Consider the following 53,291-nt stretch of genomic DNA (forward strand, 5'->3'; position numbering starts at 1 on the left):
CCCACAATTCAATGCTACGCCTGCTGTAGATTTGGACACACCCAGGCTCAATGCCGTTCAAAACCAAGGTGCTTCAAGTGTGCTCAACCACACTTGGGTGAATCGTGCAATACTCCCCAACCAACTTGCCTTTACTGTTCTGGTAATCATCCCTCAACAGACAAGAATTGCCCTGAACAGTCAAGGCAAAAATCAATTAAAGTATTAATGTCACAGGACAGCATCTCCTTTGCTGAGGCAGATGCTCGCTTACCCTCAAGCAAAAAGTCTTTTGCTGAAGTTGCTTCAACCAAACCAAATGGCCAGCCTCCCAACCGTTCCTACAAAAAAACTGTAGTCACACAACGCAGGCCTAGGTCCCCCCTTCGTCCTGGATACGACAAACTTGCCCATCAGGCCATCATCTCTTCTCCACCTTCTTCACTTCCTAATGGAAGTGCCCTGAGTGTAATCACTCCCAACGACAATTTGCTAGACCACCTCTTGTCTCTGGTTGTTAGTCTGCTGGCTAAATTCAGTGACACCTTACCGCCCAACGTTGCCCAAAAATTACAAGTTATCTCGTCCCTAATTCACAATGGCTCTGAACCCACCCCCAATGGCTGCGAACCCGATCCGGGTTCTTCAGTGGAATACGCAGAGCATTAGCAGCAAGAAAAGCGAACTGCTCACATTAATTGATGACATCAAGCCCGCTGTCCTTGCCGTCTCGGAGACATGGCTTGTGCTGGGGTCCCGTTTTCGGGTTTCTGGTTACTCATGTCTGCGGGATGACAGGGATGACGGGTATGCTGGGTGCGCTTTGCTAGTAAAGCGTTCCCTTACCTTTTCTTCTATCCCTATCCCCCCCCATGGGCAGGAGTTTAACGTCGTAGTTCGTGTCCGTCTACTTCCCTGATCCTCACCCTTCTCTTCTTCCTTCTTTTTACAATATAATTTCTTCTCTTCCACGGCCTCTCCTGATCATGGGGGACTTTAACGCCCACCACTCCTCTTGGGGCTCTTATCGTACTGACTCATTTGCTGTCGCCCTCTTAGACGTGCTTGATACCTTAGATGTTTGCATTTTAAATGACGGGTCTCCAACCCGTCGAGTCCATCCTCATCAAAACCCTAAAAGTGCAGTGGATCTATCCTTCTGCTCTCCTCTTCTCTCATCATCTATATTCTCGGTGCAGTGCTCCTGTCTTGACTTAAGTAGGGTCAAATCAATAAAATATTTGGGTGTCGTTCTAGATTGCTGTCTCAACTGGTATGATCATCTTAATTATCTAATGAACAGAACCAGGAAACTAATATTCATCTTTAAAAAACTCAGAAATTCTGCTGACAATGAAACTTTAAGAATGGCCTACACGGCACTCTGTGAGTCGATCCTTACTTACTGTATCCCTGCCTGGGGAGGTTCATCGAAGACTACTTTTATAGATCTGGAAAGGTCGCAGAGAGCAGTGCTCAAAGTTTTATTTCGTAAACCTTTCCGGTATCCTACAAAACAATTATACAGCGAACTTTCCCTTCTAACCGTTAGACAGCTATATATTCTTCGTGCTACTCTCCATAGACATGCCTCTGCTCCAACGCGAACTAAGGACGCTGCTCGAAGAAGACCTAAACCTCCCTTCCACAACTTTGATGTGCGTACAACATTTGCTAAAAAACAATTCAGCTACCAAAGTTCTAAACTATATAACTATATTAATAACTCCCTCGATCTTATATCTTCCACTAAGTATAATTGTAAAAATAAATTAAAAATCTGGCTCTTAACGTTAGACTACGATAGCACTGAATCCATAATAAAATAGCTCATATTTTGCCACTTTTCCGTAAATCAACTATATAATCATTTCATTCATTCATTCGTAAGCAAATCACAAACACAACATCTTATAAATGTACACACACACAAAACACACACACACACACACATACACACACACACGCACACACACACACACACACACACACACACACACACACACACACACACACACACACTCAAACAGACACAAGCATTCAATCCAATAGAGATGTACAAATAGAAATACCTTTGTTATTTGTATTAACTACTATAGTAATACTCTAGCTTTGTAAATTGTAAATTGTTAAACTTAAACTAAAATCTTTTACTTAATTAGATTTTCAAAGATAAAAACCCTAAACAATGTTATTTTGATAAGTTACTAACTACTTTTGTGTACTATATTGGTGAGTGACCACTGATCCTCATCTTACAGGTTTTTACCTAGTTTGAGTATCAGGGGACATATATTATTCATGCATATATATAGCTTACATCTATGATTGTTAACTTTGTTTTTTTTTGTAATTAAGTTTAAGTTTGGCTATGAAATAAATTATTATTTATTATTTATTTATTTATTTATTCTGGAGGGTCCTTCCAAATACTTTTGGAAGTGATCATTTTCCCATTGCAATCACCATACCCAACAAGACCAGCATTCTCACTGACAGATGTGCCTTTCCAAGGTATATGGTTGGTGAGAAAGACTGGTCCTATAACATTTCGGCTTAGTGCCAATTTCTCCATTCTTGATTAGAGCATAACCAGGGAGTAGTGGTTAACTTTTGACACATCTGTCATGACTTTATCTTATCAATAGAAGATAAACTTAGCCTGATCCAGCCCTGTTTCTGTTCTAGAGATAATTTCCTTGCGAACTATGACATGTTTGAGAGAGCATTAACATCCTCTGCAAAAAACAAAAAAACCCGCAAATGCCAAAGAGTCTCACCGCCTTGGTGGGACTCCGACTGTACCACGGCCATTGACGAACGCAATAATGCAGAGGGTGTTTATCTCTCAAACATGAACATGGACAATTTTATTAATTATAAACGCATAGCGGCTCGCACTAAAAGGCTTCTTAAAAAAAAGAAGAAGCAGGGCTGGTTCAGGTTTTGTGAACGTCTCTCCCCCAGATCCTCCAAAGGCCTCCCCCAGGGTTCAGTTCAGTCTTGAGCCCTCTCCTGTACAGCCTCTACACGTATGATCTTGAACGGTCCGTTGACTGCTTTTGCGATATTCTACAATATGCTGACGACCTAGCACTCTACTATGCTTCCTCTTCATTAGCAGAGACCAATGTCCAGCTGAATCTGGCCTTAAGATACCTCTTGGACTGGCTGACTTGACATGGTTTATCCTTATCCACCCAAAAATGTACAGCAGTCGTATTTACCAAAAAGCGTACCATCCCTGACGTGGACATCGTTATTGGAGAAGATACAATTGCTGTATCAAGTGAAGTCAAATTCTTAGGCGTGATATTGGACTCCAGGTTATCAGGTACCCATCACATGAGCTATGTGGCTCGGAAGTGTGAGAGGGGTGTCAACGTCCTCAGATCACTGTCGGGTGTTTGGTGGGGTTCTCACCCGTACTCACAGAAACTGCTCTATAATGCTATAGTCCGGAGCCATTTCGACTACGCTGCCTTCATAATTGATCCGTGCAATAAAGCAGCTCTGGAAAAAATAGACAAAGTGCAGTATAAGTGCCTCCGCATAGTTTCGGGAGCGATGAAATCCTCCCCCACTAATGCCCTCCAGGTTGAGTGCGTTGACCCTCCTCTCTCACTTCGGAGGCAATACTTATGTGATCGATTTTTCTTCCGAATTTGGCAATCGACCTCCCACCCTTTATTGGCCAAACTTGATACCCTTAATCGCCTATGTAATGCTCAAGAAACCCATGGACTTTCCTATCTACTAAAAACTTATATCTTTTCTGCTAACCTCCCACACCCTACATCAAAATTTAATATTAACCCTCTGTTTGATGTTCCTTACGACGCCTTAGTTTTTCAGCCCAATGTAGTCATGGATTTAGGTATCCGTAAAGACTCTCCTGCCGCTGAAAAAGCTCTAAGTGCGAAACTCAATTCAGAGTGGCCAGGCTGGCTCCCCATTTTCACTGACGCTTCCAAACTCTCTGAAAACAGCAACGTGGGTTTGGCCGTATGGCTGCCAAAGTACAAAGTTGCACTCAGTTTTAAGCGTCCCCCTGAATCCTCGGTCTTCACGGGCGAGGCAACAGCTATTCTCGAGGCGCTTCTGTACGCTGAGTCACACAAACTTAACAAATCTATTATCCTTTCTGATTCGGCCAGTTCCTTACTAGCAATTATTTCCTTTCCCTTTAAATCCAAATCCAAATTCCCTATCATTTTAAAAATTAGAGAAACCCTATTCCGGTGCATGACTCAGGGTATTGAAGTAGCTATCGCTTGGATACCTGGGCACAGTGGTATCATTGGTAATGAGTGTGCAGATTCCTTTGCTAAGGATGCCGTTGGCTTGGGCCTGGATACTCATTACCAAAATTTTGCTTCGAATGTCCCAATCTTCAATCTTCTTTATATGATATCCTCCCTCCCACTATCCCCAAACCTGTAAATACTAACTATCTTCTAACCCTTGTACATACTCCCCTTGTTAATATACTGTACAAATTCCTTAAGACTAACAATATTAAACTGTAAATGTGTTTGTACATATATACTAACAAATCTAACCCTTACTTGTGATGTCTTTTTGTACATATATTGTGTTTGTCTGGTTGTTTCAGGTTTTAACTGTACATATAGTCTAAAATAACCGTAACGACTGCTTTTCAATACCGCGAGCATTGGTCACGTGACTCTGGCCCAGTTAGCCGTGTTAGTCACACACGGCAAAGAGCCATTCATCCAAAATTGAATTGAATTGAAATACATAAGTACTTGTAATAGTTAGTAGAGTACAGCTTGTCAAAAAAGAAGAAAAAATAAAAACTGTCTCTTTTAGGTACTTTACTGTACTTATGATATTTTCCTATGGATAAAGGTTCATTATAATTTTATAATCAATTTTATTTATTATGTAATGATGGAAAGCCTTATCACGTATCCTTAGCCATAGAAATAGGCAGTTTAAAGGTATACTAGTACGCCCTGGGATAAGTCCACATCTGCGTTTTTTCTGGCCAGTATAAAATTTCATTCTTAAAGTTTGCAACTCGAAGAACGTGACTGTGAAGTGAAACGGGAGTATAGCTCCCAGTCTATCACATTGTATTGATCGTTGTCTACAAATTAAGTTACTCCGAATTGGATTTTATCCCTTGTACATAAATGCGAAAATGACTTTGAAATATTACTATGGTGCTCGTTCTGTCACATCATTCGACGTGAAATAATTCTGTCAAAAAGTGCAAAAAGTGAACTGGTAAATAAAACAAAAATTCAATAAAATGTCTTCAATGGTAAGTGTAAATAAGAAAATACAGCTTTAATTCTATACTATACTCGCATAGATACCACTTAATTCCTAGTATACCATTAAATCTAAGTTCTGTAAAACTTTTTTCAATATTTCATTTAATTATCCATCTCAACACTGTAGAATTAATTTTATCCAATGTTTATCTATTCATTGGTCATTTACGAACATATCAAAAGTGTTAAATAGCTTCTAATAAGGTTATTTCACGTTAAAATTTCCTTGGGTTATGTACCTGATGATGAAATTTAACTCCTTGTGATGACTTCATCCTTATATTAGTTTTTTTTATCAATTTACAGCGGATGAAGGCGGCTAAATGTCCTTCGGACGAGCTCGCCATCACTAATTGTGCTCTAATAAATCCTGATGATTTTCCCAGTGATGTAAAGTAAGTACCTATCTATGTATCATCAAATTATCATAAAAGATTAATTGGGTAGTTCCAGTGGGAATGTTTTGATTATTTAAAATGGAAATTGGTGAGAATTTAAAGTAAGTACTTACACCTTGACACTATCATTGTATTAAAAATCCATATTCTGATTCATTGCAGCAAACAAGAAATGGTTAATTTAAACATACAATCAAACATTGTTCATAAATTGAATGAATCCAATGAAACATAATTTGTTGCTGACATAATATTATACTTATTGTGAATATATTAATTTTCAGACACATAGAGGTGGCTACTGGCCCATCGCAGCATTTCCTCTTCAGTATCAAATTCTTTAACGGAGTTGAGAGAGGCACCGTGGGCTTCTCAGCACCACAGAGAAAATGGGCCATACTCTCTATAGGACAGGTAACATATACCTAATTATGTAGAATCTAGAATTTAGGTGGTAAAAAAGCCTAGCCCCCATTACATATAATGCTGCATTGTCCATCTGCCTACTCCTCAAGGAAGTACTGATGATGTGAAGTTGGTCATGAATTCATAATATGATTGCTGGTATATGGTGGTCCATTAACCACTTAATTATTTCTCACTTTGACTTTCAAAAGGAGGCAACCATAACGATATTCTTTTTCCAAAGTTGCCATTATCAGACTCTAACTAAGTTTGGTAAATTTGTGTGTATTTTTTTGTGGCTTCTTAAGAACTTATTAATAAGTTGATAATTTCACAGGTTATAGATGTGAAACCCTTCAACCCGAGGAGTGCAGAATGTCTGTGCAGCATCACACTGGAGGCAGACTTCATGCTCAAGAAGACGTAAGTTCTTCACATACTTTTAATAATTTTTGCCAGTTTTGTAAGAATTTACAAGTTTTGGCTACACTTTTCACTCTACTGTGGTGCCCGCACTAGATGTCCGTATATTAATAATAATAATATAATAATAATATGTGGGGACATCTCACACACGGCCATCCGACCCCAAGCTAGGCAAAGCCTGTGTTATGGGTATCAGACAGCTGATATATCTACACAAATACATAGATAGATACATATTAAATATAAATATCAACACCCAAGACCCAAGTACAAATATCTGTCTTTAAACAAATATCTGCCCCAGCTGGGATTCGAACCCGGGACCTTCGGCATAGCAGTCAGCATTAGCTTCGGCGCGTATCAAGATCACTATTTCTACTATATATCTGAAGTTTTTTGCCGCCAAAGCAAACTATCAATTATGATATGCGGCAACGCTACAACACAGACATTTCACACATGAAAATGATACAAAAGTGGTCCCAGCAATTAAAAAAACACAATCTATCCCCAGTACATCCCTGGACCCTTACGACTCGGACCAGATGGCGCGCGACTTCCTCATCCAGTTCTCGAACCAGGTGTTCACGGCGGGGCAGCAGCTCGCCTTCTCCTTCCAGGACAAGAAGGTGCTGTCGCTTGTTGTGAAGAACCTTGAAGGTATGTTCACTGGCTCTTTAACTATTCTTAATATAATTATCAGTCTTCTCTGGTTACTTGTTGGGTATAGACCTCCTTTTGAGTATCAAGTTTTAGGCTGCCTGTCCTCCAGAGCAGAGGCTATTGGAGCAGTGGAGGCAATAATCGTCTCTGGTGAGCAGGCAACCTTAAGGTTCTTTGCTGTATCGATCTTGTCTACTATTTCCCTGCACCCTTGCTAGTGTCATCTGACGATTTTGAAGGTGGTCTGCCTATTTATTAGCAGGCATTTATTATTGAGGTAGAACTGTTACTCTAGTTAATTCATTATTCAGAATAGACCTCCATATACCCTATTATCAAAAGCAACCAGATCCACTTTTCCAACCTCAAGCCCGCCAACATCATCTAGCACTTACACATATGTAATAACTATAACAATTGGCCCTTCATCCAGCGGTGGACCCTCAAGGCATGGCGTCAGACTCTAGCCCTTATATCTACACGATATAAACTAACAATTCCCTCCTCTCCCAGCGGTGGACCCTCAAGCCATGGCGTCGGGCGCGAAGGTGGTCCCACGCCGGGTGCGCTTCGGGCGGCTGCTGCCAGATGCCAATGTGCAGTTTGATAAGGCTGAGAACTCATCGCTGAATCTTGTGGGGAAGGCTAAAGGGTAAGCTTGTGAAAGTTGGTGTGTGTGTGTTCAGATGTTGCGTGGAATGTGTATCGCGCGCAAATATTTGTCTGATATTGACATGCCATGCCAGTGTCATAAACATACCACGTGTTGCTCTTATTATCTCGGATAATAAAGACCATCTTATTAATTGTATGGACGCGCCTAAAATATGTTTATGTACCTGTCATAAATAAAAGACCCCATCAACATGTTCTTCCTGATCCAATTAGCTTTAAAATTTATTTTATTTAGCTTTGTTATGGGAAACCCGCGTTGTCTAAAGCTATGTTTAGTCTATTTCTCGAGAATCATCTACGCCAACGCAATTCATATAGAGCTACGATATCTCGATTTCTCAGAGAGACTAATAACTATAATAATTGTATATTTAAAATATATGTCTCTTATTCTACAAATCCAGGAACGCCCCCCGCCAGTCCATCATCAACCCGGACTGGGACTTCGGCAAGATGGGCATCGGCGGCCTGGACAACGAGTTCAACGCCATCTTCCGGCGAGCGTTCGCGTCGCGCGTGTTCCCGCCCGAACTCGTCGAGCAGCTAGGTGGGTTTGTGCTGCCATCTGTGTTTTTGGTGGTGTAGTTTTGTGATGTTGTCGATGCGAAAATACGTTTGTCCGATTCTGATTCAATCGTAAAAGAGACAAAATAAGTATTAGAGTACCTATGAAAATTTGTTTCGAGCATATAATAATTATGTTATTGTATGGTTGGGTGGATAAAAAAATATGTACTTATATATATTATTATTTAGATAGTATATTTTAATATCTAGTTAAAATTTATTAGATGAGTTATGTAACCGCCGAATAGCGGTAAGCGCAAACAGTTTGAAACTAAGTTTCGAATTATAATCTAATCTATTGCATACCTATCGATCATATCGATCATATGCACTTCTGATATACATATAACATTCTATAACAACCTCTAATCCTATCCTCAGGATGCAAGCACGTGAAGGGTATCTTGCTCTTCGGACCCCCCGGTACCGGTAAGACATTGATGGCGCGACAGATTGGCCAAATGTTGAACGCGCGCGAGCCGAAGATCGTCAACGGACCGCAAATATTGGACAAATACGTTGGTGAGAGCGAGGCCAACGTTCGACGACTGTTCGCTGATGCTGAGGAGGAAGAGAAGAGGGTAAGGATTTCTATGATAATTAGGTATACAGGATGTTGCATACGTTTATTATACTAAGCCGACTGACTCAGGAGGTCATTCTGAACAAATTTTGTTCTACGACTTGAATATGAGACAGCTCAGTAAGAAGCAATTTTCTTTTTAATTCTTAAGTTCAATTGTGTAATTTCGCCTAAGAACTATACGACCTTTAGTAAAATCTGTATTAGAAAGGTATATCAATAATCCGCACAAGTTCTTCAGTCAGAAACACTCACAATTTATAGAGAGAAAAAGAAACTTATCTAACCTATAGATCTATAACCTAACGGCAGCCACATAAATTCACTTAATTCAAAATTGGAATTTTTGATAATTATTGTTATTACAACCCCTCAGTGCGGGCCCAACAGCGGCCTCCACATAATCATCTTCGACGAGATCGACGCCATCTGCAAAGCACGTGGTTCTACCGGCGGCAACACCGGCGTGCACGACACTGTCGTCAACCAACTGCTGTCTAAGATCGATGGTAACAACTTCTTCTTATTCCTAGCCTTTTCCATAAGTCATGTCACGCCATTTTACCTAATCATCTGTCATATCCTCATAAACTCCACACTCTCTCATATCTTCTTTCACACAATCAAGCCACGTCTTTCTTGGTCTTCCTCTCTTTCATGGTAAACACTGACCATGCTAGTGTGTAGCTTATGTGTGAAAGGCGAAAAGGGCTAACTCGCTAGATAGTCAAGCTATACGAGATCGACGCCATCTGCAAGGCGCGTGGTTCTACTGGCGGCAACACCGGCGTACACGACACTGTGGTCAACCAACTGCTGTCCAAGATCGATGGTGAGAACTTCATCTTCTTCCTAGCCTTTTCCTTATATAGGGTCGGCTTCGTGCGTCATGTCACGCCATTTTACCCTATCCTCTGTTATATGCTCATTCTCTCCACACTCTCTGACTGCCTGTAAGGCGGAAAGAGTTAACTCGCTCGATGGTCAAGCTAGACGAGATCGACGCCATCTGTAAGGCGCGTGGCTCAACTGGCGGCAACACCGTCGTGCACGACACTGTCGTTAACCAACTGCTGTCCAAGATTGATGGTAAGAACTTTCTGTCTGTGCTCTTATTATATACTTTGGCTGTTTTTAACAGCATGCGTATTTCATCACGCACGCGGGATGGCCGCCATTTTCCCGCGTCTCGCCTGCATATTAGTAATTAATACGAGTAAGTATGACCGCGTGCGGGGCAATCCCGCACGTTGTTAAAATCAGCCTTTAAGTGACATATAGAATGGGGTAACTTGATAGTTAATGAACTGCTGTCCAAGATTGATGGTGAGAACTGCCCGTGCTAGTGTGTAGCTTGTGTGAAAGGCGGAAAGGGCTAACTCGCTCGATAGTCAAGCTATACGAGATCGACGCCATCTGTAAGGCGCGTGGTTCTACCGGCGGCAACACCGGCGTGCACGACACTGTGGTCAACCAACTGCTGTCCAAGATCGATGGTGAGAACTTACTGTGCTAAAGTTGACCTTGCTAATGTGTACAGTCAGAAGCAGAGAAACCTGACCCTCCTCTCATGGTAACAAGAGATGGTGAGAACTGACCGTGTGTGCGTATGTATGCGTATGCATGTGAAAGGCGGAAAGGGTTAACTCGCTTGATAGTCAAGCTATACGAGATCGACGCCATCTGCAAGGCGCGTGGCTCTACTGGGGGCAACACCGGCGTACACGACACCGTCGTCAACCAACTGCTGTCCAAGATTGATGGTAAGGACTTACTGTGCTATTGTGTACAGTCAGCTGCATAAGTAGCTATACACTTTTGTACCTTGTCAAACTACCTAATAAACAAAACGTCAATGTTTGAATTAATGAATAGGCAGTTTGTCAGTTTGGGTACAAAAGTGTATGAAGCTACTTATGAAGCTGACTGTACATGTGTGTCATAGTAACAATGCTTCTGAGAGGGGTCAGGTTCGTCTGCCTCCGACTGTACCTTATGTGAAAGACGGAAAGGGGTAACTCGCTTCATAGCCATGATGGTAAAATCGTGTGCTGTCAGCTATTTATATGGTAATAAAACAATCCCTTTAATAGATGCCTTATGTTAAAAGACCTCGTAAACTGTTGTCCACAGAGGCATAATGTAATTAGTAATAAGCTTCTTTTATGAATAAACAAACATAAAAACATAATACTTACAACTTTTGAGCAGCATTGATGCGCCTCCATCAGCCAACATTATCTTTAATATCTGACCATAGCTTCTAATCAACCTGATACCGTCACCACCAGGCGTGGACCAACTCAACAACATCCTCGTGATCGGCATGACCAACCGGCGCGACATGATCGACGAGGCCCTACTCCGGCCCGGGCGACTGGAGGTCCAGATGGAGATCGGACTGCCCGACGAGAAGGGAAGAGTCCAGATCCTGAACATTCATACTAAGAGGATGAAGGAGTACAAGAAGATGGCTGATGATGTTGATGCTAAGGTGAGAGGGGGGTTTAATGAGTGTGGATCCTGCCGACTGCGCCATTTCTTTGAGGTTATTGTAGGTGTTGCTTTAATATTTTATATTTGGTTTGGAAATCATAAAAGAAGTACTATGTATTAAGCATCTAAATCTGATGCAATCCTGTAATGTATTGTTTTTGTTTTATCTGAACTATAAATCACATTAATGCTCCATTCATCATCTTCACTAGCCAGTCTACAAAAACACAACATTTTCACATGCAAACTCAAACTATGGACATTCAACCTCTTTTCACCTTTATCTACACAAACCCCCTTTCTCTCTTATCTACACCAACCTCCTTACACCCTTATTTACACCAACCTCCTTTCACTCTTATCTACACCAACCTCCTTTCACCCTTAACTACACCAACCTCCTTTCACCCCTATCTACACCAACCTCCTTTCCCTCTTATCAAAAACAACCTCTTTTCACCCTTATCAACAACAACCTCCTTTCACCTTTATCTACACAAACCTCCTTTCTCTATTATAAACACCAACCTCCTTTCACACTTATCAACACCAACCTCCTTTCACACTTATCTACACCAACCTCCTTTCACACTTATCTACACCAACCTCCTTTCACACTTATCTACACCAACCTCCTTTCTCACTTATCTACACCAACCTCCTTTCCTCCTTATCTACACCAACCTCCTTTCTCACTTATCCAAACCAACCTTCTTTCACCCATATCTACACCAACCTCCTTTCACCCTTATCAAAACCAACCTCCTTTCACACTTATCTACACCAACCTCCTTTGACACTTATCTACACCAACCTCCTTTCACCCCTATCAACACCAACCTCCTTTTACTATTATTTACACCAACCTCCTTTCACACTTATAAACACCAACCTCCTTTCACCCTTATCGACACCAACCTCCTTCACATTTATCTACACCAACCTCCTTTCACACTTATCTACACCAACCTCCTTTCACATTTATCACAACCAACCTACAAACACCGACCTCCTTTCAGGCTTATCACATCCAAACTACAACCTCCTTTCAACGAACTACAACCACCAACCTCCTTTTACCCATATCTACACCAACCTCCTTTCTCACTCACCACATCCAAACTACAACCACCAACCTCCTTCCTCAGGAGTTGGCAGCCCTGACCAAGAACTTCTCTGGCGCGGAGCTGGAGGGTTTGGTCCGCGCGGCGCAGTCCACCGCCATGAACCGGCTCATAAAGGCGTCATCCAAGGTGGAGGTGGACCCGGAAGCCATGGAGAAGCTACTGGTGGAAAGAGGGGACTTCTTGCATGCCTTGGAGAATGATATCAAGCCGGTAAGGAGTTTGGGTTTAATGAAGGGTGATTGTTTGGTGGGAGGGATAAGGTTTCAGATATGAAAAAACAGTCGATACAGATATACATATATATTTAAAATGCATGGAATGGTCTCCCATATTTCTATAAAAAGAAGATGCAGCTATGTATTTCTACCTACCTCGAAAGGCCGTTCATTGCTGCAACATGCAGCTGCGGTAGTTAATAGTTCTGCAAGAAGGTCATATTTAATTAAATAAGATTGCTACGAAAACGTTGGAGTGCATATAAGAGCGAGACCTATACATAGGAAAGGGTATACCCAACAATGTCCGATAGAGGCCATATAAACACCTGATGGTTTTATAAATTCCAGGCATTCGGCACAGCGGCCGAGGCGCTAGAACACTTCTTAGCTCGTGGAGTCATCAACTGGGGCAACCCCGTGTCGTCGCTGCTGGAGGACGGACAGCTGTTCATCAACCAGGCGCGAGCCACTGAGGCTAGCGGTAAGGAGATTGAGTTTTTAGTGGGATAGTTATAGCGTGCAGGTTTCTCAAATAAGAAGTGGGACGCTCTAAACCGACGTCCATGACTCTATGAATGCGAAAATGGCAGCACTAAATAACTCACGTTTCACGTCCCGCTCAGTCTATAGATACTGAGGCAAGCGGTAAGGATCCTTTACTATAGCTGGACTAGCGTTAGTCGCTAACTGTCTGGGGTGCGCAAAATTTAAAGAAGTTGTATTTGATACTTATGTAACCTAGTGAGACTCCTGAGCTTGTCTTCATTTTCTTTATCTAGTAGAAGGTTCACTCTAGCTAAAGGCTTCACATGAATAAAACTTAAAGTTGCAGTTGATACTTATATAACTTGGTGAGTGTCCGGAGTTCCTCTTCCCTTTCTGTATATAATCTAGTGAATGGTTCATTTTAGTTTTAGAGTGAATAAAAATCATAACTAACCCTCATCGCGTCCTTACTCCTTAGAGACGTTAAAGAACAAGCAAGCAATATTTTTCTCATAATGCTCTTTGCAAGCAAGCATATGCAATTTTTATGACTAACCCCCATTGTCCCCCCCAGGCCTAGTCTCCGTGCTGCTCGAGGGCCCGCCCAACAGCGGCAAGACGGCGCTGGCGGCGCAGCTCGCCAAGATCTCGGACTTCCCGTTCGTGAAGGTGTGCTCGCCCGAGGACATGGTCGGCTTCACCGAGACGGCCAAGTGTCTGCAGATACGGAAGGTGAGTTGTGGGTTGTAGTTAGGTTATTTTGCGTTTGATAGAGGTTTTACCGCAAGTGAATGAGGTAAAACTGTGTTTTATTTCTATTTGTGTGTGTTGTTTGACGTTATGAATTTATATATTTCAAACTTCTTTACATATTTAACACAAATTATACTGCGAAACCAATGTCAAAAAAACTCTGATTACCAATGCGTAGAATAAACTTTGTTGGTCCCCTTAGAGATGCGGATGAAATGCGTCAAAAATGCGCCATATATTGATGTGCGGTCGCTATTATTTGTATTTGTTTATTGTGGCAAATGCGCTCTCCGAATTCTCTTTTTATTATCCTTCGGTCTGTATTCGGTCATACATAAATGCAACATTCTCATTATTCTTTTACTTTCTTGTAATTTTACTTTCTCATTCTTCTTTCATGATCTAGGTAATTTGACTTTGTTTATTGAAATACATTTTCAAATGTAACCCTCTCAACAGTACTTCGACGACGCGTACCGTTCAACCCTGTCGTGCATCCTGGTGGACAACATCGAGCGTCTGCTCGACTACGGACCCATCGGCCCGCGCTACTCCAACCTTACCCTGCAGGTAATAACAACTATTATATGTATGTATTGCATTTTGGGTTATAAGTTTATGCATACGGTGAAGGTTAGGTTAGTTAGGTATAGGTATAGCTCCATGTAAGTCTATGAAAATATGATGGAATATAAAGTTTCCATTATTGTGGTACAGACAGTAAAAAGACCGCGTATGTAAATAACTAAAGCTTAGAAAGAAGGTTTAGTTTCCAAAGTTGAAAGAATGCTCTGGTTGAATGCTATGTTCGTTTTATGTAAATCAACCTTCCTTTAACGAAACACTACTTAATTCAGGAAGCACTAACTTGTCTCTTTTGCTGACTGTACACATTATTGAGCGGAAAATCAATGATTTAAGGCGCTCCTGGTTCTGCTGAAGAAGCAGCCGCCGCCGGGCCGCAAGCTGCTCATCCTGTGCACCTCAAGCCGAAGGTAATGGAATAATTACATTATACCGGGTGTTGGTAAATGTAGGTTGTATTGTTAGACGAAAGGTGGTCGTAGATAATGTGGTCATTTTAGGGCCTTACTATTGCATATTTTCAAGATTTAAGTATTGTAAAGTTGTTCAACATAGAAAATAAATGAAAATAAATAAATTGTAGACAGTGCATGCAAAAACACATGCTCTCTCTATAGCTCTACCAGATTACTGTGGAACCTAACCACCAATTCACTAAATAACTTTTCCTGACACTCATCCGCAGACAAGTGATGGAAGACATGGAGATCCTCTCCGCCTTCACGGGAGTCCTGCACGTGCCCAACCTGAGCACACCCGAGCATGTCTTAGCCGTGCTGGAGCAGAGCGACGCCTTCAGCAAGCGGCAGCTGCAGGCTATACAACACGACCTGCGCGGCGCCAAGTATGTAGGCCTAGCATGGGGGGCAAGACAAGACGTGACAAAAAAATTGACTTTAAATTGACGCGCTTACATCGCGCGGCTTAAGAGTGAGCGATAGGCAAGACTTTTGTCTAATCTTGTCTTGCGTCCCGTGCTAGGTATGCTGTTCCATTATTGTGCGCAGAGCGACGCGTTCAGCAAGCGGCAGCTGCAGGCCATCCAGCACGACCTGCGCGGCGCCAAGTATGTGGGGCTAGCATGGGGTGCAAGACAAGACGTGACAAAAATCTTGACTCTTGCTGTTACATAGTGCAGCTCAAGAGCGAGCGCTTCGCAAGATTTTGGTCTAATCGTGTCTTGCGTCCCGTGCTAGGTATGCTGTTCCATTATTGTGCGCAGAGTGACTCGTTCAGCAAGCAGCAGCTGCAGGCCATCCAGCATGACCTGCGCGGCGCCAAGTATGTACCCCTAGCATGGGACGCACGACAAGATGTGACAAAAAAAGAGTTAAACTTGACGCGCTTACATCGCGCATCGCACGGCTCAAGAGCGAGCAAGACTTTTGTCTAATCTTGTCTTGCGTCCCGTGCTAGGTATGCTGTTCCATTATTGTGTGCAGAGCGACGCGTTCAGCAAGCGGCAGCTGCAGGCCATCCAGCTCGACCTGCGTGGCGCCAAGTATGTGGGGCTAGCATGGGGCGCAAGATGCGCATGGCAAGGTGTGATAAAAGTTTTATTTGAGGAAGTACGATGGGAGCAAGAATTTTGTCACGTCTTGTCGTGTGTATGTGGCACCCCGTGCTAGGTATGCTGTTCCAATATTTATTAGGCTGGGCTTATGCTGGGATGCAGATGATGCAGAACCTCAGCACCCTCACTAGATCACTGATACCGCGCAGTACTTATGTTTGGTAGATTTCAGATTAAGATTCTCAAAACACTACCCAAATCCTAACTCTTACTTTCGCTTCCAGGATCTTCATCGGCATCAAGAAGCTCCTAGCGCTGGTCGACATGGTGAAGCAAATGGACGAGGAGTCGCGCGTCTTCAAGTTCCTCACAAAGATGCAAGAAGAGGGCGCCATGGATCTCGGCACTACCATACAATAAGACAACCGCCCTTAGCGATCACCGCGCCCCCCCGCGCCCGCCCCGCACGCACACACACACACTCACACACACATTCAAACACACACTCACACACACACAGCCACCGAGAGCTCGCCCTGCGCATGCGACCTCAGAAGCGTAGAGATAGACTACGATGACGTCAGCGAGTGCTCTGAATCTTCGAATGTAAAAAAAGCGCGAACAGCCAAAGGCAACGAAATGTCGCCGGTTAAAATCCCTTTATTACGCAGGATTAGAAGCGTCGAAATCGTCTTCGAGGACGAAATGTCGTTCACCGAAACTGCGTACGAAGATGCGACGGTCGATTTGATTGCGTCGGATAGTAGCGATGATTCGACGAAATGCGTTGAGGATCTTGAGCATTTGCAGGGCGAGGCGGAAGACTCGGCCACTCTGAACGCCGACGTCGAGTCGTCGGATGACACTTCTGTTTCACTGCCGAAAGATGTGGTCGTGAGCCCCGTTAAGTCCAAAGTAGAGGAGCAAAGTGAGCCGGCTCCAGAACTTTCGACGGCTAACGAAGATGTGACGCTGTCTCTGAATGTATCAGAAGTGGGTGACTCCGGTCGTTACACCGAAGAAGCTAGTTCGTCTCACGTCGAAATGGTTCCCGTTTCGAGTTGCGACGATGCGTTGCTATCGAATTCATTAGATGCCGTCAAGTTGGACGATAGTTCGTCGGCGGCATTTAGTGGGTATACGTCTGAAGTCCGCACTTTGTTTGAGGACACGAATAGGCTCTATGAATACATAGACAGTGACAGCGGCAGTTCAGACGACACGGCGTTGTGCGACTCAGATCTACTACATATCAAGAGCCTCACGTCAGTCCATTCCGACTCGGAAGACCAACAGACTCTGTGCGACGGTTCCGATCTACAGTACGACTCATTCGTCGACATGGGAAAATTTTAAACTACCTGTATCAAGTATTTAATCTGCAATGTAAAGGCGGCTGTTCAATAATCTTATAGTAAGGCATTGTTATGTACGCTTCAACTCGGACTCATGTATTGCTTTTAATTTTATATAATGTACTACTGTTTGTTGTATTTAATCGTTGTTGTATACTTTCGGGTGAGAGATTATGTTATATGTAACTTGTGTATTTGAGATTGTTGTAAATGAAGCACGATGGAGTTATGAAGACACATTCCACAGGTGGTCACAGACTGCACTACCCGAGTCCTGTTTTCTGTAGTGTGTGATAGTTTTACTGTGAGCTGTCCGGCGCAGGAGCCTCCCTGACCTACCTCACGCAGCTTCGTCTCGGGCCGGTGGGATGCGGGCCGAAACCATGTCACTTGTACCATATATTATGTATCTTCAGTCGTTCTTTACGTGTTTTGTAAATATTATTTCCATTTGTAGAAATATTTGTAAGTATAGTTTTGTTGTTCTATCTTGAACCTATGACATGGTGACGGCAGATCCAGGGGTTGTCAGTTGTGTTAGTAAAGTAATTATGCTAGGCAATAGCTCAGTTTGTTGATGTATTTCACAAAGAGTGATTATTTATTTCGGTTTGTTAATTATGTAGTTTGAAATGCAGCTTGATGATGATGTTTTTAATTTTAATAGGCATAATGAACAATATATTATGTAATATTAACGATTTATAGTAATTTAAGAGATAATGTTGTCAATTTCAAATCTATAAGGATAAAATGCACTGTTTGAGCAATTGAGCATATTTATGGATTGTTATAAATAAGTAGTCTGCTTCAAGTAGCAACGAATATCAATATAGTCATGAGTACAAGAGTATAATTACTTATAGAAAATAATCACTAACTTAACGTTGCACTTTAGAAAGTTTATTTGGCACATGCTGGAGCAACTACTTAAAAATATAAAATTTAGTGAATGAATTCATGTTATACTTAAATCAAAAAAATATTTGAATTGATACATTGTAAAAGTACCTGTTAGTATCACAGTGAAACTGTAAGCTGCCAATGTTTGATTTTTATTAACATTTATTTTAAAATGAGAGCATTTAAAATACTATCTGAAGACATAGGTACAAGGACCATAATGCAATAATTTATTTACTAGGTTTATATTAATTTCCTTTCTATCTATTTACATAAACTCCTCCTTCAATGAAAGGTAATGGATCCAAATCTTTAAAAAATATTCTCTCTCTTTGAATAATCTCCTTAATTGATAATTATAATCAAAACTTGCTAACTAGTCACCTCTGACTAAACATCTTGGAGATATAGGTACAGTTGGTATCCTCTTGAATTTTAACTATTATGTTCATTAACATTCCATGCTACATTCACTCATCGCCATTAAATGCTATTGTGTACTTAACTATTTTCTCTTTAAAAGTAATAAAAGTGTGGCTTGCTTTAGGAAGCTTTAGTAAAATTAACTCAGTAGAGGATAAATGTTTGGAAAATCAATAATTTTATCTGTGAATGTGTGATGCTATAATGAAATTATGAATGTGAACTTGTATAGTTACTGTTGAGAAATAAATATGTAATTATCAATCTGGCCTTTGATTTATATCAATCCTGTTGAAGTTGTGTTGAGATTCTACTTAGGTTAAATGAAAAACAATATAATCTTAATGATTTATTAGCTTATATAAAAATCATATTACTTAATATTATCATTAAAAATCATAGTGCAATAGGGTCATCTCTTAAAATGACAGTCAAACAGAATGAACACAACACAGTTTGGTCAGAGTTCAGTTAGCACTCTCACAGGCATCCACCCAGTCATTATACACATCTATAGGTTCAGACAACACATTGGTTGTTGTTTGGAAATCTTCTAGACAAACTCGACACTGTATTCGAGCTGTATTTCGCGCTCGATCCCTGAAAAAAGCAAAATTACAAATTAGGGACAATACATTAGGGGTCAAAGATGGAGGTGATAAGAATTGTTATAAATCTTACATTTTGACTTCACAGGACTTCTCATGATTGCAGAAAGGGCAATTGAATTGCTGATCCAAAGGTTCTATGGCTTTTCGCTTTGGTGGAGGCTTTCTTTTCGACTTGCGGCGTCCCATCTTAGTTGTTGATCAAGGGTGATACAGGAAAGTATCTAAAACCTTAAGTAATATGTGATTGATATATGAGAAATTAAACTTTACGCATTTCTTTATTAAACTGCTTATTATAGTAGTAACGTTTATTTCAACTGAAACGATAAGAATAGAAAAACAATAAAAATACACTCGGCATCCACACGGCCAAGTCAAAAACTCTAATCAAACTGTCACTGTCAACTGTCATGATCTGGCAAAAGAAACACAGATTCGTTTTTGACAAACCGAGAGAGCGTTCTTATTCTGAGGTTTTTGGTTATCTACGCCGCGTTCGCATTGATTTACATGACTGTTTGGTCGTTTAGATTTTTGTTTGTTTGACAATGACAAACTGACGTTTGAGTAGCGTTTCTTTCTTGATTCTTGCTTTCGTTTTAAATTCGAAAGAAAACTATTATTTTAAATAAATGACTGCAATTAGATGTTCAAGATGATTCACACTTTTCGTATAGTCCTTATATTACTTCTGCTTTCACTTGGCGGTAAGTAGTAATTCTTAAAATCCTATTCCATAAAAAGTTAACGCCCATGCCATGACACCAACGTATTTTTGTTTCCAGTTTCATATATTTCGGCGGAATGTACCATCCCGGTTGTGCTGAGGAATACTTGGTTTTCATTCGAAAATGGCAAACAAACTATTACGGACATCAATGGCAGCGAAATGACTAGCAGGTAAATAGATTTCTTTCGTGTTTATGTGCAATAAGTGCAGTGTAAAAGTGTGCATGTAAAAGCTAACTATGTTTATTGTTTCAGGGGTGAATGTGTGAACATAAAGGCAGACTATCATGTGAACTATACCATGGTGTTCCGTTACACAAACTGCTACTACTGTGTGAAGCTTATAGTAAGGACTGTGAATGTGTTGGAGAAAATTGAGACGGCTTGTGTGGACTTAGCTCCTGAAGAAGAACCAACTATTGAGAGAGTATGCCGGGGGCTCAATCCACAACAACAACTCATCACCCTTTTTTCAGAAAATTCAGTGCCGGTATGTGTTTTAAGCATTAATTTGTCTTCTATTTCACAATATCATGATATTCTCTACTTGTTCCTATTTTCATTTTGTATATTTTTATTATACAGTACTTTTATGATTGCAATGTTTGGAAACTATAGATATGAAACCAGCTACTTTATTTCTTGATAAAACCTTTTGCAGGTAAACTGCCGATCTTCACTGGAAGGGGTATGGCACTTTGCATACCAGAACCGTTTCCGCTTCACTGGTGAATGTGACCATCCAGACAATCAGATCAAGTCCTGTCAAACGGCAGGAACCCAGTTCTTGATCACCAACCAGAAGTTTAACATTACATACAGAAGATGTGAGGGGATGTCTAATACATTTGATGGTGTTGTTGAATACAGTTGTCTAGGTTTGTTAACAGTTTACTTTATTAGATTTGTCATTTATCTGTAGCAGAATCAATAACCATGAGAATTGTATGTTCTCAAGTATGAAATATAGCATTCATGAACCTCAGTTAAACTAAATTAAAGGTAGTTTTTGTCTGGGTGGTAAGAAGCATTGCTTTGCATTTTAGTGAAACATTAATTGTAAATTTTTATTATACATTAATATCCTCTATTTTAATATGTAAATATTATTTCCAGGACATTGGTTTGTGGACAAGAATCACTTCTTTGCTGTAGCCAACACCAAGGAGTCTCGTAAAGATGAGAGATACAGATGTTTCCTGAAGAATCGAGATGACGATCTTTACATTGGAGCCTCCATTACTCCTGAATGTAGCGCCCTGAAGACTGTTGAAAAGTCACCCGAGAGATACAGGGTTACACCAGTGAAAGTATGTTGAATTTTCTTACAACAAATAAGAGTTTTTCTAAGATAATTCTATGATCATATAACTTTTTGTCATTAGTTAAATAACTACAATGTTGAGTAGATACATCATTTAATTAAACAAAAAAGCTTTTGCTATTAATCTTATAAAAAGGAAAAACTGTTTTTATGCATATTTGTGTCTTTAGAATCAGCCTTATCTTAGGAAAACCCTTTAGTTGATTCTCACACCACTCTAGTTTAGCTTAAGGGTCTGCAAGGGGGAATCGAGGGTTGGCATTGTCATAGAATTATGTAGTAAACGATGCTCTACAACGTTGAAAAAAATCACACAGGTAGCCGAAGAGTCTAGCTAGGTGCTGAATGATTCGAATTCAAGTAAATGATTATGGATAACTGTAAATAAAATTCAGAATATGACGAAAAACCAGAAAATCACACTCCCGTATTGTAACAACTTTGTCGTAATTATTAAGAATTTTCATATGATTTTTATCATATTATAAAGTTAAAGGCTTGGACTAGGCGCTAAATACCTTGTTTTTTAATAAACACACACTTATTTTGTGTAAATTAATCCCAAACTTGAGCAATTTTTTTCCCTCAAATCTTCATACAAATATCTATGGCGGCTTTCTGTGTTATAAAATCATAAACACAAGTGACGTTTGACTCAGTTGGCCGCTGGCCTCCAAAGAAGGGTCACGTCGGTTTTGGCAGCACTGACAGCTCGCGATCTTATCGTGTACAGATACAAAATCACTGCACATTGGTTGTCATTGCACATTTTCAACTTTTATGACACCAACATAATTTGATTTGAAATTGAGGAAGCATAATTCTTCCAGTATATTCAATACATTAAATTAAATTAGATAGTGTGCAATATTCTCGTGACATTACAGTCTCGTAAAGGTCTGATGAGGAGCAGGAATATAGCGAATGGATCTAAGTGATGACAATACGCACGAACATTAGGTTAGAGATCAAAAATACAGTCTCTTGGTGCTGGTTGAGGTATGGTCTCGTGAGGATCTGATGAGGGCAGTAACACGGTGGTGGCTCAATTTTATTTCAAAGATGTTAATTGCTAAAAGCATCGAGTTTGGGCTATTAAGTATGTTTTTCAGAGAGAGAGAAAGAGATTTTATTTTTCCTCTGGATGTGTTAGGTTTACTGGGTTTACTAAGTTCATTCTGTTAATGGCATCAAGTTGTTATGTGTTCATAAGTAATAATTATTTATTAATAAAATGCTGTTGGTTCTCCACGAAAATGTAAAAATAAAATAAATAAAAATAAATCACCAAGATATGGCCAAAACAATCAGAAAAGGTGGACAAAATTCAACAGAAAAACTAACAAAATTAGCGCAATTTAAAGGTAAAAAGTGTGATGGTTTTCAGTCCTGTTCACTTTAGTATGGAAACCCCTGTTGAGTTTTCTTGACAAGTCCCAATGTTAATGGAAAGTATCGTAGGCGGGGACCAGCAGAGGGTTCACCATTTAGCTGAATGTTACTTAGAAAACGGCCTTGAGTGGCGGTCAAGTTGCTCCCCGCCTGCGATACTTTCCATTAACATTGGGACTTGTTTTCATGTTTTTAGCGTACAGTCGGGTTTTTCGTTTGTTTATAATTGTATTTTTTTACTTGTAACTTTTTAGTTGTTTTTATTTTATGAAATTTTACGTCAGTAGTTCATGATCATTTTTTATTTCAATAATTTTGGTGTTGTTATTTAAATACCTTCAATATGCATATTTTTGTAATGTGAAAATCAAGCCCTTTCATTTGATACCTTACACGGCAAAGTTGAATTATTATTTTTTCGATCATCACGTTATGTCCTCTAGAGGGCGCTATGTACATTTTAATGGAACGTCACATAGCCTATAACCATCGCGCCATCAATACGCTTCTAACAATACCTCATACATCAAAATAGAAACTTTGTTGGACATGACTGTGTCTTTTTACCATGGAAAACGAATATTTTTTTTCGCGAATTTGCAAATCTCGTAGAACAAAAGTTGTCCAGAATGACTCCTTGAGTCATCCCCTTTTGGCTTAGTATAGCCCTTTTGCGACACTATGTATTTACTTTGCTTTGTCGTCGGGGTTCAGTTGGCTGGAGGATGCCCGAAACTTATTATCTACACTTTAATACTTGTAGTTACCTTTCTACAAGTAAATACCACATTTGTTTGAGAAAGCTAATCGGGTTCCGAGTATAGAGTAAAGTGGCACCCCTATTAATTTCTACTCTTTCCTGGTGCCTACCAGTGTAAGTAATAATTATACTTACTTACCCTAAAATCACCCAAAATGTACTTGAACATAATTGTCAATAAAGTTGGCGAGTAAAAGTTTATCGACCCACTGTGCAAACTTACATGTGTGCGTGTCACTGCGTGTGCTGTGTGAAGAGCATTGAAAACCCAAAATTGGCGCGGCACGTCACCCTGTACGGGCCCTTAATGAATGACTGAATTGTAAAATATATTCTATGTTTTCAGTCTGAAGTGGTGGAGCCAGGTTGCCGTCTACCGCAGAACTTCTCCGGCCAGTGGATCAACACTGCTAACATTGATGCAGATGTGGTCATCAATGAGACACATATCATTGAGACCTACTACCCTGATCAGGGGCGATACAGAAGGACTATTTATGTGTGCAGGTAAATTATTTACATTGTGGATTACATAACAGTGCTACATAATAATATGTGCAAAAAGTCTGATTATGGTCTGGCCAGGCGTCACACCCTGACTGCTGTGTGGAAGGCCTTTAGGGAGCAATACATACATAGATGACGATTGACGACCGAATGGCGTAGTGGTTAGTGACCCTGACTACTGAGCCGAAGGTCCCGGGTTCGATTCCCGGCTGGGGCAGATATTTGTTTAAACACAGATATTTGTACTCGGGTCTTGGGTGTTGGTATTTATATTTAGTATCTATCTATCTATGTATTTGTGTATTTATATTTAGTATCTATCTATCTATGTATTTGTGTAGATATATCAGCTGTCCGACACCCATAACACAGGTTCTGCCTAGCTTGGGGTCGGATAGCCGTGTGTGAGATGTCCCCACATATTTATTTTATATTTATTTATTTAGATACAATATGATCACGACTGCAATCCCCGAAGGGGGCAATAGAAAGTCACTATCATTGTAATCAGCATGTACCACAAAGTGCATATAATTATGTTTTTTTCCTAATAAATAATTTTGTCTTTTATAGGGAACAGCGTGACAGTCGCGTGATGATGGCGCGTCTGACGGTGGATGGTTGCCAAAAGGATTACGTGTGCTTCGATTTCGTACCTCAGCATCATAATGTGATTAGGTAAATATTAGTATTACTATTATACAATAGTTCTAGCCGTTGCCGTAGAGTGGTTAGAAATACAGATAACCAAATTTTTTCATCACTAGTCATCACCTTGATTCAATTAGTGTATCAATTATTCATCTGTTCTTTACCCCACACTGTATCATCATCCCACCTATAGATAGAAATAAGCAGAAGATATTATAAATTATTTTATTGATTATTATTATTTTATAGGTATCGCAAAGGTCTCGCCATGATTCAAAGCAACTTCCACACCGTCTGCTCGTGGGTGCAGTTCAAAAACAAGCAGGAATGGCGCTACGACATATTCCTCAAAAAGGACCCCGTGCCAATCCGGTGTCCAGTAGCGGGAAAGTTCAATTTCACTCAAAGAGGAGATGTAAAGTTCGAGACAAGAATCCTTGGTGGTGTGACGCTCAGCCCTCGTCCCAATTTGTACTGCAAACTTAACATATCCGATTTCTCAGTTTGCGACACAGACCAGAAAACTATGACGATCAAGGAGAACTATTGTCTGACGGTGGACTACTTGGGTAGACCGGTGGATATCTACAGTGACCCAGATTACAAGATGAAATGTATCGGGTATTGGAAAGAGAACCTCAAGTCCTACTTGATCACGTATGACGAGCTCGATCCCTTCTCCAAGTACAGGTGTTGGGTGTACCAAAGAGCTGATTTGAATAGGTAAGAATATTTTTTGTCAACCTAAATATTTTTCTTTTCCTCCTCCATTATATTTTAATGTCATTCCGATTATGATGACTATCGTATCGATAGCATTGGAATCACATTACAATCACTAAAATCTCTTGGCAGCATTCTTTATCCAGCTACCGGTTGCTTATGACTCTAATATACATATACAGCAAGCCAAACAAAATGTTAGTATTTTACTAAAGAAGACCCTACAGCCATTCATAACTCACCTCCAATCTATTTCCAGAGTTCTAATGTCTCAAGCGCTCGGCCCCTACTGTGACCTGAAGCAGGACGTGACCTCGTGGAACTACACCGAGGGTGCAGCGGTCGCCGTCGAGATGGAGGAGTACGAGCGCGAGCGGGACCAGTGCCCCATGCACTTCGACGACGGCAGCGACCCCTGGTCCATGAAGGAGAACTACGTGAAAGTGTTCAGCTTCAGTTATTCCTTCTGGAGGGGCAGCGACGCGACCACGGCAGCTGTCAGCCTCTACACACTGGTGATAGCCGTATTAGTTAATGTACTTTGAATGTGCCTTGTTATTTTAAGAACAAATTTTAGGATTGTTAGGATGACTGACCATGAATCTCTCTCTGATTGAGTTAAGTGTTAACAAGACTTGGTGTGTAAATAGAATATTTCCATAGCAATAGAGAATTGATGTGAAAAGCAATATGTAACTACTTGGTGGTAACTGTATAAGGTCTACAAAGGAAATCTTATTTTTAACGATCTCTATGCTCTGGATAGTATGAGTATTACAAGCAATCAAAATAAGTGTTGATTGATTTAATTAGGATACTTTTTATACCTATGTGTATCTACTGTATAATGATTAAACATAGAAGTGCCTTGTCTTAAATGTATCTTACGAAGTTGTAACTAGAATAATGATGCATTCCACTAATAAAATCCATCCGTCCATGATTCTATTTTACATTAATGGTTGAAAATAGGCTTCAAGTGCCTTTAAATCTGTGTACATTACATAGGTTTCCCAGCAATATCTTGATGCAAGTCTAAAACTTTTATTAGTTTTTAAGCATTCTCTATGTGGCTCTTTCATTTGAACCTCTTACTTAATCTATTTTTATACTCACTTATTCTTTAATCTAAGAACTTCATTATTAATATTTACATTTTTATGCAATATTATGATCTTGATGATTATAATGATGAATAATTTAATAAACTCCGTCCAATATTATGATTTATACAAATCTCCAAATATGTTTTAATATTTTTTTGTATGAAGATTTGTTCATATTTAAATAAATGATTGTAGAAGTATCATGATTGTGTCTTTTTATGTCATGCACTAATAATGACCAAAATAGTGATATACAGGACAGGGAATGTGCCAATCCATGCCAAATTGAATTGAAAAAAGCTTGAGAAGGTGATTGGCAAACATTTGATATAAATAACATTTGTAGCTTAAAAATACTTTATTACAAATGAACATGGTTTTACAAGAGAAAAGGTAATGTAACTTATAGGCTTATTTAGTCCATGAAACTTTGGGAATATCAAAGTGTTCAGTGAGGCTATCGAGGTGCTGGTTGAACTTCTCCACTCTCTGTTTGTGTGTCATCTCGGCCTTCTGTAGGATCCTTTGCTTTTTCTGGAAACAATTAACAAGATTGGTCAGTAACCTAACCCATGTGACCTATGATGAAATGAAATATTATGTTTTAAAATGTAAACCAAATTTAATGTAAATGGAACAGAGCTAAAAGGTCACAGTTGACCAAAATGAGCTAGTTACCTACATACTCTTGTGAGATTTAGGGTCTGTTTCACAATGTCTGGTTAGTGGCTACCTGACGGATAAAATACATGCTGTCACTCTCTGTTATTATTTTTTAGACAGTGACAGCATGTATTTTATCCTACAGGTAGCGACTAACCAGACATTGTGAAACAGGGGCTCAATGTTGAACATACTTAATACATCTGTCAATAGATGCCTCAACCTTACCATTTTATCCTGCATTTTTTGAAAAGCTATCTCTGCCTTAGTTCTCTTATCCTCGTTGACTTGTTGGACTTGCTGTTTTACTTCAGCATGAATCACTTTCTCAGTCTCTTTCTTCGACTTCTTTTTCTTCTTCTTCTTTACACCAGAGTCATCCTTTAACTTGAGCTTTGCTTTATTTACACAAGCATATTCGTCTTCTTCACCCATTGTACTTAAAATGCGATGAACTATAAGTTTTCCCTTCGAAATGAGATTTTTATAGACGCAATTACAGCAAAAAAACAGAAAACCATCAGAAAACAGAGATTGATTGTAAATAAAATGACAGGTAGGATTGAAATTGAAATTGAAATTTTATTTATGGCAATCTGTCGGGTGTGCCAACAATTTCTGCCAGTATCATGTCATGACACTGCATGTGTATTTATTTGAATTGTAATTGTAATTTATTTAGGTAGGATATGTCTGCGTGACAGTTGACACTTTTGACAGTAGTCACTTGACAGATAGCACAGAACCAAATAGCCATGAGTATAATGAAATTATTGTTCTGTGTTGCCAGATAGATTTATTATTCCAAGTAAACTGCAATACCCATTATCGTGTACCTATCTTATTTAGTTTATTTACTTCTTTAATCTTTAATCGTACCTCGAGCGAGCGGTGGTAGGTCAGTCGAGTAAACGCCCGCTTCTCACTAGAGCTCAGAGTCGAGTTATACATATTTTAGGCGACGAGGGTGTTAAATATTATGTAGGTAGGTAGGGTAAAAGTACTAGTAACTGGCACTTTAAGCGATTTGCAACACAAAAAAATATTTTAAAAATAAAGTATTGGCCTGATTTAAGTACTGGTAGGCTTGAATTACTGGCAATAAGACGACGAACAATTATAGGCATAAATTGTAAAGAAATAAGATTAATATTCGATTTTAATGAAGTTTATATCCACTACCCCCAAAAAACCTAGTAACTGGCAGTCAAAATTAGTAACTGTCACATGATGTTTCAGTAACTGGCACCTTTTAAAAAATCATGCAATTAGGTCAATAAGTACTCTAAAATCAATATATTTGATATTAGGTAATGTACCTGTCTAGGTTCTGTACCGATAAGACTCAAAATCACCGGTGTAATGGTCGACTTCTACGACAAAATGACAGTACAAGTATGCGACGAATCGTGGGTCCATATGGATGCAACAAATCGAGGAACCCTTGGATCTGGAAACGGAAATGGAGAAAGCAAATGCTTGTTGACCTTGATGTATTCATTTAGCAGCTTGGGAGAAGTGACCTGGCTAAGTTGAAGACTGCTGACACTAGTATAATTGCCTCTAATCTGAAATTTAATGGGGAAATTGAAGGTTTCTACGGCTTTTAGCTTCGCTTGCTCACTGATTACAGAGCTCCATTAACACGCCACCACACTAACGATTTCCTAGACGTCGACAGAGGTTATTAAGATAGTCCTCAAACAGCTCTTGAGCTGTTAGAGGTAGGTTAGTATAGCGCATTTAGCTATTGCTATCCTTGAACAGCCTCAGAAGCTTTTCAATTCGCTTTTTCATACTGGCACAACACTGGAGGCGTGGAGCAAGAACTTGGTGTTGTTCTTCAAGAAGGATGATAATACCTTATTAAAGAAGAATAGACCAATTTTGTTTATAAGTCATGTACAAGTTATTGTATGAGGTCATCACGAACCGTCTTTCTATCAAGTTCTTCAAGGACTATGAGAAAGCCTTTGATTACATCGAGACCTGGGCAGTTCTAAAATCCCCTCGTTATATCGATGTGGTGAGATGAGATGCCTTCCAAGTCCAGGACCACAAAACAAGAGGAGACAGGGGGGTGTTAAATTATATCCTGAAGCTGTTTACCAATGCATTGGAAATGTTTTCAAGACGATGGACCTTTCACATCGCCATTTCATGTTATCACAGTGGCAATCTGCAGAAACTCAGTAAAATGCTTTGCGGCCTTAGTGTAGCAACAATATTATTATGTCTATCTTGGACAAACTATTCGACTAGGCAGAAGGAACTTCGAAAAGGAAGCTGCAAGGTGCATTCAACATGTTACTGGATTGGACTGATATGATAGGGGAAGTTTTGAGAAATTTTCACATCAAAACCTGAAGGCCAAGGTCTTCAGTCAGTACGTCTTACTGGTAAGACGTGGTTGGATTGGTCCACCGATTCAAAACCGATCAGTGGGCATTAGAAAGACCTAAGCTCTCTTGGTTCTTTGAAGGACCATATCAGAAAATGAGGTAATCCGTAAGGAAACTCGAGTGACCGATATAGCTCTTAGAATCAGTATGCTCAAGTGGCACTGGGCCGGCCATAGCTGCTGAAGAACCGATGACCAGCGGGGCAAACCAGCTCTAGAGTGGAGACCACGAACAGGCTAGCGTAGCGGGGGATACCTTTAGCTGGACCAACGACCTTATACTGCTGGCCGGTGGCTAGATGAGGAAGATCAAGGACAGAGTGCAGTGTCACTGCTTGGGAGAGGTCCAGCAGTGGACAATTACAGACTGCTGATGATGATTGCCTTGATTTTAGTGATTTTTCTGAAAAGAAACATGAAAGAAATGTTTACCGCACCAGTAAGTGCCAGTTACTGGTGCGTTAGAAAAATCTATGCAAATTAGTAACTGGCAGCACCGTGCCAGTTATTGAAACAAAGCTAACTAGACACTGGGGGTTTTTACAGTGCACTTTAAATCGTATTTTCTGTCGATAGAAGGCATGAAATAGCTTAAAATTACAAAACCCAAAATATTAGTAACTGGCAGGGGGGTGCCAGTTACTAATATTTTGGGTTTTGTAGTCGAAAATTTAGTACCCTCTACGAGTCCTACGACGCGTCGTTACACCGTAAACCAATATACCTACCTACTTACATGTATACTTTATTTGTTTATGGAGGTGTCTTCAATAAATATAGAGCTTGCTAAAAGTAAAATTAGGTACTATAAGTAGGTATAAGACTGGTTACAGACATCCACATTCGTCAAAAGAGCATTCAGGCTGGCAGGTTGAATAGTAGCAAATATCATAAATAAATATGTGATTGTTCGTGACAAAAGGCCGGGAATGAATGGCAGTTCCTTGGTGTTATCGCGCGATGCACGCGGCCGCGCCACCGACGCGAGATTAGTTCGATTTCCCGTCACGCGCCGCCACGTGGCGCCACTACCCTCCAAACAAGATTAACGGATTTGCACACTACAGATTGCACACGAATGCACAGGAAGTGTGAAGTGAAACGCTGGTAATGAGATCGCTTTGTGGGCCGACGCTTGTAATGGGATATGGTGAGATTCGTCACTCGTCGTGGTCGCCAGTTTGTTCATTTAGTTACGCCACCTATCGGTAAGGCGCAGACAATCGACCTACGAGAATTCAGTAGGTACCTGGGTACCAACCCAAAGCAATAACAAAACCCTCTAAAATGATAAGTAATAACAATAACTTTTAAATCTAGAACCTAAGAACACTGTTTTTTCGACACTTTTCAAATAACGTGATTCATTCCACATTTCTGTGTTTTTGGTTGACAAATGCCTGATATTTTGCTACCTATATTATCAGTTGATAAATGCTATAGGCTACGTTTTAGCCCGGAATTTCTATGGAGAACCCTTTAGAAAAGCTAGAAGGTACTTATTAATATCCTGAAACTGTGAGCTGTGGGTAGTTCTGAAGCAGTTTCTACTTTCCATCATATAACATCATCTAATTATTCTAAATGGGCTATTCTAAGCTCTATCTGTGCTTGAATCTCGCAATAGCTTGTAAGTTGCAGTGGTGCGATGGTTGCGATGCGTGGTCCGTCAGATAAGGAGCTCCCCTCAGATTTGAAGCTACCCTCGTGTTTATCTTCTGATTACCATCTCTATGGCCTTGGACGATGGTAAACTTGGAACAGGGATGGAAAATATGATTCGTCTCTATAATAAGAGCTAGAAATTCAAGCTAGCTTACTGAAGCAATAAGACACTATGATAAATTTAGATTTTAACAAAACGCATTCTTGGCACATCTGTATCAGACTATACATATTTAACAAGAACTAAAAGATAAGACAGAATTACACAAATTAATGGAATGGCTCTGGATAAGTATGATTGCACACCCAATAGGAGGGTTTCTAAAAATAACTTCTTTTCGTAAGATACCCTCGCCAAAAATCAATTTGGCAAATCCTACTAACTTTAGTCGAGGAAAAAGTTTATTTCATTTGAATACATTCAACAAGAATTTTTATAATCGAACTGTCATTCTGTCTTACAAATAGACTTAAATCCGTCAACTTAACGCTGAGCATTAGCTTTTCTACTGAATGGCTGGATGTTGACTGTATGAACAAAAGCTGGCTGCTAATAAACATTAATTCGGCATTAGGTTTAAGGGCTGGTGCACACGCCAGTGACGCCTTGTTTGGCAAACTGCCCTAATCCGCTATTTGTACGCCAGGGTGACCATGCTGGGATTGCACCCACAGTGTTGCGTTAGTATCGTATATGTATGTATAAGTTTTTTATTTATGGAAATAACTTGTTTTGTTTTAGAGAAATAATAACGAATTTTAGTTTATTGCTAATGATGATTTAATTTAATTAAGTACATTTGATTGGTATGCTAGTATACTGGCGTAGTTAAGTACTTAAAAAAAAAAACATATACCTACCCGATTATACTTATTTCTCCAACTTGTGAATATTATTGATATAGTTTGTTTATTACGTCTTTTCCAAATTTGCAAAAGTTAATGGGGAAGAAACTTTCTCTATACCTAACGCAACTTAGATGTTATTTACGATTTATAATTTATAATCAATTGATCTTCTTTATTAATAATAGGTATTAGAGATAGTATTACGAACTCAAATGATAATAACTATGTAATTACCATACATGCTAGCTAGTTTACCATGCATGCAATTATATCCTAACACAAAATAGTTTTCCAAAACCATGGTCACCCGGGTATTTAGCCGAGTGCAGCTTAACTTCTGAGAGGAAATCCTTTTCCCACGAGCTTTATTCAAACATATGTAAAGCGTATGATGGATGACTCCCGCGCCGCCCCCAGAGGGGCTCGCCGTTTAAATCATCATCACAGCTAACGCCGACCCTAATTCCTTTTTTCTTCTCACTGGTCACTAAAATAAAATTTACAATGTAATGTATACCTACCCCATTCGGAAGTGAAATAGTTTGACGGGTTAAAACGGCACACGTCACAATGATTTCACTTTTTATTGCGGGCGACTCGAGTTACAGCGCTCCTGTGGGAATCTCAACTTCTGCAACATATTGTAGCTACTTAAGCTTTTATGTTGCTGAAACTTTGCTAATATGTTGAGCAAACAGGCTAAGTTAGCCGTAAACGTATTAAGTAAAAATCATTGGTGCGTACGGCGCGCTCGAGTGAGGGCCTCAAAGTTTTCCCATTACGGTGCCTCAAGACATTAACAGCCCTCGCGGGTTCATTAAAATTTGTCAGCTTGTCGCAGAGCCCAACTTCCAAATGGATGTGGAAACTTGTCTAAGTGAAACTCGGTTGACGTAAAAACTTTCTCGGGATTTGAGTTTTTTCGGTGCCATCAATTTCGCAGCTAGTCAGGAAGATTATTCGCACTCGGAAAAAAGCGCCATTTAAGTTTTGTCGAGTCTTTGCGTGGAAGTTCTTATGATCTTTGTTACGAACTTTGGTAATTTGTGTTTTTATTTTGTGACACAGATGGATTGAATTGTTATCCCGGGGGTTCTTTTTATTTCTGGAAGAAAGAACTAAGTACTTATAAATTATTCATTTTCTACAACATACCTACTACCTGGGAAACCATTGCCGTAGACATACCGTATCATGGGGTGCCCTCCAGCTCGCTAAATCTAGACCAATCCCCTATGAAACGTGGTTGGTCAAAGTGTATCGTTTCTTGGGAGAGGATCATTTCCAGCGGTTAAAGTAAATATAGAGTTACAATAAAATAGATTCTAACTCAGTTTGATTAATTTTGTATTAAGATACAAAGAGGAACTAACTACTAAAAGCTTTGGGCTTTGTTACTTTCGTAATTCAGAGTTTTATTTGAACAGAAGGTCTAGTCTAACCCCCTTATTCATAGAAAAGTTACAATACGTTTTAACTAATATACTGTTTTGTCCCTCTCTGTCAAAGAACAAATTGTTCTTTGTCGGAGAGGGACAAAACAGTTTATTAGTTAAAACGTTCTGTAAATTCTCTATGAATAAGGGGGTTAGCCTTCAATCCAGCGAGATCTCTTTCGAAACTCTTCATTCTCGCCCATAATAATACTTCATCCTATAAATAATTAAAGTAACTAAAAATATTTCTAATTACAAATATACAGAGTGTAGTTAAATGAAGGCAATCAGTTCCCGCGACCACCCCGGGTTATTCTTCATTCCTTTATGGGCAGGGGGTTGTGCCGAGGGGAGCAAGGCGAGGGATGTTGGCCTTTTAATAGTTTAGTTTTGCTATTTAACAGATGTAATTGTGTTTGAATGAACGATTGCGAATGTCAAGTCAAGAGGAAAAAAGTGGTGTCATTAACGCTGGGAAATATGTGTGTTTTGGTTTACCTACCTACCTACTTCAGATTTCTTTTTCTAATAAGTGCATACCTAAACAAAAACTTAAAATAGGAAAATAAATATTTTGCATGTAAATTTTAAATAATATATAAAGTTTTCAGTAACATAGTTGGTATAACAATATAATACCTAATACGTACCTTAGTCAATACCTAACCATATCTATTGTGTTTTTTGCACAAGTCTTACAACCAAATCAATACACCAGCAGAATCTCCTCAATTCGCCCCCTGTATTCCGCTCCACCGTTTTGTCATCAAACGACTATCACAGTAGGTATGATATCAATGTAAGGGTGCGTCCACACTGTAGGGAGTCCTGTAACCGGAGCCACACTAAATCAACGCTATTGTACCAAGTGTGGGACACGCTTTACATCTGCTATCAATTAAATTAACTCAATTTATCTGAGGTTGACTTTTTGGTGGTTATTTTGAGATTATAATTAAGTTGTCAGTTGTACAGGATTAGTATAAGTATTATAGGTACGTTATTCCCTAAGTGTAAGTAATATAATATAAGTATTAAATAGGCATTGGGGATAATTCAGATAAATTGCAATGTTTTAAGAAAAAGCAATTAATTCTACTTTTAAAAATACTATCTACAAGGCGACTTTCAGAACTAAAAAATCTGTAGGGTTGACCCTAGAGATTTTTTACCCTATCTGTAGGGTTGACCCTACAGATTTTTGACCCTATCTGTAGGGTTGACCCTACAGATTTTTGAGATTTTAATGAAAGTTAAAAACTCCATGTGTGTTTTATTCATAAAAAGAGGAACCCTTTCACCGACTGAATAATCGGCAGATAACGCACGCAGCAAGTGCACAATGGTGGAGATAAGTTAGTCACCAACTTTAAAGGGTTGTTATTGAGATATGTAGATATTCCACGTAATACTCTCATTGAGATTTGCTCTACCACATGATTGTGAGTCTCTCAATGAAGAGGCAGAGCAGTCTGTTAAGTCATTGATAAAATTCAACCCTGTAATTTAAATAAGAATATTTCTGTCTATATTTAGACTGTTCCACCAAAGACCTACTGATTTTTTGTAAACAATATCTTTCTTTAGCTTATACTACTTTGATATTGGCATAGCAAGAATGTTTAAAAGAGAGTTTAATAGCAAAAAAGCTAATTCATTTCCATCAGACCCCACTGTCGGTTTACTCTAGAGTACCTACGTATTTACTACTATTTACTGAGTAAATGACTAAATTCCTAGATTTTACACAGCACGTGTTTCAGTAGTCGCAGCCAATGAAAATCGTTGTGCCTACAGTTGGTGTGGCCATTAAAAGTCTTGTTCACAATGGCGTTATATTTGTGGTTTTCCCTCAGAAGGGGAGGCAACACACAACTGGAATATCTCCACAATGTAGGTAGGTATAATGGTATTGTATTTGGGGTAATGAAATTGTTGGAAAGTATGTTTGGGTTGTTGTGGCATGTTCACAGTTGGTTTGTGTCGATTTAGTAGTATTTTAATAGTTTGTTTTGATTTTATTACTGGGGTTGAATCTCGCTTGACTGTTTGTGGGGGTTTTCCTAAAGTGTATCTCTTAACAACATATGTAGCTATTTGGATATTTTATCAGCATTATCATCAGCCTGTAATCCCAAGAAGCGCCACGACAGTTTTTCTTGGCCTCGGCCTTCCTCATCCAGCCTCTACCGGTTACTTATCTATTGTTATGTCAGTCCAGCAGGCCAGAACTTGGAGGGCGTCCCACGCTTGTCTGGTCGTCACCACGACTGTTTTTAACCATTGATTTGATTGATTAATTGACTTTTTCTATTATAAAAATTGTTCAAATGACCCAAATCAAGTAGGTAAAGTATCCATAAGTTATTGTGTATGTGGGACAAATATGTAATTAGGCGACGCGTGAGTCGAGCGAGGAGGGGGGTAGTGACGGAACCGGAAGTGGGCCGGAGATGAAGGCGCGATACAATATCCGGTTAGACGTCATTTCCGTCAGAGCCCGTGTGTGCTTGCTAACTACTGTAAGATGGAAACGTTTTTGTTATCTGTAAAATTAATAAACCAATACTTAGGTAAGTACCTACGTTTAAGTAATACGATAAAGTAAAATTTTATTAACTTATATCTAAGGGAGTACATTAGTACAAGGCGTGAGTGCGTGTTTTTTTTTTTATATCTAATACCGTATACTGTATATTTTTTTGCTATACCTTAAACCTCCTATCGCAAAATTGCGCTCTGATTTTTTTGGGAACTAGCATAAAGTAGAGTAGAGTTTAAGTAATTTAGACCACCACCACCCACCCACTATATTTTGTTATTGTGATAAGTCAAAGTCGTAAAAACTATGCCTGATACTATGATTTGGTTTCAAACCACCCTGCTTGGCTAAATACAGACCAAGGCAGACTAAAACATACTTACACTTAAACCCATCAAAGTGGCAATTTACAAAAAAAAACGCTACTCATCAAACGTCACCTTAACGACATAATCCGTGGCACCTGACCGCCTGAAGGGCCCCAGGAGCCCTGCCGAGGGCCCTGGAGCCTGCGCTGTGCCCTATCAGCCTCATCGGAGAGACGGCACGTGACGAGTGACGTCATCGGACACATTGTCTGATGCCTCTTTTATGTCCGACTCAGCACAAGTGGCTGTAGAATTATTGTGCGATTTTAATTTGGTATTTTGGGAAAATTACTTTACAGGGGACTGCAAAGGTGGTATTGCATACAAGGCAATTTTTCAGGAATTTCTATAAGTTTTAGTTTTTTCTAAGTTGTTTAGAATGACCCACCAATTCGGCATAAGTACTATAATAAAAAAAGCATACATCGATGACGTTCTTTATGATGTTATGATTTCTAAGGACGTACTGTTGGATCGAGGTTCTTTCAGGTTCTCCTCTGGGGTTTCTACATACTATTATCCGTATGTGTAACATGTGTATCATGTAGGTGTGTAGATAAAATGTATGAGCTACCAGATAGATCTCCACATAAGTCAAAACAACCCTCATTAGCTACGTATAAGCCCAAGGGTTTTGAATTTACGAGCCACGGAACACGCACAAACCCTTATTTTTCCTTCATCCCAACACAATTATAAACCTTTCCCAAAAGCCAGTTACAAATTTAATTCTCCCGTCGTAAAGGAACGCCGTAGGGAGCTAGCTATACAGCTCAGCCTAATAATTATTATTCGGTGGTGGCGTTGCGATAATACAGATTTAGATAGCCCGCCATCTACCGAGATAACCCCGTACATAGCTCAGTTGTACATAGCACGCCTACTCAACCCACCCGGGGAGCGTCAGCAATTTCATCTTTGCCAATAATATTTCACAGGTTTTTGTTCTATGCGTAAGTTGAACTGCATTACTAGCATTGGTTAATTTGTTAACACTGGAATGTGAAAAGTATTAGACAAATGAGATTATATTATTAATTATGCAATAGCAATTAGTGGTGCACTTGATTCTAGGGTGACCACGATTTGTTGGTATCAGTATTACGGCTGGACATAGTTTAAGCCTGTTAGAAGTAGTTTTTCTCGCGTTTGAATCCTACCTACTGTCCTCACTAGATCTCAAGGATACCTAGCAACAGTCGGTATGTGAAAAGTTATTCTTAGTTCTGACATTAAAATACTTAGATTATTTATCCCTCAAAAACACTAATTTGTGGTTAACATAAATGAGGAATGGCTAGTATGTTGCAATTAGACAAATTTCTCTTCATTATCGTCCATATAAAAGTACTTGTCATTTACCACGGTTATCATTCGCAAGTTGATCGACCTCTTATCAGCACCATGAAAACTGTAAGATTTTTATTTTATTAACAGTCCTTACTGAGTTCGAGTCATTTTGAACAGCTTATTGTCCGAAGACTTAGAAAATTCTCTATAATATTCCGCTCCCCTTGCTAAAAACTCACTGATCTGATCAGCAATAAAACCATAACCATCCTTTGCTGCCTTACACCTATACTTCAATTTTAAGTCCTCACATCATAACCTGAAAATCAGTGGTTCCTAAGGGCAAACATACGCGTAAATAAACTCGTAGAACACGAGTTGTTCAGAATGACCCCCTGAGCCCCTTTTGCCTTACAATACCCTTTTAGCAACACCCTGTATATCTAACCCTATCCTTTCTCCCCAGTTCATCATCCTCAGCTGCGTGGTAGCCGCGGCGCTGGCGCTGCCGGCCGGGGACCCGCACCACCTGCGCGCCCTGCCCGCGCTCAACCACGAGGAGATCCACGACGAGTATGGACAGTACGCGCTCAGATATATTACTGCTGAGAGTGAGTTGTTTTTTGTTCATGTTTAGGTTACCTTTTGGGTTCTAATATGAGCCGAACTTATAGTAGGGTTAATGGTATGATGAACTCTGGTGGAAGCCAATGGGTGCCCGATGTTTATAAAAGTCTAAACATCATTCAATAACAAACTGTCTCTAACCGTCTGCCAGGAGTGGAGGTTATGGCAATAATACTCCATTCTTGGAGTGGAGGGCACGGCCATGTACTGCAGTGTCTTTGGTTTTGAAAAGAATAAACACTCCATTTAGCTCGTAGTAATTGTTTATCAAAGGTAAGACCTAAAGTCTGACGTACACGTTTTTTTTTTTTTTTAAATAAACGTTATCCAAATGCTACGATTTTGGAACTCAGTTTACTGGCCGCTCAAACGTTAGGTCTAGTTGATCAGACGCATAAATATTTTTTGAAAATTCCATTATGTTTCTGTAGTAGTGCTGTTGTTAACTCAACACATAAAAACTAACCACAAATCCTCCAATTACAGACACAGTGGTCTCCGAACGCGGCCGCCTGGTCCCGGGCAACAACGGCGGCCTGGTCCTGGTCATCGAGGGCCAGTACCAGTTCCTGGGCGACGACGGGCAGGTCTACGTCACGTCGTACCACGGCGGGCCCGACGGCTTCCACGTGGACGGCAGCCATCTGCCGCAGCAGGTGCCGTTGCCAGCGATATAGAGAGTCCTGTGAAATAAATGAATGGTTTTGAAGATTTGGGTTTCTTTTTTTAGTTGGAAGGGATTGTTCTAAATCTAAACGTTATTCCCCGAATTCATTTAGCTTTTTGCTTACAAATCAGTGAGACTGGACTCAAAGTCAAAATTTAACACACAACACAACGTGTAAGCCTCTTGTAAAGTGATATTTCTATGATGACGGGGGAATTTTAGCTCCAACAACTTTAGTAGGTACTTTTACCTCAGGTCTCTAGCCTAGAGTGTAGATGTATGTTTCTAGAAAAAAAGTTTTACCAATACATTTTGTAGAAATTTTCCTTCAGTTCATGTACAGACCTACACATTTAGATGCAGTTGCTGACGCTACCTCGCCTCGCAGCGGATTTCTGAAGGCTCCGCGAGGGGCCCGAGGATGCGCCGGGGGCGGGCGGGGTGTGACGTCACGTCCTATCTTGGCGGCCATCTTGGATTATCTCGTCGCACCTGCGGGGCGCGGGGGGGAGGCGATATCGACCCGCGTCCTCGCTACCGAAATTTTTCAGCATTTGATTTCACATTCTCTAACATCGGGACATTTTGGGAAGATCGTGCCATGGTTGTTTGATAGATTGGTAATTTAGGTATTGTTGTAATAAGACTGTATATATTCAGATAAGTATATGTAAATATTACTTGCATTTGAATGCTGCTGTGGGTAAAGCTATGTTCAACGGAGTCTACGGTTAAAATACAAAGGTTTTCTGGTAGTCGCACAAAAGGTTTGCTGAAAGTCTTTAATCGGTTTTTGAGTTTTTTGAGGATATGAGTTCGAGAGATGTATAAGTACCTACTATAGTCCCTAATGAATTGGGACTAGACACTAGAGCTTTCGGTCATCGTTGCACCTAATAATAACTAATCACTCATTGTACTTTAAGTGTCCGTTGGGTTAGTTGGACGGGTTTTCGAGTAGAGAGTAAACATGCAGACCAACTTAGCGTGGGACACCCTCCAGCCCACATGACCATATATAAAAGATTTCTGGTAAATAGTGCATGGCTTGTTGATCAAGAACTAGGCTAAGAGTTATGTAGCTGCTTGGAAGAAACCATTGTCCAGCTGTGGATGATTACGGGCTGATGAAGCAGAGTAGACAAGAGTCCTATTGTCCTGGTCCTCGCTCTATTATTAGTATTTAAACTAATGCATTTTAAAGTCCAGATTTAAATTCAAAATGAATTGTTAAACGCGATCTGATGATGCAGTGGAATAAGCGAAGTAGACAAGTAGTGAAGTAGCCCATTCCATTATGAGCGGGCAAAGAAAGCGTCTTCTTTGAGACGAACCAAAATAAGCAAAAATGAAATTGCGAGATACGGTCGCTGTGTTCCTAACTGATCTCGGAAAAAAGATTTTGTAATTTTAACGGAACTAGGTATAAGCATTTAAACAAGTGGAGGAATTTTAATTATTACATCCAAATGGATACCCTAGTTAAAAGGGATCTATGATATGGTATGGTACCTATACGAATAATATACTTACAGGGTGTTAAAAGGGAATAATTTGTGTTTCGCCTCCGTGTATAAGTTATATTTAAATTTGAAGTAGGTAACGTTTTTTTTTTACTACAAAAACCATAATAATTTCACTTTGACAACCTGGAGACTCTGTACAAATTCATAAACGACTGCCACTGATCACATCTTTTTATGATCAGCCAGGACCACTAGATACGGTCTGGAGTAAACACGGGCTCGGGCGGCTCCGTTTGAAGTCACAAAGGCGGGCGGCGCCCCCGATACCCATCTCCATATCCTAACTGCCAGCCACAGATAACTAGCTCTTTGGATGTTTTACCACGACTTGCTTGTAGGAACTATGTGTTAGCGGCCAGTTTAGGGGTTTGCGCGGATGAAGTTTGCCAGATTTGGAAAGAAGGTATCTTATCTAAGGTTAAGAGAGTGAGCAAGTTATGCGCTTTGGTTAGGCCATAATCTGCATTGCACATGCCAAACGAAACAATCCGTATTTGAACATGGTTAAGCACATATATGTTTAAGGACATTGTAAATTGTAAGTAAGATGTTTTGTTCTATGAATTATTTAATGAAATCAAAGTAAAAGTTCAGCTAAGTATAATAGATAACACGTCTTCAGCGCATTCCTTCATTCTCCTTCCAGCTAAACTCTACACGATAGTTTCACGGGAAGCGTTAAGAAACCAGTGTTAGTGGAATAACCAGTGAAAGTTACACCCGCCCTAGGACGTGCGGCCAACGAGACCTATAAATCTGAAACGCGTTACTGAACAAAGCTTTCAGGGTGTACTCGGTCGAGGCTGAAATTATAGCACTGAGCTGTTGCTGTGCTTTATTTAGTAGCTTTATTATAGTGTAAGGGTGTAAAGCAACATATAAATGCTTGCATGTTGTGGTGTCAACTTGCATGCATGTGGTAAGAAATATAGAAAATACACTTAAATATATTGTTTTTTAACCATTTTTTTTATTGATTTATGCTGGATGAAATTAGAAAAAAACAGTTAAATTAGGTAATTTTTTATAAGTTGTATTATACCACAGAATTCTTAAGTTTTAAATTTATATGTAAATTTATATGTTTTTATTTGATGCAGGTCATAATCAAACAAAGGCCTTTTTAATTCACTTCATCAAAATCGCAACGGTCTCAAAAACATCTGCCGGCCGGTCACCGGCAGCGGCAGGGAATATCAAGAACATGGTAATTTAGACCACCAACACATCATTACAACTACCCTCAAGTATAAAACAAAGCTTCGAGGACGTATCATTAAGAGCGCGTGCGCCACGCAGCTGCGTTTGCGCAACCAACAAAAACAAAGGATTCCCAACCATATTCTTATTACAACAAAGCTCGTACAATCATCTGTATAGGCTGCGCGGTTCACGGAAAAGTTGTTATAAAATGTTTCCGATTTCTGAAGTGGTTAGTTTGCACTTGAGCCACTAGAGGGCGTTGTTTGGCGGAAGCTTAGTTCGAGAGCTTTTTAGGGTTAAATGAAGGCACGTGCTGCGGTCAGAGAGACCACCCGGCGCCGCGGGGTGGGTGGCGAAGGGTTGAACTACTTATTGAACTATTTCATTATGGTTATAGAGGAAGTTCTTATTGGCGTAACGCTTGTACCTACTAGGAACCTACCTACTTCAAATAGACGCTTGTCTATCGATCCATATTGTACCTATTCGGTAATATTATAATAAAGTAAGATTGTCAATCAATCATTAGATAGATGGATAGCGTTAGTATTTTTTAAGAGATTTTTTGGCTTTTTTGTTTTAAGAAATCCCATTCCAAGTGCGTTCCTATTCCAAGAGTCGCCTTCGATTTATAACCAGAGCATCCTTAACGGTGAGACGATGAAACAATAAAGAAACGGCGTTAATGTCTACACTACATTAACAAGTGTACTTACATACACTACTAACTGTCATCTTGAACCATTATCAACATACGAACTATTAGAACATAAAAAATAAGAATATTCTTATAAGTATGTCTGCTTATCTTGGTAGCCTTACAAGATAACGAGTCACATTTGATAGTCTTTAAAATCTTATTGGACGAGCTACAGGACCGCTTAGCAGTATTCTTTTAGGATGGATATGAGGACTCCGTATTATCTTTTACGATCGTAAAGCCCAGTCGAGTTAAATTTCAGGAGTATTTCTCGTGAGGAAATGGTAGAATTGAGTTTTATCGCCCTAGTGTTACGGACTTTGGAACGGGGTGGAGATATCAAAGCCAGTTGTAAAAATAAACGACGGTAGTCAGTACTAGTAATACTAAATAGTCATTTTATATGACTATCCTCTCGTTTCTCTGCCATGTAATGATATCAATATTAAGATGACTTGAGTTAGAGATTTTCGGTTCATAGTCATATCCCTTTAGCTTTACACACTTGTTAGTATTAAAATAAAAGTGTTAAGTAATAATTACCTACTATCCACCATAAACGTAGCACTCTTAGCACATACCTACCTATTCTACTAAGAATTCACTTTGTAACTCTTACTCACCTCTCTCGCTCCTATTTGAATCTATCCCTGTTCCGGTATAAAGGAGAGAAATTGATATTCACTTGCAAGAAGGCAACAGTCGCTTCTTATACCAGCGATGCTCATTTGTTACCGGGCGTGATGAATACGGCACTGTATTGAAGGTAGCTACAGCTTGTGGGGGCCAGAAGGGTTACTCTAGGTAAAAAACGAACAAACGAGAGCTGCAATCGGCACGTTTAATACAACGAGATAGAGCCGTGGCTCGCGCAGCAGCGCTCCTAAACTTCGTTTTTCGTAATATAGAGTAGAGTGACCCCCCTGGTACCATGTGAATAAGCACGGTACCAGTGGCAATGCACGGGATACCCATTTGTAAAGCGCCGTGTGATATTAATACATTATAATACTGTATTGGATCTGGACACTTCCGTTATAAGACTTATAAGAAATAATAAACTAGTGGCTTATTCATATCTTCCAATAAGCTTCCAATAGCTACTGCGTGCATGTTTAGAGAAGAAATGTTGTAGAGAGGTAAGGTTTGCGGAAATATGTAGGCAGGTAAGTATACATACTACATATACCTATAAATAACTAAAATGTATGTATATGTAATGTGGGTAAGTACTTACTTGTGTACAGATGAAATAAAAAACAGATGAGGAGTAGAAAGTTAGAGACTTAGCTAATTTGCATGACAAAACTTTAACGATGCGTCAATAAGTTTTAGTATCATCGTGCAGGTGTAACGACAAATAAAGCGATCATTTTTATTGTGTAGGAGATAAATGAAAAAGAATTATAAACACAGTTGATAATAATAAAGATGGTTAAAAGACCTGTTGGATGTAATACGAGTGTGGTATAAAAACACCATAAACAGAGCTAAATCAATATAAAAGTGTTTTTATGAAGTTGCGCGCCGAATGTGTGAAGATTCTCTTGAAGGGTAACTGGCTCACATTTCACAATAACGAATTTAATATCTCAATATGCTTGAGATTTTCATACAAAATATAGGTATGTAGGCGTAGTAACATTTATATTGTATGAGTTTATGCGACAGCCGATAGCGAAATAGTCAGTGCCGAGGGTTGTTATAAAAACACACGATCCCGTTGTAGATTCCCGGCCGGCCGACTATACGTAATAAAGAACAGAAGGTACATTATTTCATCTTTAGAATACACTGATTTCTAGAGTTTGAGTTTGTATTTAAAATATTTTATTAAGTTCATACTACCTAACGAAGTGTAAAAGTTAATCTTGTAATATTTTTTTTTCTAAACAGTAAGCTCACTTACCTAACACACGGTCATTTATTAAAATGAATTTGATTGAAGCATCTCACGTGAGCGCGGGCACACGCGTCGAAAAAATAAATCAAACATTCTCATTGCGACGCCCACCATTAATAAAACTGTTTAAAAATATATTTAATAATGTCCACAAAAGCTCAGGACACAATACTCGACCCATAAAGGGGCAGCATTTATTATAGCGACAATATATCGAACACAAAAAGATATAGTGACAAAGAAGTGTACTTTTTAATAATATTGTCATTTCTCAGCAGCATTGGACTCTTTCAAAAAGCCATAATGCAATAATTTATCTCTTTATAAGAAGTTTTTTCTCTGTGGGAGCGCGGGTTAGGTGGCACAGCCTTATGGGACTTCATTCTACATCTATAATAGATTTTGAAGTGTAACTACAGCCTTTTATTGATTATGGAAAAAGCTATAAAAGGATTATGTTTGCGAGATTCATATCTTTGCAATTTTTTTATATATATGTAGTCTCTTGGTCCATTCATGTTTTTATTTTATATGAGTAGTAAGTAAGTAATAAAAGCGACTCAAAATATTTTTTTTAAATCATAAACAAACTGCGTTGATAAACATTCCTACATTACGTTTGCGCGGATCTTTAGACGACATAAAATTACCCATGGAACATTAAAAAGTCGCAACTTACGCTAAAACCACCACCGGCTTGCCTTTACGACGTCTCCCAGACGCGGTTGACATTGGTGCCACAATAAAATCGATGAAATATCTGAAGGCTGTAGACGGTGATAATTCATAGCCCTCATAGGCGGAAGAAAAAGTGGATTGACAATTGCGCAGGTAGCGCCCAGTGGGACGCCGCCCCGCCGCCGTGTTTATGCTCATTGCAATAATAGAGCCCATATTCGATTCTAATTTTATTGCTCAGAAAATTGTTTGCTGATGTCCGTTTTGAGTGGTATGCAAGATTTATAAAGTTTTTTTTAACCTAAGAAGCTGCCTTCGCATTATAGGTACATTATGAACATGATTAGGGCTGGCTAAATAAATACCCTGGGTTAATACGATGACACTGTACTTAATCAGTGAATCTACATACATATTCAGTATCGGCTGTAGATAATAGGTAAGTAGGTATTCGGTATAACAAAAACATTATCTTAGCATGACAATAAAAAATCCACCATAAAAAACCTACAAAACAAGTTCGTCACAACGTCCCAACATCTCCAGTTAACCCATTAGGCGCAATGTTTCCCTGAGCCACGTATGTAACCTTCAACCTTCCAACTAAAACAAAACGCCCGGCGATAGATGGGCTAGTTCGCTTCACGTACACGGTGTCCCACATTTCCCGGAAACTGGTCATGAAGCCGTCAGGGGCGCCCCGCTGGGACGGTAGCGCGCGGGCGGTCGCGGGGGGCGTCCCACGAGAGGGGTCTTTAATTAATTTAAATGCCCTACCTGGAAGTTGACTGCGACACTGCCAGTATGAAGGGTTGCGTTAATGGTTAGTATTTGACTTTTATGACGAAGGTTCTAGACACAAATGGATGGGGCTTGGAAGATACAATTTCTGCCGTTATAATTATATCTTTCAGTTTCACCTTTTATTTGAATCAAAACCATCTCTCCTTAGTTAAATACGGCACATAATGAGTAAGCTAACATTGAATAGGCCAGATCCTCGAGGACAAGACACAGATAAGCATCGCTTCCCGCTGGAGGGTTGCTCTAGCTTCACAAAAAACAAACCAACGAAAGTTGACATAAAATCGGTACGATTGATATAACGAGGTAGAGTCATGGTTAGCGCGCAGAGCTCAGACCTTAGCATGAATTTTCATCGTGAACGTGAAGTAGAATTCATCGAGTAATTTTGTATGGAAATATGAACAACGCCCCTGTCCCATCCTGGCGGTCGGTAGCAGAACTAAAATTTTCCTACAAAATTCATCGAGTAATTTTACTTCACGTTCACGATGAAAATTCATGCTAAAGGGTCTGATACTTGGTTTATCGTAAGCTGGAGTGACCCCGGCCGCTGTGAGGGTATTTGGAACTAATTAGTGATGAAGCAAACCCAGCCTAGAAGGTCGGCAGCGCTGCGGTCGTAAATTAAATTATTGGACGGGCTATTCCTCGTTTGCAACCCCCGGACTAAAAAATAACGCTGTCATGAGTTTGACGTAGGTATGTATACCGAACTGTATGATACTATACTTAATTAGTACATATAGGGTTAGTATCTACTTACCTTATATTCTATTGCTTCACTTGTTAATACAGTTTTTTAAAGAATTATTTCTATCTTCTATAAAAATCAAATAGTTTTTGGTTTAAAATCTTCTAAGGTTTTTTCAACTTAGAAGATTTTAAACCAAAAACTATTCGAGTGGAAGTACCCAGTGCAAGAATAAAGAGGAAATGAAAACTATAATAAAAATATTAAATTGATCGTTATAATGAGGTGGTAGAGATTTCGATATGTCATACAAATCGTTACTAAAATATGTAAACAGCGTAATCATAATGCTATTTTGATATTTTATTACAAAATTAATGATCCAGCTTCCTGTGGTTTAAATATTATTAAGTGTTGTTTTTTTGGTGACAAGAATTTAAGTCCATCAAAACACTGAAGACAAGTAAATTGTAAGTAGGTAGTTACAATCATTGCTTTACGTTTAAATTTACTAACAGCATTTTTTTTATATTTATCGAACTTAGTTCTCTAATCTCCAACTTTATTGAACATTTAATTTAGAATTAAAATTAAAATTATTTACGTTTTTCGATGGTAGTTATATTCAAATGCGCTGTTAAATATGAGTATTCAATATGGAAGACGGCGTGATTAAGCTACTCTTATCCGTTTAGGAGTAATTTGGTGCTTTTGTAACTGGAACATTTTCATTGCTCGTGAGTGTATTAAGTCATCAAAACAAAATTACTTAAGTCATAGAATAACGTGTACTTGTTATTATATGCTTAATGTATACGATGAACCAAATCCTAGCTATGTCTCGTCTCGTCCATAGGTAAGTCCTTTAAAACTACATGCTATGCTATCCCATCCCATAGTAATACAATCAGAAATTAATGGAAAGCTATCAAAGTACAGTATTATTAGCAAACTGCGGTAGCCGTCCGTCGCTCATAATGTCAGGGGTGTCGAACCTTGCGCGTCCGCGGCCGCACGATACTTGCAGCGCCACCCTCCCGTTTATGACTTCACCACCGACGCGAATCGCTGATGAGTTACTCCAAGTTGCCCGCGACGAATCGTTTGAACACATCTGCATAGATAAACGGGGATATCGTTTAGATAAGATTGGGATTCAATTTAGGACACGGTTTTGGATTTGATTGGGTTTATAGTTTGATTTGAACCGGTAGTATTTAATGAATTATCAATTGAATTAGTTGGTCGTGGACGATACTTACGACTTTTAAATAACTGAACCAATTTCATTTGATAAAGAATGACGATACATAGTGTGATATAGAAATATATAACTACTATTGTTTGTATTGTGTATGACTAAGATAACATAGTGCTGTGTACCTATGTTTTTAAGAAATTGATATGGATATCTTTATAGAAGTAGCCTGAAAAAAATACACAACTTGAAATTTAAAACTATAAAAAGTGTAGGAGTAGGAGCCTAACACAAAGTAGGTACAAACAATTTCAGTATGTGATGATCAGCATAATGAGTAGGTATCGCGGTATGCTTACACAAAATGTAGGTATACAACCTATGTGATAACATTAAATACTTCAATTAAAATAACAAGTACCCATAACAATAATAGTGAGTCATTTTCTCACTGCAGTCATCAATCATAAGTTACGCAGATAATTTTTAGTGTTCCAATAACCAACTCTGATTAATAATTTCAATTTGATCCCCAAACTACGAGATTCTCACAATTAAAACGGACATAAAATTGAAATTACCGCTCACGAACTTGCCTAAACATTTAGAAAGTGTGCAAAATCTTTGTCAACGAATTAAACTTTGACCGAATTATCTTACTTCGCGATGTGTTCACATCGTTAAATGGTTTCATATTGCAATAAATGTGTCTCGGTATGGTGTTTTATTGGTGTGTTTGGAAACAAGGCGCGGCGTGTCGAATGGTAATAGGGCGTGCAATAATTCGGGGGTATTCGGCGATTGTCGGCGAATAGTTCGCCCGCCGCTTTCTTCCTGCGGGCCGCGAATGAAAAAGGTTGGGTGGCGCTGTCCGTCAGAAATTGTACTTTTGTTTAAAATTATATTTTAGTTTTTGTACGGTAAGTAGTTGTTGTGTAAATCAGGTGTTCCTATTTCCGGGTGGTCGATCAGAGTATTGACGCGTGGAATCCCTGTTTTGTAAGTTAAATGACGTAGGTACATATGTATATTTAAAGTTATTAAGAAAATACTTTCTGCATGTAGATATAATGGAATACTTTGTATATACCTACCTATCTATTCAAGAAACTAACATATTGACTATTGCCAACTATTTAGTAATCTATGCATAGTTCATGTGTGACTCTGTGTGTACTATTATAAAATTTACCTATCGATAAACATGTTCAAAGATGATCCAAAAAAACATTTCTTCGAATGTCTGTATACTATCCATATTCAGTGTTTGTTGAGAAATTAACTCTATTCAACTCAAGCAGTGTTATTGTTTGCACACTATACAGTGTGTTCTAAAACCATTGAAGTGGCCACAAAGCTCTAACAACAATGTATCGAACACTGCACAAATAAATAAATAATCTTTGCAGGACGACCAAAATAAACACTCTTCACTACAAGTTTACACTTTCACCCTACTCAAACAAAACTGGACCCTATTTTTATGAAAATAAGACCTGTTTGAGATAGAAGGTTAATTTTGTAGTATACGCATAGAGCTATTTTGCTACTATAGGAATACAAAGAAAACTAATAAATCTATAACAATGCGATGTCACCGCATTTGTTATGCAATTATTGCAGGACTAGCGTGAGTATGGGTGTGATATTGTGAGAATATAATATTTTGGTCAATACTTTGCCAATGATGAAATTGATTGATGCGTATGGGTAGGTACATAATAGAGCTTTCGCTGAATCCCTATTAATCGTAATTTCATATAAATCTTGTTATTGACCTATTCAATTTAGTAATTACTCAGAGTGTTTTCAATGTTTTTATCAATACGATAATGATAGTTAATTATCTACATAACCGCTCGTGTTATATAAAAATTGTTTCATGTAAGTATAACTAGCAAACCACCCAAAAACAACCCTGTAAGTATATAAATTTTAAGTGATATGTAGTCTATTCTACAAAATATTTTGTTTAACCCATTTTACTATTCAATAATGATTGCAAATATCCAAGTCATTGGAACCTACCTCACTCTCTGACTATTAGAAGATCATTAGCTGCCTACCTGCGCCTGCGCAGCGATGACACATTATGCTGTCAAAATATTCCCCAATATTCCCAATAAACGCATAGTTTTCTGAATTTGTCCCACAAAGCGCCTGACGTCTCAATATTTTGGCTGAACAAAAAGAAACCATTTGTCATTGTCCATTAGACGGTTATTGTTAAATTATAAAAGAAAATAATAATCACTTTCAATTGTGGGTTTGCGTTTTTCTGCCGTGTTTATTATGGGATGGTCTTCTTAAGAATTCGCAATTTGATGCGCGAGCATTTGCATGTACCTAAGCTTTATAGAAAGGCATAGATGCCTCACATACGGCAGCAGACGTTACCATACCAAGTCAAAAGCATCCTGTCAAGACTCGTTGTCCTGAACTTGGCTCCGTTCTGCTAAATATAAACACGCACTCACGCCTTGTACTAATGTACTACCTTGCGGGGTAGGCAGAGGTGCATTGCTGCACCCACTTTTCGCCAGAGTGTTATGTTAGTCCCAATGTAATAGGGGGCGGACCTATTGCCATTTTACGGGCACATCCAAGACCCGAGAACAAATATCTGTGTTTAAACAAATATCTAAATATAAGTATATACCTAATAAACAATAAAACGCCACTGAATATAGCTAAGTATGAACAAAAGCGCTACTCTTGCTTATCGAAATACTTCGAAGTTTCGGAGAGCGCTCTCATGCAATCGGCAAATTTAATGCAACAAGATAGATTCGTGGTTATATAGTAGTGCAGCAACCACATGGGGAAGCTAGTATAAGATAATTTATGTATTTTTTCTGTAAATTTTACTTTTTAGGTCGCGATGCACTAAATGTGCATACTAAGGAAGCCAACGAGAATCTAGATGCGAAGGTTTATAGGCGTGTGCCGAACTAAGTTTACAGCGCTTTTATCAGTTATGGTAATAAAATAATTATGAAAAAATTACAAAATCTAATAAGTACTCGTACATAATATTAAACTTCAATAACAAAGTAGGTTCAGAACAAAATATGTATAAATTTGAAACCCTTGTAGAAATATAAACACAGACAATAAGAGCAGAAACCGTTACATAACAGAAGTAAATAGGACCGCGGCAATACAGGGGATGAAAATAAAAATCGCATTGTAATCCGGTATTGGAGCGATAAGGAGGCCTGTGACAAGGCAAGAATTATGTGCTCAGGCGGGCAATTTTTCTTCCCCGGGATTTATTCCCGTAATTTATGGCGAATCTGCCAGAACCTATCTGGGCTAACCCGGTGTGCCAGGCAATTAAGACTTTTGCGTCCGTACTAATTAAGTCGCTAATCTCTGATGATTAATCAAATTCAAACCTTGTAGAATCGCCTGGGGACACTTTTATAGCGCATTAATGAGTCTTTTATGTTTTGTGTATTTTATAAAAAACTATCCGATTTTTGGTAGGTATTGGTAAAATATTCCACGAAAGGGCAGTTAAAAATAAATAAGAAAATATTCCCCACCGATGCACTCATCGACAAAGCGAATTGAAAAACGTAACTCGACACGAGGATTTGGCAAACGTGCCTTGTCATAAATTGCTCTGATGACAAAAGTGTAGCGGTTTGTGAGGAGTGGAGCGGTGGCTTAATGTCCCCCACCCCCCTCGCCTCACTCGTAAATTTAGGGTTTCATAAAACCAGATTGGAGATAACGCGTACACCCTGCCGGATCAAATGCGAGCCTCCAGCCCGCAGCCGCCATAGACAATAAAAATAATGCTGGCTGCCGCATCTGCAGATCCAACTCTCCATCAATAGTATAAAATTTGTCGTGTTTACATAAAATACGCCCGTCCGATAGTGATCGAGGATTCACCAGAAAAAAGGAGAAAAAATGTCACTTTCGCGCTGAAATACTCACTGTGCGCGGCAACACGAAACCGCTTGCGGAAAAAAACAAAATGAGCTGTCAAGAGCACAACAAAGGTGTGTATTATAATCTTAACAGTTTCTGAATTGCACTAGTATTATGAGGCGCGTATTATGCCTTTCAGCCAGTGTAAGGGTATTTGGGCGCCTTTGTGGCTCCGTATTGACAAATAAGTAAGATTTACTCCTAAAGCAAAAATAATGTAGGATTAGGATGGCTGGAGCATTTTTTTCACATTGTTCTCTGTTGCTGGTTGGCGCCAAGGTCTGCTATTGCATTATAATACCCTGAGCGGCTCATCCCTGCTCTGTGTTAGCGTTTCGCTTCAGATACCCCAGTATTGGTACTAGATCAGCTGGAAGTTTCTACGACTACAACAATGAAAGAAGCTAACATTTGCGTAACATTTATCAGCAAAGAATAGATTAGCATACTTGAATAATCATATAGACTGCGAATGCGCAAGATTGAATCTCCGATAAGCACAAATCAAGAAGCGCATTGAAACGGGTTGTAGGTATGGAGGTGCGAGGACATATATTTAAGGCTTCGGTAGATAGGGGTGCAATAATTTTGACAATGACTAGCTGCCTTGGCCGGGCGAGGCGTAGGCGCGGGCGGAGGGCGGGAGGGGCAATCTGCGCACTAAATCACGCTACGAATAAAATTTATGGTGCCGAGATAAAAACTCGCAGCTTTTCTCTTTTACGTTCTTCCCCCGCCGCGCCCCGCGCCCCCCCGCGGAAAATCCATAGGGATTTTTCCAAGTGTTGGGCGTGTGTGGGGTCGAAACGATTTTGTTTTATGCTTATTGCTGGATGCGATGTTTTGTTTGCTAACTTGAGCTGATAAGGGCCTTGTACACGGATTGTCTCGTCAGCAACGGACTATAAAAATGTTATTTTCTTTGTTGCTTTCTCTGTTGTTTTTATTGCTATGATGAAACACGTAACCGAAGTACGTACAAGATACGTTTCAACGTATTTGTTTGGAATCAATCGACTGACGATTTTTTTCAGTCATATACATATAAAACATGTTATTAGGTACTATATTATACAATCACTTAGAACGGTTTTTTGATTTCTGTGCTTCTGATTGAAAATTGTACCTACATAATATCTTAGAACAAATTCCTTTTTTAAAACTTAGTGGCTACTCGGGCAAGTCACTACAGTAAGGCAGCGTTCCCACTACGCCGGACCGGCAGATCTGCCGCGCTGGTAAATCTGCCGGAAGAGCTAGTGGCTGTACAATTTATATGAAGCTATTCACATTATCCCGGGTCCGGCATTTTTGCCGAGCCCGGCATTTCTACCGAACGTTTTGTCACTACGAATCGGCGGTAGAACGACCGGGCCCGGAGTAATGTGAACGAGTTTGTGCCGGTATCTGTCCCCCGCTCGCCCCGCTCGTGCTCCCCTCGCCCCTGGATGTAAAATGAAAAGCATGGAAAATC

The 53,291-nt window shown here is 39.4% G+C and overlaps 5 protein-coding genes across 7 annotated transcripts; 3 read left to right on the forward strand and 2 right to left on the reverse strand.

The window, feature by feature from the left end:
* Nucleotides 1–5,114: 5,114 nt before the first annotated feature.
* LOC105391201 (vesicle-fusing ATPase 1) lies at nt 5,115–19,120 on the forward strand. 3 transcript variants are annotated; one of them, XM_048629032.1, is made up of 19 exons: nt 5,115–5,269; nt 5,589–5,677; nt 5,965–6,094; nt 6,423–6,508; nt 7,026–7,171; nt 7,688–7,826; nt 8,254–8,396; nt 8,798–8,997; nt 9,376–9,417; nt 9,741–9,831; nt 11,291–11,493; nt 12,644–12,832; nt 13,189–13,321; nt 13,901–14,058; nt 14,539–14,649; nt 15,001–15,074; nt 15,350–15,445; nt 15,668–15,730; nt 16,462–19,120. In XM_048629032.1, exons 1-19 carry the CDS (start codon nt 5,258–5,260, stop codon nt 16,595–16,597), a joined length of 2,241 nt encoding a protein of 746 aa, XP_048484989.1. In that variant the 5' UTR covers nt 5,115–5,257; the 3' UTR covers nt 16,598–19,120. The 3 variants fall into 3 exon arrangements, with proteins under 3 accessions (XP_048484989.1, XP_048484988.1, XP_048484987.1); XM_048629031.1 differs by lacking the exon at nt 9,741–9,831 and having other exon boundaries at nt 9,376–9,508; XM_048629030.1 differs by lacking the exons at nt 9,741–9,831; nt 15,668–15,730 and having other exon boundaries at nt 9,376–9,508; nt 15,350–15,508.
* A 74-nt stretch (nt 19,121–19,194) lies between these two features.
* LOC105391200 (transcription elongation factor 1 homolog) lies at nt 19,195–19,862 on the reverse strand. Its single transcript, XM_011562646.3, has 2 exons — nt 19,540–19,862; nt 19,195–19,458 (listed from the first exon to the last, which is right to left on the reverse strand). Exons 1-2 carry the CDS (start codon nt 19,653–19,655, stop codon nt 19,326–19,328), a joined length of 249 nt encoding a protein of 82 aa, XP_011560948.1. The 5' UTR covers nt 19,656–19,862; the 3' UTR covers nt 19,195–19,325.
* A 155-nt stretch (nt 19,863–20,017) lies between these two features.
* Nucleotides 20,018–26,792, forward strand: LOC105396847. The gene is made up of 9 exons (XM_038105621.2): nt 20,018–20,176; nt 20,255–20,369; nt 20,454–20,688; nt 20,860–21,076; nt 21,315–21,508; nt 24,021–24,181; nt 24,755–24,859; nt 25,082–25,555; nt 25,815–26,792. Exons 1-9 carry the CDS (start codon nt 20,116–20,118, stop codon nt 26,098–26,100), a joined length of 1,848 nt encoding a protein of 615 aa, XP_037961549.2. The 5' UTR covers nt 20,018–20,115; the 3' UTR covers nt 26,101–26,792.
* Nucleotides 26,793–27,000: 208 nt separating this feature from the next.
* On the reverse strand, nt 27,001–27,844 carry LOC105391198 (protein FAM32A-like). The gene is made up of 2 exons (XM_011562644.3): nt 27,553–27,844; nt 27,001–27,195 (listed from the first exon to the last, which is right to left on the reverse strand). The coding sequence occupies exons 1-2, from the start codon at nt 27,757–27,759 to the stop codon at nt 27,073–27,075; spliced, it is 330 nt and encodes a 109-aa protein (XP_011560946.2). The 5' UTR covers nt 27,760–27,844; the 3' UTR covers nt 27,001–27,072.
* Nucleotides 27,845–37,989: 10,145 nt separating this feature from the next.
* On the forward strand, nt 37,990–39,213 carry LOC105391197 (flexible cuticle protein 12). Its single transcript, XM_048629120.1, has 3 exons — nt 37,990–37,998; nt 38,276–38,486; nt 38,989–39,213. The coding sequence occupies exons 1-3, from the start codon at nt 37,990–37,992 to the stop codon at nt 39,177–39,179; spliced, it is 411 nt and encodes a 136-aa protein (XP_048485077.1). The 3' UTR covers nt 39,180–39,213.
* The last annotated feature ends 14,078 nt before the right edge of the window (nt 39,214–53,291 follow it).

This window comes from Plutella xylostella, chromosome 22, assembly GCF_932276165.1.
Source record: "Plutella xylostella chromosome 22, ilPluXylo3.1, whole genome shotgun sequence".
Taxonomy (NCBI): domain Eukaryota; kingdom Metazoa; phylum Arthropoda; class Insecta; order Lepidoptera; family Plutellidae; genus Plutella; species Plutella xylostella.

What these genes read in the sequence shown, in the direction of transcription:
- LOC105391201 (XM_048629030.1), top strand. An exon ending in GACTTCATGCTCAAGAAGAC is followed by an intron (nt 6,509 to 7,025) that starts GTAAGTTCTTCA and finishes ATCTATCCCCAG; the next exon opens with TACATCCCTGGACCCTTACG. An exon ending in AGTGTCTGCAGATACGGAAG is followed by an intron (nt 14,059 to 14,538) that starts GTGAGTTGTGGG and finishes CCCTCTCAACAG; the next exon opens with TACTTCGACGACGCGTACCG.
- LOC105391200 (XM_011562646.3), bottom strand. Translation starts at nt 19,655, where the DNA reads ATGGGACGCCGCAAGTCGAAAAGAAAGCCTCCACCAAAGCGAAAAGCC. An exon ending in AAGTCCTGTGAAGTCAAAAT is followed by an intron (nt 19,459 to 19,539) that starts GTAAGATTTATA and finishes TGCTTTTTTCAG; the next exon opens with GGATCGAGCGCGAAATACAG.
- LOC105396847 (XM_038105621.2), top strand. Translation starts at nt 20,116, where the DNA reads ATGTTCAAGATGATTCACACTTTTCGTATAGTCCTTATATTACTTCTG. An exon ending in GGCAGCGAAATGACTAGCAG is followed by an intron (nt 20,370 to 20,453) that starts GTAAATAGATTT and finishes TTATTGTTTCAG; the next exon opens with GGGTGAATGTGTGAACATAA. An exon ending in AGGACTATTTATGTGTGCAG is followed by an intron (nt 24,182 to 24,754) that starts GTAAATTATTTA and finishes TGTCTTTTATAG; the next exon opens with GGAACAGCGTGACAGTCGCG.
- LOC105391198 (XM_011562644.3), bottom strand. Translation starts at nt 27,759, where the DNA reads ATGGGTGAAGAAGACGAATATGCTTGTGTAAATAAAGCAAAGCTCAAG. An exon ending in AAAAAATGCAGGATAAAATG is followed by an intron (nt 27,196 to 27,552) that starts GTAAGGTTGAGG and finishes AATTGTTTCCAG; the next exon opens with AAAAAGCAAAGGATCCTACA.
- LOC105391197 (XM_048629120.1), top strand. An exon ending in CAGATATATTACTGCTGAGA is followed by an intron (nt 38,487 to 38,988) that starts GTGAGTTGTTTT and finishes CTCCAATTACAG; the next exon opens with ACACAGTGGTCTCCGAACGC.